Source organism: Sceloporus occidentalis, unplaced genomic scaffold, assembly GCF_023333645.1.
Source record: "Sceloporus occidentalis isolate IW3139 unplaced genomic scaffold, rSceOcc1.0.p SCAF_1, whole genome shotgun sequence".
Taxonomy (NCBI): domain Eukaryota; kingdom Metazoa; phylum Chordata; class Lepidosauria; order Squamata; family Phrynosomatidae; genus Sceloporus; species Sceloporus occidentalis.
Genome location: NW_028316981.1, coordinates 133,208,392 through 133,280,480, shown reverse-complemented (window position 1 = coordinate 133,280,480; position 72,089 = coordinate 133,208,392). Strand labels below are relative to the sequence as shown.

Sequence of the window (72,089 nt, the reverse complement as noted above, 5' to 3'; positions counted from 1 at the left end):
TAGGAAGGGACGGTGCTTCCACAGCTCCCTTTCTTTTTCTTTTTCTTTTTGGTCATCACTGCTGAAAGATTAGGATGTTCTTGTGTCTCCAGAGTTTTTTCTGTTTTTCTGTATGAGGCCTTCACAAGACTATTTTTTATTAAAGACCTTCAAGCCAAAAATATCTTCTTCCTAAAAGGTTGGCTAGATAAGCCACTCACAAAAAGATAAAGCAAGGCTAGATAACAGATCTGTCTAAAACACCAAATATGTGTCCTTTCATCTTTTCTGGTCATCTTTGATCTGCAGTATTGTCAATATTCAGGATGTCACTATGAATGATGGAAAATGTACCCATCAGAAAGGATCCCGACACAAACAGTTATCACTTTAATTTTACAGCTCAGAAAACTGTGAGATGTTTTATTTAAAGACAACTGGCTTTATGTTGCAATTCACAAACCAGTTGTACCACAGAACTTTGATTGCAATCAATGATTAATGTCTTTTTGATTTACTTGTTTTAATTTCTCCAACAATTATGCACTACTGAATATTCATCAGTATGACACCTGCCAACTCTGAACAGCTTATTGTAATGAGAGTTCCTATCAAGTTTAACAGGAGGAAAGCATAAGGGGAAATGATATCTTAACGTGTTTCTCGGTTATTAAATATGAGAAGGAGGACAAGCAAAGTAATAGCCTCTTTCCCCAACTCCTTCCTGGCTGCTATTGAGCAGCAGCATTCTGTCAGGATGCAGCAGAGGAGGAGACTGGAAACAGGAACATTTTGTCAGCTTTTTTGTTCCTTTTGCTCCTCCTTTCTCTGAGCCGTTCCTTTTCATCCTGTCATTATATAAACCACTATGTTAAATATTGATCTCTCAATGGTCTGATTTTCCTCTTCCCTCCTCATTGCTCTTTCCTCTTATGTTATATATTTAGGGAAGCAACCCTGCAGGCAGAAACTTTTGTTTTAATTGATCTTACGTAAATCATTCCGGGATCCTTATAGGCAGAATGGCAAGTTTAAAATATTTTTAAAAGATATTTCCCCCCTTTCTTTACAGCTAAGGCCCAATTATTATTTCACACATCATTCTTTTTTATGACAATTCATTATAAATCCACATTAAGTTTGAATGGTCATATATTATACACTGATAACCAAAATATGGAAGTTGTGGCTGTTTTCCCCGCCCCATTATATACTATCCAGAAATACTGTACACACACACATGCAAAGAAGCTGGGCTTAATTGTGGCCTGCTGTAGCCATTTCTTTAACAGTCCATACAATGCCTCCATTTTAGCAGGTACATCATTAGGATTACAAAATCAGTGTGTCCCTTAATATGTCTGTGAAGCCTGCACTCTTGTTTATGTTTTGCTTTTCCTTCTACTGATCTGCAGGTTACTCAAGTTGGTTGGAGTTCAAACTTTCCCACATAGCTACAGAGACAGCAATATTTAAAGTTACATAGTAGTCCATACAGTGATGAGATGGAAAAGAAATAGTTCAGGGAGAGGGTGAGCCAAAGGACATAACAAAGAGTTACACATGCCATGAAGGCATTGCTTCATGGCATATCTACTACCCAGCTCAGCTTTCACCACAGATAGGCAACTTGCAGCCCTTCAGATGGTGTTGAACGGCAATTCCCATCATTTGTCATTATTAGCTGGATGGGTCTGAACATGGAACTTGCAGTCCAGCAACTTCTGGAGGGCAATAACACATCTACCAAACTTACATTTATTGCATATTACTATTAGTCCCTTTAGGCAGCTTCATAGGTTGGCCATTAAGCACATGGTCAATCAGTCAGACAGCAATTTTACATGATGCTGATCATTTTAGTGTTCATTTTGGTCACATATACAGATCTTGGGTTAATAGAAGGATGCTACTCTCTGAATTGACCTTAGCTTGGCATTCTTAAGAACTGTCAGATCAAGGTCATAAGAAAAACCCAGCAAGTTCAGACCAAAGGCCCATATGTCATCCAGCATCCTGTTCCCTACAATGGCTAACCAGATGTTTCTGGGAAGCCCACAAGCAAGGCAGGACGACCACCACGCCTTTGCCACTGCTGCCCAGGAACTGATCTACTGACCTGTTAGCATCTTTTCATCCAAGAAAAGCTCTGGCCTCTTTGATTATCCTGGTTTTCTTTCTTTGCACTTTTCCAGTTTTAAAGCTAAACCAGATCAGTCTTGTTTGACATGTTGTTTCTTACATAAAGGGTATCTGACAGTTCACAAGATCAAGCTGTCCTTCTTCTGGTCCCCAACATCTGGTGTTCAGTTCTGTCAGTCTAGTGTTCTGTCAGTCTTGTGTTCAGCCAAGAGGATGGCTGGGAGGTTTTGAGTTGGAGTAAATAACAACAACAACAACAACAACAACTTGTCCAAGTTGTCTGCTTCAGTTATACTCCATCTGAATCTCAGTTTTTGTTTGTTTGCACTTTTCTATAGTCTTTTTAGTCAGCTCACAGTAATAAAATCAGATTTATAAGATGGTGATGATAATGCAACAATCTCTGTGAAGATACTTCCTGAATATCCTGTTGATTGCTGAGAATTCCCAGAGAGGCACTAGCTTTTTAAGGCAGATTGTTTAAGAAAGGGGTGTAGCTATGCAGGGGGCAAAATTCAGTCTCCCCTCCCACCATATAAGAATTCTGCCAGTCCAGATGAAATTTTCCTACATTTCTAGCATTGCAGAGAGTGAGACAATGAAATTTTCACCAAGAACTCATATTTTCTGTGTCCACATTCCCTTGATAACGTCGACTCTTTTAGATGCCTTAACTGTATTTCTAAATGCTCACTTGAAGTCTGAAATCACTGCCATGCTATAAATTTGGGGATTATAGGAAAGTTTCATTTGGAGGCAGATTTTTTATTTGGTGGGCAAGACCCTTATTATGGCTCTCCCAAGAAGCTACACCCCCTGGGTGCAGCTTGGATCTTGCAATCCCACAGGACCTACTTTTATGGCCCTGCAAATCAAAATGACCACCCAAACAGTAGTAGGTATGGAGCAGCAAAGAGGCTGGATGTCAGCAGCTTGACCAACATAGTGATGCTGCAACCCACTGTGGCTGATGCAGCAATCTCACTTTCTTCTTATTTTTAAAGAACTTGCTATAGTTAGAGTGCAGTTATTTAAAAGCCTGACATGTACATGGTTACAGATCCTTATTTTATTACTTTTATTCTGAATCTATATTGAGACCATCCAGAGAGCCTTTTCTCTCTGTCCTGCCACCCTCTCAGGCACGTTTGGTAGGAACAAGAAAGAGGGCCTTCTCTGTGGCTGCTCCCAAGCTTTGGAACGTCCCTCTCTAGAGAGGCCAGGATGGCACCATCCTTACTATCCTTCTGATGCCAGGTAAAGATGTTCCTGTGCAGTCAGGCCTTTTAAGCTGATTAGGACTGGGTTTTTAATGCTGGGCTATACAAATTTTAGTGGTTTGTATTTTAACATGTTGCATTTTAATATATAACTGTTTTAATTCTTAAAATTGTTTAATTTATTTTTTAATTTCATATTTGTATATTTTAATATTGTGGTGGTGTTTTTAAACTGTATTGTTTTATACCTGTTGTTCACCACCCTGAGTCCCCATATTGGGAGAAAGACAAGTTATAAAAAATATAATAATAGTAATAATAATAGTAATAACAACAATAACAATATACTGCTGGTAATTATTCCAGGGCTCTGATCCATTCAGTTCCCACGCCAGCTGAGGCTCAAGGTAATAAGTGATGAAAACTGGGACACGTTTGGCCAAGCAACATCAGAACATGCTCAGTGAGCAAGATAGCAAAAAATATTAATTAGTGAAGAAGAATACACAAGCTAGTAGAGGTTACAGCCATTTGCTTTTGCCTGTGCCTACTAGGAATAGCAACAATTCTCCTTTCCACTTCTCCCTACCTCCACTGATTTGACTGAGCAAAGACTACTTTTGCACTTTGAATTCAGTTTGTAGCAATTGAAGTAAGCTGCCTACAAAGGGGAAAAAACAGAGTAGGAGAAACTGGAGCACTTTAAAAGCAGCTGAAAAAGTGGTCTGTCCTGCCAAATCAGGACAGTAGGAGGCCATGTAAGTAGGATGCAACAAGCAAAACCAAGGCAAAGTTAGCTCCCATCCCTTAGCTGATAAAAGCATTCCTCTGCCACAGCTGCTGTTCACTGAGGTCTCAATGATAAAGGAGACCATCACCCATAGTGAATGGGTTTCCTTCTAAGACATGTTCTAAGACAAGACCAATTATCTGGTCTTTCCTGATCTTTAAATACCCCTTCTCCCTTGTTCTAGAAGGGGCTGACATTTTCACAAGCAGAAGAGAAGAAAAACCGCCTCATCATAACAAAGGAACAGTTTCGAAGGCTTCTCCTCTGGAAACATTCTTATTTGCCCCTTCCATGTGAGCTGACCTTGCACAGCCTGCTAGAAAAACTGCCACTATTAAAAGCCACATTATTGTTATTTGTTACAGGCCCACTTTATTAACCATTAAATGCCCAGCTGTGACCTTGTTATGCATCCCTTAAGCATAAAATACATGTTTATAGGATGAATGTGAGCTCTATCTACAGCCCTTGCCAATTCTTCCAGAAATCCCAGAACTTCTACTCTGCCCTATCCTCAAAAAAATTGTGTTCATTCCTAATATAATCATTCCTAATGCCTTCCTGGTGTATTTAGCATTAGGACAACAGAAGCAAAGTCTATTTTATTCCATAATCATGATGCTGCTGCAATTTTCACTTAAAATACAATACTGGGCATGGTCAGAGTATTTGTTTTTTTCCCATTAGGGTGGGCAGACATAGTATTTTGATCAAAACTTGGAAGTAGCTACTTACAGTTACAGGTAATAAGTTACTAGTAATTCATTTCCTTTTTGCAACAAACACATGTGCAAGTTTACCTCATGATTATAACACAATAAGTGATAACATCACTCTTTTTAAGGTGTAACTGTTTCAGGGTGCATCCAAATTTCATAGTTATAACAATTCCATCCCATTTTAACTGCCTTGACACCTATGGGACTTGGGGGTTTGCCTTTTTGTTTAGATACGTAGACTTCTCTACTGCATGCCCCTGAATTATAACATTAGAGCTTTCTGACATAAAAGTCTAGTCTATCACAAAACTACAGATCCCTGGATTCCATAGGACAGAGCCATAGATGTTAAAGTGGGGCTAAACTGCTGTAATTGTGCAGTGTGGATACAACCTTAATTATTTTTATAGAAACAAAGGTATGTGGCCTCACAACTTATATATGATTTGTGCTAGTTACTGGAAGCTTTCTGATGTCACTCTTGTTTTGAGTAGCAAAAACGCAACTATTTCAGTTACTTTTAAAAGTCTGTGAAGAGTTACTTTTAACATTTTAACTATAATGGCAATTACTGGAGAACTTGCAGCTTTAATTTAATTATTAAAAGTCATTAAAAGTAACTGTAAAGAAGAAAACTTTTAGCGATGTGTTTGACAACTAAAGTAATACATATGGCTATGTAAAGCCTACTGGCCTTTCATGGTTGAATGAAGATATCTTTTAACGGTGGTAAGTGGTAACAATTGATAGAGTTGTCCCTCATAGATAGAGAGACTGGCAAGTTAAGTACTGCACAATAGGAGGAAACAGCATTGACTTTCATACTAACTTGCTTTGGGAGGTGTGGGTAAATGAAATTATTTCTATTTTCTCCACCCTTAGATCCTTTAAAGATAGCAAGAAAGGCATTTAAGCAGGTCCCTAATTTTAGAAATGTAGAATAAACCTCATTCCAACTACAAATGTTTGCGGCTCCAACCCTATACAAGCATACCTTAGTTAATAAAGCCTCTGACAAAGCAGCTCCTTCTAAGGCTTGATCAAGCTCCTATTTTCCTCCTTGTCTAGCTGGAATGTTTTTAGCAGCATTACCATCAGAAGGCTGGTGAAGGAGGTCTGGAAAAGGCCAGACACTTAGCATTGTGTTTTAGCAGCATGCTTGTAGGAAACAATATTATGCACCTTGAGCAGGAAAATGGGACTCTGTTCTAGCTGATCCTACTGTGGCTATGTCTGATTGCCTGAAACAAGGTAAACAGCAGCTGACCCCAGAATTCTTTACTGAGTATGTATGAACAGAAGAGGGGTGAGCACATTAGCCTGCCTCATCAGTTCCCCTCCCAACACAATGAAAAACTATACATCCCCCAAATGGAACTGATACAGAAAGTGAACGGTGAGGATTTAAAAAAAAAAATCATCCCTGGACAAAGCTTCATTAACCTACAAAGCTTACCTAGTTGTTTCATTTCACATGTGCATATTGTTCAGTGGTGTCACCTGGTGTGGTAACTCATGGTCTCTCTCACACACACATGCACACCGATTGACCTCCTTCACATACTAAGTCATGCAGAATCCTCAGTAAAAAAAATTGGACTAACGTTACTCATAAATTGTAATTCCCATATATTGTTGAATGTCACAGTTGTGACATAAAGAACTGGCAAAATTAAAGTTATATCTTTAAATTAAAGTATCATACGCACATCCTAAATGTATTTACATATACATAGCTTCATGTGGGTAAAGTGAAAATTTGGTAAGATGTAATGTTTTTAAAGAAAATGTTTAAAGAATTTTTAAAAATCAAATTAAAATTTAGTTTTTATTTTTTTAAAAAACTCGGAGGCCTCTCCTTTCTCCTTCCACTGAGCCTTGCCTCACTCACACCATCTCTTCAGCCATTTAAAGGGACACAGGTGACTGCCACAGTCCATTTCTGTCAAAAGGTAGATGTTTGGAAAGCAATGGTGTCACCCCCCCCCCCCCTTAGGGTGTCGCCTGTTATGGTCCACAACTCCTGCACTCCCCTAGTGACATCTGCTGAAACCTATCAAACTGCTCTTCTTTTTTGTGGCATAGGACTCTATCCCTATTCTTTCCACCTCCTCCACTAACAGAGGTACACCTGTCCTGACAACAAGCCCCACTAGCATGGGTCAGACTTCTCTCTGAGTAGACATGCATAACAATAGCCTGTGTGAAGATAAGAATTTTTATCTTTTACCTTTTGTATTGGATTTGTTTTAATTGATTTTATTTCTATAGCTTTAACTGCATTTTAGCAATACCCTTTTGCACATTTTTGTGTATATCTTTCTATTTGTATTAAGTTCTATTTATATTGAGTTCTTATTAGGAGAAGGCAGAACAGAATGGATATGTTTAGCTGCTAATCCTGATTTGGGAAGGACAATTCTTTGCCATTCTTCTTTTTCAAGTTTCTTACAAAATGTCTGTTTCTCTCTCCTCCTCCCATTCCCTCCCTTTCATTTTTTGCTTACTACAATTGCTGCAAACTGAATTTAAAGTGCAAAAGTAGTTTGCACTGAATTAACTCAGCAGGGGGAGAGAGGCAGGATAGAATCATGCCCTTCCCAGTAGGCTCAGGCAAAAGCACATTTTGGTAGCCTCTCCTAGCTTGTATGTTGTTCCTCATTCTTAAGTTTTGCCATCTTGGTCAAAGTCTAAAGTTGCTAGGTCATGCATGTCACATTTTCAACTGTGAAATGTTGGAGGATATGGAGTGAGAACATTGGGCCTTCCAGATCCTTCATCCTACAACTCACCCAGCATGGCCCTTGTTAAAGGACTATGAGACTTACAGTGCAAGACATCTGGAGAGCCATACATCCTCTCAGCCCTGCTTTATGTGGTGCTGCTATGCCTATCATTTTGTCAGTAGCAAACTGTGCATGAAAAACCTACCTCTGGGCTGCCAATAGGATTTTACTGGAAGATCAACTTCTCTGCATATGTATGCACTGTTTGGTTAAGCTTTATTCAGAACAGGATAAGGGCTTGTCAAACATGATTGTTTCCAAACTGAGCTGTAATTACGTTAGCAGCATGTGGCATTGGGATTAACCTCTTCACACAATCAGAAACGGCATGGAAGTAAAGCTTGGTTAAATCTCCTTCTCCCCCTCCCCATGCCACCCCCTTTGCCTTTGTGCCATTGGGCTGAGAAGCACTGTGGCCTCTGTAAATCACAGAGGAAATTCATTATGATGATTAATCAAGCCTTTAATGAAGAAATAAACAGAGAAGGATAGATGGGAAATTAGACCAAGCAAACCTGCTCCATCAGCCAGTTTGGGATTATTTCCCACACAGTGTTTGTTTCTAGGCTGAAATGATAAGTCTTAATTTCATTCAATGGCTAGTAAAATGAAAAGTTAAAGGAAAGGGCTTGTTCTGAAAGACAATGAACAGAACAGACAATTTCCTATAACATATATAAATCTTTAGATGTGTATTGTACCTTGACCCATATTGTTTTCATTTGTCACGGTTCGTTTTGTGATCAGCATTGAGACACAATTCATGGGGCTCCTTCAGGCAGTCCAAATGTGTAAGGAGGGTGTATTATTTCATTATTTGTTGCTCTCATTCTTGGAGTTTTTAAAATGTCCAAATGGCCATTTTTCCTGGCAATTCCTTGTACCAGTTGCAACATTTTATTCCGACCCTTGAATGGATTTAATTCTGAGACATATCAGAACAAAAAATTATCTTCTCTTCTCTGCCTCTCTTTTGATTTTAAAGAATTATACAGCTAGAGTGAACCTTTAAACAGAATTTCTTCACTATTGTACTATAATTCGAAGAAGTTTTAAAAAATATTTTAAAAACTAAGAGAAGAGAAAATTGTCCTGTCAAATCATAGGGTGCCTTTTGCCTTTTCTCTGTCACTGCCTCTCAGCTTCCTTTTGCCATGCAATAAGGTTCCTAGTGCAAATCCAACAAATCATTATAAATAGCACCCCAGTTAAATGGAACAAGTAAATGGCAGAGGTGACAATCAGCAAATCACAAAGACTCACATTTCTTTAGATCAATAAAGAAGAACCCATAGGTTCAAACCAGACATTACACCAAATTTAGCTTTGCTAGTTTGAGTTTCAAACATGGAAAAGGTACAGTGTAGTTTAGAGCCGATTATTTTCTTTCATATTCCATCCTCTCAAGACTCAGCTTTATAAATTAATTTTTATCTTCATAGGACAGAAACCTGTGAAAATTGAAGCAAGGCTATAACTGGGTTTCAAACCATCCTGGAAGCTAAGCATGCTGAGTCCTGGTTAGTACTTGGATGGGAGGAAGGAACTGGCAAAACCATTTCTGCATATTCTTTGCCTAAGGAAACTCTATGAAATTCATAGAGTTGCCATAAATTGACAGGCAACTCGAAGACACATGCACACTTCATTAACAAGGAAGTTAAACTTCCCTAATCACACAAGCCCTTATCAGATGAGTCTGGAACTGGGGGTCTTCAGCACTGGGTGGTTCGAATTCACGTTATTTCGCACAATACCATCATACCTGGGAGCCCCTCCGAATTGGCATGATTCAAATTGGCCAATACGCATTCGCGCGAAGTGCATTCAATGCAGAATGTTTTGTCACACCGGTGCTCAACATGAGGATTGGCCGATTCTCGCACATGCTCAGTGGTGCCCTGCATGGGTTGCGACCTTAAACGCTTCCGGGGTGAAAGGGGAGGTCACGTCATGACAGCCCGGTAAACAGCTGGAGAGCCAGTTCATGCACATTAACAATCGCGATACAACGTGCCCTCTCTACATTCCTCTCTGTTTCCTCTCTACATTCCTGCTTGGTTTTAACGTTACCATGACCTTCCCTTGCAACAAATTAGCAATGCCCGGTTGTACGTGTGTGTGTGTGAGTGTGTGAATATGTATTCTGGGGGGGGGGGGGGGGAGGACCAGTTCCAGCGGCTGTCAAAGAGGCTGGATGGCCATCTAAGTAAATGGGGATGCTTTTTTCCTCCTCCTCCTCCCGGCTTGGGAGCCAGCATAAGCTGCATCCCAAGAAGGGAACAGGCGCGGGGCCGCTAGAATCGCGGCGATCGCCGCCGTTCCAGCGGCCCCCGCGCCTCTTCCCTTCTTGGGATGCAGCCTATGCTGGCTCCCAAGCCGGGAGGAGGAGGAGGAGGCTGCCGGACAGCGGCCCCCCGCGCCTCTTCCCTTCTTGGGATGCAGCTTATGCTGGCTCCCAAGCCGGGAGGAGGAGGCTGCCGGAACCACGATTCCAGCGGCCCCCCGCGCCTCTTCCCTTCTTGGGATGCAGCTTATGCTGGCTCCCAAGCCGGGAGGAGGAGGAGGAGGCCACTGGAACCGCCCCCCCCCCGCTTCCCTGGAACCGGCAAGAGGAAAGACCCACCGGAAGTTAAAATTGGAATCTGGGGGTCTTGCGATGGAATTCAGGATTGGGTAGTCACACCAGACCCATTCGCACTGAGATCGAACACAGCCCCAATCCAGGATATTGCCAATCCCCTTTTCAGCGCACTAGCCAACACGCTCCAAAAAGAGGAGCCAGTACGCATTCAGTTCGGCATCTCGCGCATTCACGTGAGTTCGGATTGGGCCATTCGAATGCTGGTATGATGGTATTGTGCGAAATAACGTGAATTCGAACTGCCCAGTGCTGAAGACCCCCAGTTCCAGACTCATCTGATAAGGGCTACAGTTTGCGTGATGTCTGAGTTAAGCCAGTGTATTGATCATTAAGAATTTGTACTGAATAATTTATTGTATGGGATATTCTGTCCTATCTGGCTTGTTTATAAATGCCAAAATAGACTTCTGTTATAAATTTCATAATACAGAAAAAGCTTCAGATTCAGTGTATTTGCCCAATAAATTCAAATGATGCACATGTTGCAAGCAATATTCCACTCACTTCCCAGAAAGACAAAATAACAAGTTAATAACAGCAACAGGAACTAGCTGGATTGAAATGAACATTGAGAATAAAACAAATTGGACATACTAATTTGGTAGAGATATAATGTTGCTGACCTCTTAACTATTGGTAAGAAATTGAGAGTTGGTCAGAGAGTCACACTGTCTTCTCCAAAATAATTTCCCCTTTCATTTTCCCTTCCCAATAGCAATAATTTCACATTATGTTAACTGATGCAAACCATTCTTCCCAAGAAAAGCATGGATTAAAGTCAGAGTTTAGAGGAACTTGATTTGCATTATTATATGTGTAATGTAAAACCACAGTTAAGCAAGCATAAACTGAAAAGCCTGGCACCAAATTGATGGCATTGTAAGTAAACATGACTTAATTTTCTCAAAGTTTGTCAAAGTAAGTATGACTTAAATTTTCCTAGGTTTTGTGCTGATTTTAAACTAGATGGTTAATTGACACTTAACAAATGAACATGGATTGAACAGTAGTAGCTACTGTTTGAACGTGGTATTATTTAATTTGCTTGTTTTTATTGCTGTATAGTTGGTTAGGTACATGATATAAACTGCCTCAAAAATATTTCATCAAAAAGTTAAGGTATACATCTTAAATAAATTGTAGCTGCAAAGATTTATCCAGCAGAAATGCACTGCATTTTCAATAGCACGGTGAATCCCAACAACAACTCAGTTTGTACTTTCCATGACATCTTTTTCTTCAGTTTTACTAAGGTGAAGCAGGATTGTGTTGAACACTATAAAAATCACTCCTGCACATGCATACATTACATTGCACCTCAATTTCCAGTCTCCTAGTACTGATGTACTCTTCATCCCCCTCATGTAAAACATAGCTGTGCCAAGTGGTCCAGAATGGCACATTGGTTATGGTTTAGAGACAATACAGCTGGACTGGGTGGGCTCTATTCACAATCACAGGGTTAGGTTTCAGTATCCTGATTCCTGGCTCCCTTTGTATCTCCTGCATAGCCTATCTCTCTACTATCTTCACCTTCTCTTGTTGCTGTGCCTCTGTCACCACAGTTCTTCCTAATATTTCCGATTCTTTCAAAAACAAGCATTCAGAGGTATAAAAGCTTTTTGCAATGGATAGAAGTATTGTACATTTCAATTTCCAGTTTTATCAGCAGCATCTTGGTTCACTTGACATAAAATCTTAGAGTGTGACAGCAGGGCTGGCATTGAGGAATATAATAATATTATATATTCCTTCTTCCTAGCCTAGCAAGCTGTTAATTTCAACAGCAGCAGTCTTTAATAGAAGACCCTTGTTCCATTGTTCTTGGTTCTAATGCTGTCATAGTTTGCTCAAGCAAAATTTTCTTTTTAACAGCAGGGGAAATCTGTCTATGAGGAAAGGTTTGAAACTCCCACAAAGAAGTACCTCTTTCCCAGGGTTCAAGAATGAAGGCTTGACTTAACACAGAAGTCTAGCTCAGTTTAACATAAAGTCCCTGAGTTACCTTGTATGCTCTTGCATAAGGATTTGGCCTGTTCATATTTCTTTCCCTCTTACAATGATGGCCTGTATGGTAGGAACAGATTTATACTGTAATACATGGAAGGCAGGGTGCTAATTTTGTCCACTGAAGCAGAAGCAGGCAACGTGTGGTCCCCCAGACATTGCTGGACTGAATGTTTCATCAATCCTCGCTAGAATAGCCAGTGGTAATAGTGATTGTAACTGTGGTCCAGTAGCATCTGGAGGGCTACATATTGTCCAACCCTACACAATGGATTTGGAGATCAGTCAGCATCTGTCTGATCTGCTGCTGGCTATCTGAGCCATACAGCCAAGATGGGAGGGGGGGGGGCTCCTCCACTCAGCTCTGCAAATATTTTATGGTGCAATTGCCCTGTCTCCTGGATACAGTTCTACAGCTTGGTTCAGGTGCTGCTTTCTTTCATTGCTATCTTTCCTATGTTTTCTCATCATTTTCATATTTTTTTTCTGATCACACAAAATCCATGAAGGATGGAAAGAGAGAATAGCTAGCTGTATCATTCCTTTTGATTAGCAGTACTCAGAGAGGCCATCTGGAAGCACCTATATGGTATGCAAGTGTGTCCCTGCATGGCAATCATCTTTGCCTAAGGGAGGGGGAAATAACATAGGAAACAGCCCCTATTATTTTCTCCCTGAATTGTAAAGTAGCAGAATGGAAAGGATGCATCAAAGATGATGTAAACATTAAAGTTAAAATGAAGTGCTGGTTGGAGGAGGGGTGAAGATATTAACATTTCCATTTCTATTTTGATCCTATTGCTTTGGAAGAGCTATTGATTTTTGTTTCTTTTTAAACCATAATTGAACAGGTGAATTTCTAGTTGTCCATGTAGAAGACATTAAAAGACATCTGGTTTCCTCCTTAATGGCTGGATCAGGCCCTAACCTGACTTCTAAGTTTCTTGATCCTGGGAAAGGACACATTTGGCTTACAGCTATAATGTTTTGTATTCTAAAAGTGTCATCACTGAATCCCAACAAGTTCAGAAATGGGTGGTGCATGGACCATCAGTTCTTCATATTTGTCCAGGAACAACTTCAGGCGAGACCGATAAGAATCTTCATTATATGGCAATTTCTTCTCTTTCAAATACTGAGAAACAACTGGCTTGATCTAAAAGGAAAAGGCAGCGCAGCATTACTGCTAATATTTATTGTAGTTAAGAAAAGATCAAATCCAGATTTGAACCCCATGTGTCAACCACAAAAAGAGATGTGTACTAGCAGTCCTTTTGCTGCTGTTATTTGGCAAAAGGCTACTTGGGTGCAGAGATTTGAGATTTGGGTTCAGTATTTTACTTGGATATCTATGTAGCCCCAGCTCTGTTAAAACTGCTGACTTAACTAAAGCAGCTGTGTGTTGCAGTGTTTAGAGTGCTGCACTGGGACTTGGCAAAAACACTGAACAATACTTATTGGATGAACTTAGGCCAGTTGCCCTCCCTCTCAGGCTGACACCTTGTAAGATTGTTGTGAATAAAGAAAGCCATATCCCATTGAGCTCATTGTATGAAAAATGGGATATACATACAGTACCTTGTCCTAGTACTCAAACCTCTTTCCCCTTTTGATTCCCACCACCACCACATATTTTGTGTTACATTTTTTGTGTTAACAACCTTGAACTGAAATGGATTTAACTAGTATTGTTGCCATTTGATGTACACAAGATACAACACTGTAAAAGTGAAAAATAGTTTTATTGTGGGAGGAAAATGAGGTAAACCAAAACAAACTGGTACTCAATGCTTACATAAATATTCACACACAAACACGCCTATACCCCTTGCTGTGGCAACCTGATAGTAAGCACTGATCCAATCCACTGCCTTAGTTGCATGAATAGCTGAGTGGAGTCAGCCTATGTGCAGTTCCAGTGCACATGATCTCAGATATACTCTTTTTATAAAAGCTGCCAAGTTTGTTGGAGAGCATGCCTAAACTAGCACTTTCATGAAGACCAAAGAGATATTCCAACAATCTGGGGTCAGGTTGTGCAGAAGCACAAATCAGGGTTGGGTTATAAAAAAATATCCCAAATTATGAACATCCTATGAAGCACTATTAAAACCCATTCTTACAAAGCAGGAAAAAATACAGCTCATTCATATAACTCTGTTCAGACTAGCCAAACACAGTGACTGGGCAAGATGGGCATTAATCAAAGAAGCACCAAGAGACCAATGAGTAACTCTGAAAGAGAGATCTGCAGCTTAGATGGAAGAAACTATGCATGGGACAACTATCACCCAGATACTCCACAACAGTGGGCATTGTAAAACGGTGAGAAGAAAACTATTGCTGAAACAAACAGATATCAAGGCCCCTTTGGAGTTTGCAAAGTGGCATGCGGGAGACATGTAGGGAAAGCCTCTCTGGTCTGAGACCAAAATTGGGCTTTTTGGCCTCACTGCAAAACTATATGTGGCAAAACACCAACAGTGATCATTGCCCTGACAACACCATCCCCGCAGTGAAGCATGGTGCCAAAACCATCTTGTGTGGATGCTTTTCCTCAGCAGGGGCTGGGAAATTGATCAGGATGGAAGGGAAAACAGAAGGAGCCAAAAACAAGTTAATTCTAGAAGAAAACCTGTTTCGGTCTGCAAAGGACCTGGGGATAGATGGTGGTTCACTTTCCAACAGGCCCAAAGTAACACTAGAGTAGTTTAAAATGAGAACCTGACTATCTTCAAATGTTCCAGTCAAAGTCTGAGACTCAATCCAATTGAGAATGTTTTTAAACATTTGTATCAAATACTGTAGGTATCTGGTGTACTTTGTTAGTAACTTGACATGAACTGTTTTAGGTCCCTTAGGGGAAAGGCAGGATAATAAACAAACAAGAACAGACTAGGGCAGGACAGGACAGGACAGAATCAAATCTGTGGCAAGACTCATTAATTGCTGCTCATCAGCAGACCCCATCCAACCTGAAAGAGCTGGAGCAATTTATCCATAAAGAATGAACAAAAATTACACAATGAACATACAGAAAGCTGACAGACACTTACCTCAGAAGGCTAGCATCTCTAATAACTGCCAAAGACACTTCTATCAAATATAAACACGGGGATATAAATACTTTTGGAACCAATAAGTGCCAGTTTGTTTTTATTCACTTACGTTTTGGGAATCTGGCATCCTAATTTAGGGGGGAATGTAGGGTATAGATGATGATGATGATGATGATGATGATGATGATAAAAAATTATGTCACAATAAAAATATTTTACATTTCCACAGTGTTGACTATCCTGTGGCAATAATGCTAATTAAATCCTTCTAGTTCCAAGTAGTAATACAAGAAAAAGGGAGGAGATGAATACACCTACAAGGCACTCTCTAATAAGTAAACAGCTGCTGACAAGGGTAACTGTTTCTCAAGGCACTATTGACTTTACACAAATGCATTTCCTGATTAATCAACTATGAATTGTTGTTTTTTCTTGTACACATTCAGCTGACATTGATCTCTTCTATTCCACCCCTTCCTACAGCCCATACTACCTGCCCCCTCATGCCATACCTTCAGGCACATATTATCTGACAGCGTTGGAAAAAGATGGTGCTCCACATGACAGCTGATGAGTGAGTGCCCAAAGGACCAGTCCAAGAGGGGATTTCGAGGCAAGTTCAGAACTCCAAGGGTCATCATATGAATCCGTTTTGGCTTCTTATCAGCAGAAAACATTGGGAGGCCAATATGCTGCAAGACAGAACCACAGAACAGTCCACAGCTGAAATAAGGACATCTCTTGAGAAATAAAGCTCACATTTATTCAGTCTATCAATGAAAAATGAAGATGTGGTGCTTCCTGCAGAATCACTTGTCCTTCTGGAGAGACATTTAATGAACACAGAAGGTACAAAGATCATGTTTATTAAAATTTTCTCGTGAGGAAGTCTTAGGAGAAACTAAGAAGAGAAAGTACAATTTAACAGGAAAGATATGCACTAGTGAGGAAAACATTATAGAAGGACTTTGAATAGCCACATATTACTTTTAAATGTAAATTGCAGCTCTGGGTGAGATTATGTTATGATTTTGTAATGTAAGTGAAGACTCAACTAAAAAGAATGTAAGAATCATTGGTGGGCATGTCACACACTCTCAGCCTCAGAGGATGGCAATGACAACCCCCCTCTGAAGACATTTGCCAAGGAACTCCTATGTTCGCCTTAGAGTCACCATACATCAGAAAGGACTTGAAGGCAAGCAATAAAAACAACAAGAATCATTGATTATTGTGATTTGATGAAACCAGCATTTCTGGATAGTGCAACTGATAGATAAGAATATTTAGATGTGGAAAGTAACATCTGAACAATATCAGTAATATTATAATTATAGTTTATGGATTTGGCTCTCTCTGGGAGAAAGTACTGTATATACTCATGTATAAGTCTAGAAATTTTAGTCAAAAAATTGACTCAAAAAACCTGGGTCGACTTATCCACGGGTCAATGAAAGTACTGTACTTTAACTCTTACCTTTATATAAAAGGAGCCATCCCTATTCCCTTTCTCTGAATAAAAGGCAAGAGCATAGTCCATCCTGGGAGCACCAAAAAGAAGCATGGATCCCCTCTACTCTCTCATCCATCCAGCCTTTAGGATGAGCACAAACAGTTATGCCTGCCAGAATTTTCTAAGTTCTTTGGCATCATTTTCCTTGGCATCATCCTTTACATTCTTTATTACATGCCCCTAGGTTTTACCCTCAACTTATCCAGGGGTCATATCAAAATCCATAATTTTGGCCCCAAAATCTGTCCTCAACTAATACATGAGGTTGACTTATAGTCAAGTATATACAGTAATAACTTCTGCTGAAAGAAAACTGACTAGGACCTTTGAGAAATACTCCAATTATTACTTGTCCATCATCACTGCCAGAACAATGATGGATGTGGTTAACTCATATAGGCTAATCCATGTTTAACTGAAGTATCTCATCATGTGTACTTGGAATTAAGCCTTATTACGTTATGTATATAGAATCATAGAATCATAAAATCAGAGTTGGAAGAGACCGCAAGGGCCATCCAGTCCAACCCCCTGCCATGCAGGAAATCTCAATCAAAGCATCCCCGACAGATGGCCATCCAGCCTCTGCTTAAAGACCTCCAAAGAAGGAGACTCCACTACACTCGAGGGAGTGTGTTCCACTGTCAAACAGCCCTTACTGTCAGGAAGTTCCTCCTAATGTTGAGGTGGAAGCTCTTTTCCTGTAGCTTGCATCCATTGCTCCAGATTAAGAGATCAACATAGGGTTGAAGCCTTTGGAAACTTGAAAACAAGGTTTTAAAAATTCTCTTTTGCCAAGTAGATTTTTCCAGCCTGACAAAAGGAACACTTTTACAACTGGAAGAGAACAGACTGTGGAGAAGCAAATCGACAGACAATTCTCTGTCACTATCTCTTGGGTAAGTTTTGTAATGTCATAAGATTCTTAATCTTTCAGCTGTAGTAAAGGAGAGAACCATTGCCAAATGTACGACATATCGGACATATTGAGTCATAGTCCACAATATGAGCTCTTATTTTTTTAAGAGTAATGGTTACAGGTACAGTTCTGAGAGCATCCTCCAAAGTTGTTAGGGTTTTGTTTTGTTTTTAAAAATGGAACTATGATGTTAATTTGATACCTTTCTGTTTCTCAAAAGTTGTCCGTGACAAACACACACACACACACACACACTTCTACCATTGCACCATCATCTCAACATTCACAACAGATCAAGAGGCACCATATGAGCCATCCCTTCAAACAGGTAATTGACATTTCTTCTTTATTACTTACCACACACTATAACCATAAAAGAAACAATTACAAGCTGCATCTACACTGCAAAAGTGTGCAATTTGGCATCACTTTAACTGCCATGGCTCAATGCTATGGAATTCTGAGATTTGTAGTTTTGTGAGGCACCAGCACTCTTTAGCAGAGAAGGCTAAATGTAAGACGAATGCGTGAGTTCTGACTTAAACCCAGAGCTGAAGAACCGAAGAACCAAGGAATTGTGCTTTAAACATAGCTAAAGGAACAAACAAGATGGTTCCGCGCAAAGCACTGATGTGACGAAGGTATTTGGCAACCGAGGCGAGGAAAGTCTGAAAACTTGGAAGCTGAAGCGGGGTGCCGTCCAGGTGTGACGAACCATGACCGGGAAGAACCTTATCTCCTGAGTCGCCATGATGAGGAACTGACAGGACAATGGAGAACTTTGAACAGAACGAGTTGCTTTGAACACGGACTGATCTGAACAACCTGTCTGTCCTCCCAAAAGAGGAAGTTGAGTAATGGGCTGTAATATTGCAAGACTTCAGCAGCCAAGAGCCAGAGAGAAGAAAAAGTATAAAGACCCTGGACTTTCATCTCCATTTTGTTGGCATCATCCGCGGCAACGGTGTCATCCCCAGCCTTCGAGAACAACTGATCAATGTTCGGCGGAAGGAAAGTGTGTGTGAGTATTGTATGAATGTGTGAGTGAAAGAGCTCTTGATAATCAATGTTTGTGTTACTTGTGTGATTCAATAAATGTTACATGCATGGTGTTTAAACCCAAATTTGGTGTCTCAATGTCTTTCTCAGCCTTGCTGTGAATAGGTCCACGGAGGGAGAGCTTTTCATTACACGCTCTCAGGATAAACAGGTTGCCCTTACAATCTTGGGCATAACATAAAGACCTTGTAAAGGTACAACCTCCTGGATTCCATACACTGGAGCTATAGCTACAGCACCTCAAATGGTGATAAACTGTTTTATTTTTACAGTGTAAAAGCAACCTGAGCCAGAGAGGTCTGGTGCCACAACAAAATACAAATCCCAGGATTCCATAGGCCGTAACAGTTAAAACAGTGTCGGACTGCATTAATTCTGCATTAATTCTTGATAACTACTTTTTTGTAGCTTATTACATACAAGCTCTGGACACAGTACACTGCCCAAAGAGATGAGCAAATTCAAATAATTGCACTTCTTGATATCATCCAGAGTTCGTAGCTCTTACCTGGAAGATATTAACATGGATGTAAGGATGGGCAAGGAGAGATCGTGTGATCAGCATACAACAGAGAGCAGACCACAATGACTGGAACCCTGAGATATTAAGAAGCAGCCAGTAATGGGAGTACAGGCCAACAAACATACAACAGAGAGTCCGGATGGCTGTTTTCCATTCAACTTCTTTCAGCAAGCCTATGGAAACAACAGGCAGTGAATGGGACAGCTCTCAAAGCTGTCTCCTAGCTGCTACTTCATAGCATAGATATTAGGTTGCGACTATGAGAAATCATATTTTTCAGCAGTCTGCTAGATGTGCGGACTGTAGGAGAATTTCAGAACTTTTCGGTTTTAGAAACCAGAAACCTTCTACAGTAACTGGGTCTATTGTGCTACTTTAATAAGTCTTCTGCTGTGGGTCAAATAAACAGGAGACTGACATTCAGATCTCTCTCATCCTATTGAATGTGAACAGTGGACTCCTGTTTTGATCAGAGCTTGTGATGTTAGAGCAGGGGTAGGCAACCGTTTTGAGCCGGGGGCCGGGTTGCTGTCCCTCAGACAACTGGGGGGGGGGGGGGGGCGAAGCCAAAAAATAAATAATTAAATAATTTTTTTTAAATAAATAAATAAATAAATAAACCGGGACAAATGTAGGACAACATTTTCAAATGGTGGACACTTTTTTTAAAAAAGTGGAGGACAAGCAAAAAAATTTGCTGATTTTTAAAAAAATGTTAATATAAATGCATGTTTCTGAGGCGTCTATAGACAATTGCCCCCGCGCGCGAGAGGCCAAAGGCCCCGGCGGCAATCGGTGGCAGGACCAGGCTGGGGCCGGTCCCAAGGCCTCGCCGGGCCACATCCGGCCCGCGGGCCGCAGGTTGCCTACCCCTGTGTTAGAGGAAAGGGTGATCAACTCTTTCCTCTTTGCTATTTTCTTGATCCCCATCCCACCTCTCCTGCAACTTCATGGGAAAGAAAATATAGGTAGAGTTCTGTTTTAACATTTTCCCTGCTGAGTTAATAGTACTGTGAAGGGCAGGAGATGCAACAGATTGTGAAATTTGCATAAAAGAAAAGGATTACATGCCCCTTTTCCCTGAGTGTTACTTCTCAGATCAAATGTAGACTCTCCTACACCAATTTCAAAATCGCCTTTTAAAAGCTAGAGTATCTGTGCTGCTCATAGATCTTTGACATCACATGCTATTTGTATAGAGGATAATATTCACTCACTTATCACTTATTACTACAACAGTGCATAAGCAGTCAATGGGAAACACATATCCAGTACATGAGCCTGTGAGCATACAGTATCTGGTCCCTGGATGTAACTTTTCCCACTAAACCCTACCACCAAACAGCAGGCAGAAAACAAAGCCTTTCAGGCAGAAGAAACTACTTTTAAGTATTCTGCAGCTTCAAAATCTGTACTTACAGAATTTGGGAGACTTTTTAGCAGGGTCACTAGTGAAAGAAAAATGATCACTAGAACAATGTATGCATGCAGAGTTAATAAAATGTCCAAGTTAGCATGGGGAACGAATGAAAAGATATATTGTATGAGTTGTAGAAGTCTTTCCTCCACCCAGATCACTTTTCCACACCTTTCAAAATATAATTGCTTACATATTTTGACATAGCCTTTTCTAATTCAAAAGCCTAGAAGCACGTAAAAAAAAAACCACAGAATTTTTTATATCCTGACAGAAACTTGCTTGTTTGTCTTTATTTTATTATGAACTATGCACCCTAACTTCTATTGCAAGCATGAAGACTTCTTGATAAATTCAGTGTCCGCCACCAAATAAAAGAGGCCTCAGCCTCACAAAGGATGGAGACATGTTGGATTACAAAGAAGCATCTTTTTTGTTTTGCAAATGGATGTTAATTTTTCTGGACTTTGAGAATCTCCCAATGACCACATGGCCAGAAGCAGGAGGTGCCAGCCTCTATACCATCTGAACTGAGAACAAAAAACAGCAAAATGCAGGCCTATGACTAACATCTTCAATTTTTCCCCTCCTGAATGGTTTTTAACACCTTTGATGCCTGATGAAGAAGTGAGTGGAGCTTTGAAAGCTTGCAACATGTAATTGTGCATTTTGGTTGGTCCAATAAAGGTATCGTTGTTTGATTGATTGTCTGTTGCGCTGTTATGGAAATAGGAATTTGTCTGCAACTCACAATATTTAAGGCCAAGAAGAAAGTCTCGTAAAAGTGAAATTAGCTGGCTGTCATTAGTGATTTTCTTGCATCAAATATTTGGAGCTCCTTTCAATCCTGACTACTGGCAGTGCTGCCTGGGATTGATGGAAGATGGAGTCCACATCTGGATCCCAATAGCCCAGGTTCTCCACTCCTATTCTATAAGCATCTCTCTGGCACATTGTAGCCCACACCAGTGGCACAACTACGGTTGGTGTCACCAAGTGCAGTAATTCATGTGTCATCTCCCCGTATTGACATCCTCCCATACTATACCCATACAGAATCCTTAGTAATGTTTTTTGTACTAATTCACTCATAATCTTAATCCTCAAATATCACTCCTTCCCTCCAGTCGATCTGATACCATCCAGCTTCAGAGGGAGAGAATTCAGGCCCAGCTCCATTGGGCCTAGCCCAGAGTAAGAAGGTGAATCCCCTTTCCAGTCCATCTGCCATGGTCCAGGCCTCAGAGGGAGAGGAGAACCACTGGACTTATTCCCCTTCCCACTGCCATTCCCTTCTTCTCTTGTGTCATGACTTTTTAGGTTGTAAGACTGACGGCAGAGAAGTGTCTAATTAACTAATTAATCTCTGTAAATGCCATGTAAATAAACATTAATAATAATAATAATATCACTGAATGCAATGGTAATAATTGTGACATAAGCAACTAGCACAATTAAAATTATACTTTTAAATTACAATATCATATGCACACAGTGTGTTTATATATACATAGCTTCATGTGGTTAAAGAGAACATTTCGTAAAATGTGATGTTTTTAACAATTTTTAAAAAAGATTTAAATTATTTTTAAAAAATAAATTAAAATTAAATTTTGAAATTTGACATTTTTTAAAAAAAAAACCAGAGGCCTCTCCTTTCACTTCCCACTGAGCCTCATCCCACCCACACCATCTTTTCAACATTTTAAAGGGAGAGTGACAAATGCTGGAGCTCATTTCTGCCAAAATGCAGATGTTTGAGGAGCAATGGTGTCACCATTCCTTGGGTGTCACCTGGTGTGGTCTGCACTCCCTTGGTGATGCCAGTGGCCCACACTAAGCAGATGTGGATTGTCTTGGGTCATGAAAGAAAACTGTATAGTGGGCCCTTATTATCCACTAGGGTTTGTTTCTAGAACCCCCACGGATGACAAAATCCATGGATGCTCAAGTCCCGTTCAATCCAATGACATGCCAAAATTGTGTCCCTCATATAAAATAGAAAATAAAGGTTTGCTATTTGGAATTTATGCTTTTTCTGAATATTTTCAAGCTATGGATGTGTGAATCAATGGATAAAAAAATCCATGGATAAGGAGGGCCAACTGTATTTGCTTATCTTTTCTTCATTCCACTTCTCTGATTCTACAAGGCTAAACCTAAGCGCTACACATACAATGAGGTACAACAAAAAAACTATATTAGCAAACAAGTAAATATAATACCATCCTTGAAGTGTTGAGCATCTTGCAAATGCCCAGGATAAGTGTTATTGAAATTAATAACAGGATTCTCAGGACAGGAACTTACCAATGGCCACTAAAGGGGTGATAATAGGTACAGTAAGAGGTGCAATGTACATGTAAATGTAGCGGTTAAGGAAGGGAAGCTTCCATGTACTGGAGTCACCCAGACCAATAACGTTTGTGTAACCGTGGTGCATTTTCACATGGTTGTAGGTCCCCTGTTCTGCTGTGAAAGAGGAGCAAACCTGGGACAGAAAGAAATAATAATTAAAGGAATGTTCCACTTGCTATAACAGTACAGTATGAATGCAGACCTAAAGTACTTTACAAAGGCTGCCAGCCTGAGTTTGTCTGAAATCAGTGAAACCTATGAAGAGGTAGTTTTTAAACCCCTGCAGTTAAATTCAGTAGAGTCCCTTTGATATGAATGGGATGCTGTTGAGAGGAGTAGTTTCATAGGACCCATCCAAAGAGGTCCTTAACACACCAGCACTGGCACCACCGAAAGTGTCGTGTTATACACAAGTGCATGTAACCATTACTTGTCATACCTAGTAAAAATGGAAATGCCACTTTGGGAGACAAGAATAGCAACCAGAGATGGCAAACATGGAAGGATGCTTGACCCTTTCACTGCCTGTCATTTCCTTGCTCCACATATATACACACCCCAAATTTTCATACGTATTTGTACAGATATACACTTAAAGTGGTGTAGGTTACAAATCTGTGTTCTGTTCAGTCTGGATCAGACCTATGTGCCCTATCACATATAATATGGCAGGTTTGGAAATGGAAAATAAATGAAAATAAATGTTCAGATAAATATTGCAAGTACTCTAAAAAAAAACCCCTCATGATTGAATTAATTTTGATTTGGAATATCCTCCCTTGCTTCAAGTTGCCCTAAAAAAGCAGTGCAGATCTTTCAACAGATGAGATCATCTATGAATAGTCTACATTTATCCATCTCTCAATATACCTATTGCAACTGTACAAGCATAACTGGTTCATTTCTATAAATCTCACATTTCTTTTGCAAGAAGTACTTTTAATTGCAATGAGTGTGCTTGCTTCTTTCTTCATTCTTTCTCATCAGAATAAAAAAAAGAACAATAACTTGTTCTGTCTGACATGGTCAACCCCAGAAAATGGTTTTTTTAAAAAACTTCTTCAGAGGGCTGTTTAAAAGAAAATACATTACTGTTACTGCTTGCAAATTAGAGCCACTGGGCTAGAGTTTCATTTCTATTTTGCATTACTTTCTTTTGCAGAAGTGCTTCACGTATACTTAACTGTGAATGCCAACAAAGCTACCAAGTTGCATAAACATGCTAGTAATTAAATTGTCAGCCATCACACCCTGTTTAATAACTCGTCTCTTGCAACACAAATAATTTGCCAAGGATTGGCACTGGGGATTGTTTAATAATGTTACAAACACACAGGGCCTGTCCTTCTGAGGAATATACAAAGGTTAAAACTGGGAACAAGGCAGGGACCATGCATGATGTTCCCAATCCAAATGTCTCTGTTTCCTAGTCTGCTTACTTGGGTTTATTTGAACATAAAGTATTTATTCAGATCTCTCTGTTCAACACAAAGAATTAGAGAGTACGGAGTCAGCATATGAAGATGTGGAAGGCCTCATTCGTCTCCTACTTTTAGCCCTCACACCATGAAAGCTGTAGCTCAATGACAGCTGACAAAGTATTCATAGATTTCCCTTATTCAGTTTTTTGTGGGTTTTTCGGGCTATGTGGCCATGTTCTAGCAGAGTTTCTTCCTGACGTTTTGCCAGCATATGCGGCTGGCATCTTCAGAGATGTCCCTTATTATCCAACTTATGTGAGTGTAAAATTAGGTTGTCATCTATTACACCTTTACAGCACTTTGATACCACTTTAATTGTCATGGCCTCATCCTATGAAACCTTGGAATTTGTAGTTTGTTGGGTTATTTGAATTTCTATGCCAGTGAGCTCCAATGTTTAACAAGACTACAAACCCCAGGATTCCATAGAATGAAGCCATGGCAATTAAATGAGTATCAAAGCATTATAAGGGAGTAATGTCAAACAGACCTTGGCCATGTCCTGCACCTTCATGAGATAATTTGAATTTGGACAGAGAATAGATTTCTGGAACACTAATTTCAATAATCTGGTAGACGGCCACATCTCTCTGAATTATTTCTGAATCAGGCTACATCTGCACTGTAGAAAAATGCAGTTTGACACTGCTTTAACTGCCATGGCTCAATGCTATAGAATTTTGGGACTTGTAGTTTTTTAGATACTTAGCTTTCTCTGTCAGAGAGCTCTGGTGCCATAACAAACTACAAACTACAGGATTCCATAGCACTAATCCATGGCAGTTAAAGTGGTATCAAGCTGCATTATTTCTGTAGTGCAGATGCCGCCTCAAACTTCGTTGAAGCCCCTCATCTGAATAAGGAACAGAGATGATGGATGTTCTCTGATTTTACATAGCACAACATCAGGAAAGTTAATAAGTATTGGACTCTCTGTCTAAAGTTTATGTGGTCTACAGATAGCCATTCATTTTAGAGATAAAAATGTATATGCCCACAAGGCCATCTTGTACTAGTTCACCTTGCAAGACCCCTTACAAAGGTTTGCTCATACAATGTATTAACTATTGAGAACGGGGGAGGGGGATTTCTAAAGCAAGAGGGAAATGCCTTCCCAGGTCCTGGGGTGCAATTTGTCAATTTTCCACTGTGTGAAGTCTGACCAAACCTAGCAAAATAAAATTCTTGTCTTGTTTGCTTCCTTTCATACAACTGTAGCAAGCTGAAAATGCACCTCAATGAAGAAGATAGCCCACAGTTTTCCCCATGTCTTGGACTCCGCCAGAGCACTGTGGCTGGCCATGTGGCTGCCCTTCACAGTGATGGTGTGGTGTGCTACACCCAGGATGACAACAGCCAACAGGAAAGCAAAAAGATGATCAGAACGCAGAAGCAGGAACCCTAGGAACAGAGAAGACACAATTAGGCCCTTGTTTTCTAGATGCAATGAAAGAATACATAGCAATATCACAACGAGGACTTTTTAATAATTTTGGTTCAGAGGTAGAAGGGACATTGGCCAAGTGGGAAGAACTGGAAAATAAGACATATTTTCTTTTTGAAGTTTCAAGGTACCTCAGCACTTGGAACTGGCTACTCAAATATGGTTTTAACCTCTATGAGCCAGGAACAGTGTGTAGAGAGATCTTGTAGCAGCTTTGAGACTAACTGAAATAAAGAAGTTGGCAGCATGAGTTTTCCTTGACTTAAGTCTACTTTCTCAGATGCATTTGGTCATAGAGTCATAAAGCAACAGCAATGGCCCCATGTCTCTCATGACAGCAAGTCCAAGCCTCAAAAACATAGCTGAGGTACCTCTGGCCTTCCAGATATTTTGAACTATGATTCCTACAGTCCTATTGCCATTGGCCATGCTGCCTGGGGCTTAGGGGAGTTGAAGTCTAAAAACAGTGGAAGCAAACCCAACACTTCTCATTTTGCCCAAAAACATTCACCGAGTGTAAATACAGTCCCAGATGTCTCATACAACCATAGACAGATATGAAAGTGAACCTACCCTAGGGGGTTATCACATAAACTTTAAGCCTCCTGGGACAGGATGGAGCAGGGATTATTGCATGCTAAATTGCCACCTAATTGCCACCCGCCATAAACCTGGGTCCAAGCCGCATCCCAGCTACATTCCGCCAGCACTTTTTCGAAGTCGGAAGCAGAGTGAGGCTGGGACCTGGCCTGATGGCAGTTGGCGCTTTAGCATGCGATAATCCCTGCCTCCATCTCACATCCGAGCTGCAGCTTGGGAGGCTTGAGATGGTTTTAAAGTTCATGTGATAAGCTCCATAGACTCAGCAGGATGCTGAAACTTCTTTGCTGAATAACAAGGTCAATGAAACTGAAATTTCCAAACAGAATGTTTTTTTCAACGTGCGGTATGACAACACTATATTCACTATCCCTGTCTTTTATCACACTAGGGGAGATCCCATGGGAAAATGGGAGTTAAACACAATTTAAAGTACATTCAAATTTAAACCAAGTTTGCAAATTAGTTAGTTTATCACACTAGGGACTGCCCAAGTGGAATAACCCGAAGTTAATCTGAACACAAAGCAGAGAAAAATGGCAGCTTTTTTACTTTTGAGTTGCTCTGAAAGTAAAAAGCTGCCGGTTTTCTCCGCTTTACGTTATTTCACATTAACTGCGATGTCGTGTGATAAACTTTGGGCATTTCTGGGTTTTCTTTGGTTTAAATCTAGTTTAACTCCAATTTTCCTGTGGAATCTTGCTAGTGTGATAAAGCCCTTTTGACAGTCTTTTCTCCAAAGGACAAGATTTTGCCCAGTTTTGAGCAAATACCTCAGGAATATGCGACAATGGCTTTCATATGCGCTGTCTACACACAGAGGATTTCAGATCAGAGATATGGTTACACCCACGTGTTTTGAGATAAACAAGCACAGCCACCATCTAGGCCCCAGATTAAATGGGATATGATCTAAAAGCAAGGTGTTTGCATTCCCAGTGGCAACTGCTCTTACTAATTTGCCACTGCATTTTGTTCTGATGCAATGTTACAAGGCAATATCCCAATAACCCCCTCTTTAAAAAAACATTTGTACACATGCCAGCATGCTTACGTGGCACAGGATGAGCCCAGTATAACTAGGATAATCCACGAGCAGCTGTCTATAGGGCAACGTTTGCAACCAAATAAACACCCAGTGGGCAACTCTTGTGCAGTTTGGGGATAACGGAAAGACCAGTGCTTTGTGGCATGGCATTATGATGCTGAATTTTTAATAGAATGACATCCTTGATTAAACAGCAATCCCGCTCCAAAGATGGGAGCCTTTGGATCAGCATACAAAGTACCAAGTATCAAAAAATGAAACCCCTAAAATAGAGGAACAAGAAGACATATTTGGTACTCCTTTTTCTCCTCAGGGATAAGAGGATTAGTCCTAATAATTATTTGTCTTTAATTTATCACATTTGCACCCTGCTTTTTCCTCAAGTTGGACACAGAGTCACATATTTTCATTACAGTAACCCTGCGATGTAATTGGGGCTGACAGATAATGACTGACACAAAGTCACCTGGTGAGGTGCATGGCTAAGAGGGCATTGGAACTAGGAGTTCTAATTCAAACCCTGATATTAAATTTTCACCAGGACATGGCAACAAATATACACACCAGTTTCAGTCCTAAGGAAATTGCTTTGAAAAGCTGTGTACAAGAGAAAAAGATTTTATGTCAATATGACATCCCACATCCATGTATGGCAACTTCCATAGGAAAGCCTACCCTGACCTAATGCCCTTCAGGTGTGCTGAACTCCCATCATCCCTTGGCAGCATGCTGGCTTGGGTGGATGAAAGTTATTGTCCATCTCTGGAGGGCATCAGGCTGGGGAAGGCTACCATACGTTATGGCTAAACTGATAGCTCCTTGGCGGTGTAATGAGCTATGCTTTTCATATGTATTTAACCCCATTGCTATCTCACAAGAATTCCAGAAAAGAAAGGCCTTGGTGATTTTAATTGTGAGCAGCTCTTTTGGGAAGCACTTTCATGCCTTAGTACCCCTCTTCCCTCACTCCTGAAGGCTCTCATCCTGCCCAGGCATGTGAATTCTTATTTCTGAGTTTGCTGCTTGATAGCTCTGACTTTATTACAGAACCTGACCAGTCCTTACAGGTTCAGGTTACGCAGCAAAATAGTGGCTCTAAAGAGTATGGGACCAGACCAACCTGATCTATCTGAGGATTATAAAAGCACCCCTGAGATGTGCTGACCCTATAAAGACAATGCAGCATTTAAGTAATAATACTGCGGTCTGCCCACACTGACTATTCTTGGCAATCACATACTCATTATAGTTGTACTCATTTGCTCTTGCAGATCTCTCCAATGTTCATGGAAATAGTGTGTGCTCCCATACTAGCTATGGCACCCTTGGCCTGGTGTTGTATTATTGGCCTATTTGTTTGGACTGGGAAGATCCAGTTTTTTTCTTCTGAGCATCAGAGAGAATCCGTATCCACAGATTCTTTATCCACGGATTCCACCATCCATTGCTTGAAAATATTTTTAAAATATATGCATTCCAGAAAGCAAACTTTGATTTTTCCATTTTACATAAGGGACACCATTTTAGTGTGCCACTATATTTGACAGAACTTTTCACATCCATAGGGGGTCCTGGAACCAAACTTCAGCAGATACCAAGAGCCCACTGTACTTGCAGTTACATTTCACCTTCCCCCCAATGAAATGGTCAGCTCTAGTCTTCACAGATCTCCTCCTCCCCCCACCCCTTTCATCCTCACAACAAACTTGTAAAGTATGTCTGACATTAGGAGCGTACGACTGGCCCAGTTCCCTACAAGTCCCTGTTCAAAACCCTTAATCGCTACAACACACTGCCTAATATTCAGGGAACATCTGAACGTATTGCCAAAAGGAAATAGCCTTGCATCACAGTTTAACATGGCAACACAAGAAGGACTGCCCTATTGGATTCAGATTAAAATTTCCAATTCATGGTATATAGATCCGTGTTTACCAAACTTTGGCCCTCAAGTTTTGGATTTCAGTTCCCAGAAGCCTTAGCCAGTTTGACTAACAATCAAGAATTCTCAGGGCTGAAGTCCAAAATATCATGAGGACCAAATTTTTGAAAACACTGGTATAGACCCTTTCTCAGTGGGCAGGCAGAAGTCTTAAGAGAATGCCAACATAGGGCATGTTTCAGCTGCCAGATACTGATAGCACAACCATCAACCGTTGACTTTTGCAAACCATAACACAGTACTTAAGATCAATAAACCATTCAAACTTAAATAAGAGCAGTGTGCGCTTGGGTGGGTCAGGCATCCCTTCCCGCACCACCAGTTTCCCAAGCAACCCAAGTTCTTCCCCTTACCTATGGGCAAGCTGAGAAAGTTGAGGGCGAGAATGATGCCATCCAGGCCATGCCTCTCCCACCAGCTGCTGCTCCTCACCACGTGTTGCACCATCTCTGAGAGCTCCCCCATCAGGGACTCTTCACACTGGGTACCACTCCTCTTTTTCGTCCCCTCCTTGGCCGGCCTTCTGGATAGGACCAACTCTTCTCCTCCGAAAGGTGAGCTTCCATCTTCACCTGTGTAAGCCTGGGTGGGCCTTCCATCTTCTTCTGAAACCTCTTCCTCCTCTTCCTCATCAGGTCTTCCTCTTTGGCACCCATTTGGCAGTTTGGCAGGGGCATTCTCTTGGCCCAAGGGGTCCCCTGATGGGATCCTGCCCTCTTTCTCTTGGGACTTTGCTCCTCCCTCCTCTTGGCTGAGCCAAGAGTTCCCTCTGGGTCCTTTCTCTGGGTACCACTCCTGGGTCTTCTTCTTCAACATCTCCTCCTCCTCCATGGCCCTGCTGGGCAGAGGACACTGCAGAGAGCCAGCCAAGATCCTTGGGCTGCTGCTTCTAGAGGATCAAATCACCAGCCTGGGAAGAAGAAGAAGGGCAGCAGCACCAGCAGAGGAGGAGAGAGGCCTCCGCCTCCTTGGCAGCAGAACAAGAAGCAGCAGAACAAGAAGTAGCAGCAGCAGCGCACCCAAGACTGCCTCTGCTGCTCTGAGAAGCCGGCCCCCTTTAGCCCCAGCAGCAACAGCAGCAGGAGGAGCAGCGGAGGCTTGGCTGGCCTCTCCATCCTCCACCTGAGCCCCTTGAAGCCCAGCCACGGAATGGGAAGGCAGCAAGATTGAGAGCCAGCCCCCAGCCAGCTTGCAGGGCTTTGTGCATCTGCCCTGTCAAATGGTGCACTTGAACTGCTGGCTGCAACAAGGATATGGCTGGACTGGACATCACTTTTGGGTCCAAAACACACTGCAGAAAGCATCCCATTTGAGACTGCTTTACCTGCCTTGGCTCAGTTGCTAGGGAATCCTGGGAATTGTAGCTTGCAGTTGTAGCATCAGAGCTCTCTGATGACAGAGATGGCTAAATGGCTATAGTTCCCAGAATTGACTAACACTGAGCAAGGGCAGGTAAGGCAATCTCAAACTGCATTGTTTCTGCAGTGTGTTTTAGACCTTTGCTTTAACCGCCCTGGCTCAGTGCTATGAGTTCCTGGGAAGTGGTTGTCCGCACTGCAGGAATAATCCAGTTTGGCGCCACTTTAACTGCCCTGGCTCAGTGCTATGGACCTCTGCGAACTGTTCATCCACACTGCAGAAATAAACAGGTTTGACACCATTTTGGTACAAAACACACTGCAGAAACAATCCAGTTTGAGAGACCGCTTTAACTGCCCCGGCTCAGTGCTAGGGAATTCTGGGAATTGTCATTTATTGCTGCACCAGAGCTCTCTGACAGAGAAGGCTAAAGTCTCACAAAACTACAGTTCCCAGAATTCCCTAGCATTACGCAAAAGCAGTTAAAGCAGTCTCAAACTGGATTGTTTCTGAAGTGTGTTTTGGACTTTAAACTGCCCTGGCTCAGTGCTATGGATTTCTGGGAACTGTAATTTTTATGGCAGTTAAAATGGCGTCAAACCGGATTATTTCTGCAGTCTGGATGCAGTCCCTTGGTGCTGTAATTCCAGCCTAGCTACTATTCCCAGAATTCCATATCATTGAACCAAGGAAGTTAAAGTGGTGTCAACCCAGATTATTTGGTGCTGTAGTTCCATAGAATTCAAGAACTGCATAGAATTAAAAGACCTAGTCAAAATCAGGATGCAACCCACAGAAAACCAAATCCTACAAAAACCTGGGATTTGGTAGTATTTGTGAGACACCAGTTGTCTTTGGTAGAGAAGGTTAAAGACCTTGCAAAACCACACATCCCCATGCAAAGGGATCTTGAAGCAACTTTGAGACTCACTGAAAGAGAGACATTGGTAGCAGAAGCTTTGAGCTTGCTTCCTCAGATGCATCTCATGCTACCAACCTCTCCAAGGTGCCGCAAGATCCCTTTGCAATGGGGATTTCTGGTTTGGCAAGCCGCCTCTGCCAAAGAAGCACATGCCTCACCAAAAAAAAAAAAACACCTACAAATCCTAGGTTTCTGTAGAATAGAGCCATGGCAGCTAAAGTGGTATCAAACTCCATTATTTCTTCTTTTTAGATGCGCCCTATGACTCTGGAGACCAGGGGTCAAATCCCTGCTTGGGCATGGAAACTCACAGGGCAGGTCACACTCTGTCAGCCTCAGCAAGAGGGAAATGCAACCCCCCGCGGAACACATTCTGCCAAGAAAACCCTGTTATATGGCCACCTTAATGTTGCCATAAGTCAGAAGTGGCTTGAAGACAAACAACAACGCCACAGGGGAAAGAAGCCCCAGGGTCTGCTAGGTAAACTGAGGCACAAACCAGAGAAAGAAATACAGGGAGAAAATAAAGGAGAAAGTACCACAGGAGGATGGCTACCTAGAGAGAGCCAAATCAGTGCCACTCCATCCTTAAAAAAAACATTTTGGTGTTAAAACAAAAGGATGGATCTTCAGCACAAACATTTCTGGCCTCATAATTTTTCTAGTCCATTCTACATTCTGTCCAAATATATCTCACTAGTATTTAAAGCAGATAACAAATTAAGGTCAATATTTGAATGTGGAGCAAGAGAACAAGATGGGAAGAGGAGGCCATTGCAAATTAGGGTTACTGTTGCACTATTTTTACTCTATAGGGCCAAAGAACTGTCATTACCCAGACCTGATTGGCGTCTTCTTTCCAAATACAAAACCTGTGAGTCGATGTAAACAGCTTTTCTCAGTTATCTTCTTAACATAAGCCTTTGCCACAATGGCTCAGAGGTTTTATTTAGAGGGCTGCCAGTTCCAAGCATTTCACATTTTCAGGTCCTGGCAAATTATGAACCTTTTTAAAAAGAAAAATCTATAAAGTTATGGTAGGAAATCATTTTAGTGTTAGATTCTTCCATATATGTGTCTAGTATTAAAGAACATATAGAGTATTTTTTGGGTTTTCCTAAAAACAGTTTTATCATGGTAATATAAACATACAGAGAGAGAGAGAGAGAGAGAGAGAGAGAGAATATGTGCCTCCTGATCTCTGGCCATATTAACTAATATTTTTGATGTGTTTTCAAGTCTTTCTGTACAATTATCTTTTATTTCTTTTATAAAGCAACTGCAACAGTTCCCTGAGTTGGTCATGATTAAATCCTAAACATACAAGCCCTCTAAGGGGGCCTTTGACCTGGAAAAATATATTACAGGTTTTCTGTTAAGGGGTGAGCCTTTTTTTAAAATACCCTCTCTTTTAATGGCAACCCAGGACAATGACTAGCTAAAACTATTTCTGACCTGACTGAGGATAACTTCATCTGCTAAATGTTCCTGTCAGATTGCAGACAAAGGAACAGGAGCCAGGCCAGTTAAAAAGGTGGAAAGCCTAATGATTTGTTTATATCAGGTAAGCCATAGAGAGGGGGAAAGAAGTGGGAAGAGGGGCAGGAGAAGAAAGTACAAAGTGAGGTGATGACAAAGGATGGCAGAATAAGAAAGAAAGAAAGAAAGAAAGAAAGAAAGAAAGAGGGAGGCATTACAAACCGCCACTTTGCGGCGGTCTCCCGGCGCTGCTGTTTGCTCCGCAAGGGAGCCGCCGCAGCCAAACCGCGCGGCTCCCTTACGGAGCAAAAAAGAAGCTCCAAAATGGAGCTTCTTCTGGCGTTGCGCTCATGACGCCGCAAGGTGCCAATGGTGCACTTGCGACGTCATTAGCACCGCGCGACATGCGGACGCACAGCATCTGTTACGTCAAGATGGCGGCGGCCGTGTGGAACAGCCGCCGCCATTTGTTATGGACAGAGTCCGTAACAGGAAGAGGGGCATCTGGAAGAGACACCCCCTTTTTAAACTGGGACGTCCTGAGGACGTCCCAAGTGGCAGTTTGTAACCCGCCAAAGAAAGAAAGAAAGGCCTGTTACAGACTGCCCAAAAGGGGCGGTCTTGGGCTGCTGCCAGTTGCAGCGCGGAGGAGCCACAGCAGCCAAACCGCGCGACTCCTCCGCACTGCAAAAAAGGAGCGCGGAAATCGCACTCCTTCCGGCAACCCGGAAGAGACGTAGCAAGTGCCAAAGCGCACCCTCACGACGTCTCTTCCAGGTTGGGATGTGCAGACGCAGAGCGTCCGCTACGTCAAGATGGCGGCGCCCATCTGTATAGGGCGCCGCCATTTTGACGTATCGATTATGCGCGAGGGGCAAGGCACGTCCGGAAGCGCCGCCCCTCATGCGTAATCACGGCGCGATGACGGCACCTCTTGCGCCTGTCTGTAACGCGCCAAAGAAAGAAAGAAAGAAAGAATAAAGCAAGCAAGCAAGCAAGCAAGAATAAAGCAAGAGGAAGGCAGGAGAAACAGCAATGTGTGTTTTCAAGTCACCTGTCAGTTTAGGGCAACCCCATGAATTACATAGGGTTTTCTTAGGCAAGGAATACATAGGTGGTTTTGCCGGGTTCTTCCTCTGAAATATAGCCTACAGCCCCTGATAAACATCCATCTCCCATCCAAGTACTAGGCATGGCTGTCAATGATTAGCTTCCAAAACCAAATCCTACACTACCTTTTTTACTTTTTTGCTAATATTAGATAAGGGCCTAAATACCTCCAAGGCATCAGATTCTGTCTGATCTTGGAAGCTAGTTAGTACCTGGATGGGAAACTACCAAGTAATACCAAGTGCTATAGATCTTGATGCCAGCATTATAACAGAAACTATAAGAGAGGCGTCCAGTGATGCCATGGGCTATGTTAGACTGGGTCATTTTGAGCTTGTGAATACTGATGAAGTGGACAAGTTTCTAGGAAGTGTAAGGAAGATGACTTGCCCCCTAGATCCCTGCCCATCTTGGTTGACCACTCAGGGAGGGGATGCAGTAACTATCTTACTTCAAATCATTATCAACGTATCCCTCAGGGAGGGGATATTTCCATCTAAACTTAAACAAGCAGTGGTTAACCCACTCTTGAAAAAACCCTCCCTAGATCCCCTGTTAAGGAATAACTATAGACCGGTCTCCTTATTACCAATCTTGGGCAAGGTGATTAAGAGGGCAGTTGCCTTCCAACTCCAGGCTGTCTTGGATGAAGCCGATTATCTAGACCAATTTTAAACCAGCTTCAGGGTGGGTTATGGAGTTGAGACTGCCATGGCCTCCTTGGTCAATTATCTCTGTCTGAGCATCGATGGGGAAAGTGTGACCCTGTTGGTGCTTTTGGACATCTCAGCGGCCTTTGATACCATAGGCCATAGTATCCTTCTGGGATACCTGAGGGAGTTAGGTATCGGGGCAGTGCATTGCAATGGTTCAGGTCCTACCTCTTGGGCAGTTTCCAGATGGTGATGCTGGGAGACAGCTGCTCTCGTAAAAGAGAGCTGACATCTGGCATCCCTCAGGACGCCATTCTGTCTCCCATGCTGTTTAAGATTTACATGAAGCCACTGGAAGAGATCATCCAGAGACACAGGGTGCTGATGACACCCAAATCTATCTCTCCGTGTCTCCAACTGCTGCAGTGACCAAGGATGATATCTCTCCTCTAAATGCCTGTCTTGAGTGGGTAATGGGCTGGATGAAGGAAAATAAACTCAAGTTGAATCCAGAGCAAACAGAGGTGCTTGCGATAGGTATCCCTGGTTCATTCATCAGATTTCTAATATTTTACTAGATTTAAAAAATCTTTCACACCTAGAGCTCTCCCATTTGTTGTGCTTGCATTCAGTTAGCAGCATTGCCTTGCCTTCCCCTTTTCTTTGGATCCCTAAACTGTATTGCTAAATGCTCAACTGAAGTTTTAAGTTACTTAAAAACTAGAAATTTGGGAAATGAAGGGAAATTTCACTGCAAAGAATTCTTATTTGGGGAGCAAAGCACTACTTTTGCCCTCACCCCTTGCTGATGTTTGCTGCCACCGATCTAGCTCAGAGCAGTTGCTGGGTGGAACTCTAAGCCCTCTTGACACATGACCAGTGGCAACTTTCGAACTGGACACTCATCACAATGGTCTCCAGGGCCACACCTGCAGGAAGAGTATAATATGTACCTGGACTAGCACAGGAAAAGACGATGCAGGGGGAAAGTAGCCTTTTGATGGCATATAGTGCAGGGTGCCAGAGTGCAACATATGATGGGGATAAGGGCTGAAGCTATTTAACGTGTGGCTGCCTGCTCATGTGTCTCTTTCAAACATCTCCCCTTATCTGTTTTTGTTTTTGTTTTTTTGCCTACTCCATATTGTACCTAATATACTTTGATGATTGGTTCTGGGTGGTGTTTGTAAATAGATGTCACTCAGTAGGTAGCAGGGTGAGAATTTAAGAGTTTGATGCATACCTTAGCACTGTTTTGGTGAAGGGTCGGGCAGATCCTGGGTTGAGTAGAAGGAGTCTACCCTTGAGGTTGACCTGGGGAGTCTGCTCTTACTTATAAGATCCTGAGACTTGGGCTGGAGTCCCTTGGGTTTATCTTCCAGTAATTGGCCTGCTGGGAAGCAACACAACTATTGGATCACCCTCAGGGCTCAGGTGTTTTGGCCAAGGGAAGGCTGAGGACATAAGGCTGCTCCCCTGTCTTGCTCCTTTCAGGTTCAGTCAACTTAAGACATTACCACACAAGCCCTGTTCTCGCCACAATCACATCAGTTAATAAAGATGGAAACATACCAGTTTCAGAGCAGTCATTATTGCACCTCTCTACAATAGCATGACTGGGGCGGTTTTTGCCGTTACACTGTCTTCTGCACTCCCGCTTAACTCCACCTCCCTGCCCTATACCCTAGCCAGTGCACCTTTGGGATTTCTTGTATTTGTATTTTTAATACAATTCTGGAATTATGCTAATGTGATTTAAGTTTAAAAGAAAAGAAAATAAATAGAAAAAGTTAATAATAAAGGAAATCAGTCTGATTGGAAATAATGGTGGGGAGGGAAGACGGGGGAGAGGAGGAGACTCAAACCATGTGACTATTAATATAGGAACTGCCGCAGCAGCAACATTTCGCACCTGTGGGATAATGAAAAAGGAATGTGATTGGGAGTGTATTGAGGGGTTTCCCTCAACAATGAACAGGGAATCCTTAACCACAGTTTGAAGACAGAGCAGCTATGCGTCAGAGGTGTCATCATATGGTAAATACCTCCAAAGGTGCTAATTTCCAGATGTAATTGTAGTTTAAAAGCCATGTGTAGTAATCTCCTTAAATAAGAAATAAGTCAAATAAGGTGCCCCTTATTTAACCAACCTTTTGTGTCTAGTTTCATTATTCCATGGTTGGTCATCAAAAATACAGACAAATTGTGTTGACCTGCATCAACAAACCAGTTCTAGCAGTTCTAATTCTAGTTCAGCTCAGAAGTGAAAACTAAGTTTCAGAGAAGTATCAGAGGACATTATTGACACTGCTAATTAAAAAGTTCCAGTACATCAACCCTGAAACTCTGGACTTCACTTTACCATGGACAGCATGTACAGTGGGCAGGGCCAGCATCATTAATAGGACAGTACCTGCAAGTACACGTGCCAAGTGGCCCTGAAACGCCATTTGATGTCACCACACCAATGCTATGAAAGCACCTGCCTGGTCTCTGAAGACCATGCATGGGCAAGGTGTGGTTTATGATCCACCTGTATGGTCACTAGGGCTGTTTCCAAGACCCCAGTACCGCTTCATTAAATATTTTGAAATAAAAATGCACCCATAGATCGGAGGCAATTTTGCATATTTTAGGTCCCACATATTGTGTTAGATCCAGAATATGGGTTTTTAACTGGAGACTAGTGTCCAGGTTAATTCCTGGTTAAGAAAAAGACTTAACCTGGGACTACCCCTTACCAAAAAAAAAAAAAAATGGCAAGTATGTTCCACAACTCAGCAGGAGCACCAACTTGAATATTGCAGTTGAGGGAAAAGCAAAGATAGGTACCATGTTCTAAACACTGGGCCTCTTTCTCTTTCCTAGAAGCCCACATGGTTTTTCTGGGCTCTCATACAGAGCAGAAAAGCCAGTCACTCAGAGGCAGCCTAGGTGGCTGGGAGGGAGTGAGGTTCAGGAGCAAGCAGAGACTTCATTCATGTCCACCCATCGCCCGTACAGGTCCCTTGGCATCTGCTGGGGTTTGGTTCCAGGACCACCACCCCCATGGACACCAAAAATCCATGGATGCTCAAGTGCCATTATATACAATGGGGTAGTAAAATGGGGTCCCTTATATAAAATGGAAAAATCAAGGTCTGCTTTTTGGATTTTTTTAAAATATATATTTTCAAGCTGTACATGGTTGAATCCATGTATGCAGAATCCATGGATACGGAGGGCCAACTATATAAGTTTTACCATACACCACTCCAACAGTCAATTAGCTTCAGTTGTCATTCTCACCTACTCTCCCTCATTTTGTGTTGTTTTGGTGGTGGTATCACACAGCTAATATTGACAGTCACAACTTTGGGTGTTTTAGTCATGGAGGGTGGATGGATCATGTTCTGGGGTAAAAAGGGCCAGTGCATCACAGTAGCATCACTAGGGCTAGCATCACCCATGGAGGGGGGTGACTAATGCTGTCACACACCCCCATTGACCTCCCCCCATATCACATCATACAAAATCTTTGGTAATTTTTTTGTATTAATGTTACTCAAAAATCATAATTCCCATTTATCACCAAATGTAATGGTAATAGTTGTGACTAAACAATGAGCACAACTAAAATTATACTTTCAAATTACAATACTCACAGTCTTAATTATGTATTTATGTATACATAATTTCATATGGCTCAAGTGAAAATTTGGTAAAATGTTATGTTTTTAAGTTAAAATTTTTAAATTGTTTTTTAATTAAAATTTTCTTTTGAAATTTGAAATTTTATTTTTTTAAAAAGCTGGGATCTTCCCTTTCTCCTCCCACTGAGCCTCACTCCACTCACACCATCTCTTCAGCATTTTAAATGCCACACCTATTTCTGCCAAAAAGGAAATGTTTGAAGAGCAGTGGTATCATCCCCCTTTGGGTGGCATCTGGTGGCATCCACATACATCTCCACACACCCCTAGTGATGCCACTTGTGCACCTGTCATAGAAGATATGATATGGTGGGGGTGTCCCCTCAAGGGACTTTGGAGATGTAGGCAACCAGATCATGACCATGTTGGAAGCAGATGGCTCTGCCCTGCTCTGTGGTACCATGGGGCCAAACAGCAGTTTTTCCCAAGCACATTCCCACACCTGTCATTCCAGTGCTACCCAGCAGGTGGGCTTGGTGACAGACAGGTCAACCAATGAGTGGGTTGCCATTGGCCAGCAGATGGGTTGACTGACTTAAGCCTGGATCCAGACCCATGCAGTGGGTCTGTGTCCATTCTTGCTAAACAGAAAGCCCCACACTCACCATTGGACCCACATAATTGGTGAGTGTGGGGGGCTTTGTTTAAACATTGAAAAGGAAGCATAAAAATGTGATAGGGATGTATGTCATAAGGAGCCCCTCCAAGGACCCATGGGGCAATAGGAGGCACAAACCTCTGGCAATTGTTCATCGGAGGAGAAGAGATGGTCCTGTCCAGAAGGCTGTATAGTCAGCCCTCCAAATCCATGGATTTGTTATCTACAGATTCAACCGTTCATGGCTTGAAAAGATTTTAAAAATATATAAATTCCAAAAAGCAAAGCTTGATTTTGCCATTTTATATAAGGGACATCATTTTACTATGCCACTGCATAGCATGGGAGTTGAGAACTCACAGATTTTGGTATTCATGGGCAGTCTTGGAACCGACCCCCAGTGGATACTAAGGGCCAAGTGTACATATGATGTTAAATCATGCGTCTTTGCATTTAACACCCAGGGTTTGGGAGGTTTTGGTGTTGTTGTTTTTTAAGACAAGTATCTCTGTTGGGAGAAGGACAATAAGGACCAGCATCTGAGCCGATGTGCAGGGTTAGAATTTAACCATTTGCTCCTCTGCTGTGATCTTCAGAAAAAATCCTTTCTCTGAAAAGGCTGTCTGCATTGCTATTGAGAGATTTCTGGCTAAATTAAATAATATAATAAATCCTCCTTCCATGACTTCACAATTATGAGTTGTCTTCCCCCTTCTCCACTGATGCTATTTACATTTTTAAAGGTTTGGATGAATGTTAAATAGAGAGACATATTTAACATCACATTAATGTCTAGTTTGATCTTCAGAAGCATATACGACAGAGCTGTTCTTTTTCACACAAATTAAAATCCACTGCATAATTACTGTGGTTCTGATGCCACCCACACTTAGATTAATCCTTTCTGGGAATTCATTATGCAAGCACCTGCTGCCTATCCAAACAACTTCAGGCTATTTTCCCAATAAGGTACAGAAGCGATGATGTTGCAGAATTTCTGGGAAAACCAGTTTGAACTCAAACTGAGCCAACGTATTTGGCCCAGTGTGTTTTGTAGGTTTCAGAGTAGGGTGTGGTAAAACACTCCCTGAAAATTAGATATATCTTGTGGGGGTGGGATTCCAAGATTTTGGAAAGTGACAATTACCTTTAAATATGAAGTAGCCTGCAGGGAAAGGGCATTATTTAAAAAAGTGGGCAGAAATGTCACTGCTAATCAATAATATAATACTTCAGAGACAATGATGCATCATGCAGCCATCTTCACTACTCCAAGACCGCCCCTGGAACAACACTACGGGTGCATGTACACTTTAGAAATAATGCAGTTTGACACCACTTTTAGTGCCATCCTGAGATTTGTAGTTTTGCAAGGTCTTAGTCTTCCCTGCAAAAGTGTGCTGGTACCTCACAAAACTACAAATACCAGAATTCTGTAGAATGGAGACATGGCAGTTAAAGTGGAATCAAACTGCATTATTTCTAAAGTGCAGATACACTCAGAGAAGGCAAAATAACTCACAAAACTACAAATGCCAGAATTCCATCCTCCCCCACCCCCATGGAATCAATCTCTAGGAATGTTTTTCACAGTCATCTTCACAACCTATCAGTATTACATGACTGAAGTTATGAACCATCCATTATCTGGATTCTGTCTGAGAGTTTACAAATCAGTGAGACATCATCAAAAATGTGGCATATTACAAGCAGTGTTGCTTTTTGGAATTGTGTCATTGTGATCCTATCTATGGCCATTTCATTCAATTGCTTCATCAGTTCATTTGGAATTGCTCCCAGAGCACTGATCACCACTGGAAGCACAGTTGTTTTCTTTTCCCAGATGCACTGATTCTCAATTTCTTTTTTTTAAAAATATTTTATTGTTTACAAAAGGTAAAACACAATTACATCACCATTCTACTTTAAAAACATGAGCTAAAATACAGATTTACAGAACTGAGATCTCATTCAAAACTCCAAACCAAAATCTCCTGTGGTGCTGTGGTGGAACATGAGCATGAGAACTGGAGTTAACATATTCTATATGAGGTAACCACTTTTCCTTGAACTGGTTGCAGTTCCTTGCCTCAGAGGTTCTCCTGGCATCGTCTGCAAGCTTCTACATTAACCATCCTTCCCAGAACTTCGTCCACCATTGATCCATGGACAGATGACCTGTTTTCCAGTTTCTGGCAATGATTAATCTAGCTATAGCAACTGAAAAGGATATAATTTCTTCATGATGGAGAAATTTATTGTCAAATTGAAATATTGACAAGAGAAGCAATTCTGGGGTGGGTTGAACCTTTTGCTTAGTGATGTCTGACATCAATTGAACAATCTGTGTCCAGAATTGTTGGACAATTGGGCACTCCAACCACAAGTGTAGGTATGTACCTCTTGCCCCATAACCCCTCCAGCACAAAGAAGATGTCTTCCTTGTCTTTCGTGCTAGCTGGACAGGGGTCAAGTACCATCTGTATTTCAATGTGTTTTCCCATAGGGCAGATGACTTAGATTTATAAGAAGGACATGACCATATAAGATGCCATTCTGCATCTGAAATAACCGACTGTATATCCAACTCCCACCCTGTTTTATAAAATGTACTCCTCCCATAGGAGTTTTCAACCATCCAGTTATACAATGCTGCTGAACCTCCCTTAACTGATGGACTTGGGACTGTACACATTTGTTCAAGTATGGTCAATGATCTAGGGATTTCTCCTGACCATACTAGCTGGGACACAAATGAAGTAATTCGTTGAATTTGGAGTCAAGAGGGTCTAAGAGGCAACAACACATTTAAAATATTTTCTATATTTTTTGGTCTAGAATTCTGAAATAAGTCCTGTATGATATAAATGCCCTTATCTTCCCATCCTTTAAATTGTGTGAATTTATCTGGGCTAAAAAAGGAAGGATGTAGTAAGAATGGTCTAATTGGAGAAGGGCTGGGAGCCATCAGATGGCACCATTTCCTCCAAACTGAAAGTGATGTCCAAAAAAAAAAGGGTTTTTGATGTTGTTTAGAGTTCTGGGTGAGATGTTAGAAAAAAGGGGCTGACTGATTGAGGTTTTCCTATGGTTATTTCTAGTTCTACCCAAAGTGCTTCTCAATTTCTATATCTTGATATTTCATAATCTTTTATCTCTCTTTGTCTTCAATTCTACTGTCCACCAGGATTATTACATCTACACTATAATCCAAGCTTTCCTTTTCTTAACCACACTTATGTCTGGATATTATGTTCACATTGGCGCATTACAGACCATCCCTTTGGGGCGGCCTGTACCCGCCCCTTTCCCCGACGGATCGGGGCCTCAGCTGCCACAGTGGCAGCCCTAAGGCCCTGATCAGCCACTTTTACAGGCTTCCCGTGTCCTGGAAAAGGGTGTCCTTGGGGTTTCAAGCCCCAAGGACACCCTGACAGTGGCAGGGGAAAAGAGAAAGGGGCTACTTGTAAAGGCAGCGCCAGTGACACAAGTGAAGGAAGGAGCTCCGTTTCAGAGCTCCTTCCGGCTCCGTGGAAAGGGCGCCACGGCGCCAGGACATTACGTCCGTGCTGCTCCATTTGGAGACGGCACAGCCGTGACATCCTAATGGCCGCGCCCATGTAGAATGGGTGCCGCCATTTTGTACGTACTGTGTATGTACTAGGGTTGGGGGGCGTCTGAAAGAGACACCCCCGGGCAACCCTAGTACGTACACAGTACGTACTAAAAGGCCTGTTTGGAAGGGGCCATAGTCAGTTTGACTCTTAAAATCCCATAGGATTTTTACGTCACTATTTTCAATAACTTTTCCAGTTTTATGTTCCCACAAGTTCTTTGCAGATTGCAAATAATATGTATCATTGGAGCCCCTTTATGATGATGTTGTTTATATTCAGTCTGAATGATGTTGCTTCATGAACCAATAACATAGATCACAGTTTGTTTTTTGTTTACATAAATGGCATTTACTATCTTCAGTTAATTTCTGTCAATATTTACCATGATGCTATTTGTTTGAAACACCTGTACTTGAGCTGCAAATATAAGTCCTCACATTTCTTTTTTCAGTGTCCTATACTGTAACCATTTCCAGACATTCCCTTTCTCAGCTTTTCTTTCTATGCTTTTAATGTACTTTCCATGTAGTGGCTTGTTTTGCTAGGCTTCAGGGTGATTTTTCATTATTATTTTATACATATCTCATTTGTTTCTTCAGTGTTTAATATATTCTCACCATATGCACCTGCCAACATGTTTTATTTGCTTTTTTTTAATGTGTTCACTCAAGGATCTTTTCTATTCTGTCACAGTTGGCTTCACTTGTAGCAGCTCTTCACCGACACTGTTAAGTGATAGATATAATGGATATCACTTTGAGGAAGATATATGTGGCTTGCTGTCATAATTTCCCATTTCCTCTTATCTAGTCCATCTTTAACCCATCAAACAATTCCAACACTATACCAAATAACTGGTGTGGTCCAGGAGTTTATTTCCTGAATTATATTTCTATAGTGAGAATTTTATTTTACATAACAGATTCCAAGTTATTTATTTCACTTTATAATGTCTGGTATCTTCCCACATCTAGTATTCCCAAATATTTGTAGTTTCCATCATGGCTGAGGCTTATTATGGTGATGGTGATTTTATTTATAACCTGCCTTTTCCTCAGTGCTACAACTCAAAATGGCTTACTAAGTTAAAACTGGTACATTTTTTTAAAAAAGCAGACAAGAGTTAAAATTAAATTAAATTATAAATAGAATTAAAAACCATTAAAACCATACCCATTTTTGTATATCACATAGTTGTTTATGAATGTGACTTTTACAGAGAAATATGGTTAAGTTAACTGAAACCAATACTTTCACTTGGTATTTTGGTAGAACAAAAACTTGCTAATATCTACTGATTGTCAATCCTTCTTGTCAATTCTTTTGAAAACCTAGCAACACTATCTTCATGTCTTGACACCTGCACAGATAGCGGGGGGGGGGGGGTGTAGGGGGTAATATGTGTGGTGACCAATATCCTTTAGATGTTTGAAATCAAATGCCTCAGCAGCATCTAGTGGTGGGGATAAAGAACAGTATTGCAGTCATCTGTCTGTGTGTGTGTGTGTGCGCGCGCGTGCGCGCAAGTGCGTGCCTTCAAGTTGCCTGTTGAATTATGGTGACTGCATGAATTTCAGAGGGTTTTCAATAGGCAAGGAATACTCAGAGAAGGTTTTGCCAGGTCCCTCCTTTGAAATATTGAGGATGAAGCAAGCTTGTTTTCTGTTGCTCCAGAGACTACATCACGGGGCAATGGATTCAAGATACAGGAAAAGAGATTGCACCTAAACATTAGAAAAAAACTTCCTGATGGTAAGAGCTGTTCACTAGTGGAATATGCTGCCTTGGAGTGTGGTGGAGCCTCCTTCTTGTTTGGTTTTTTAAACAGAGGCTGGATGACCATCTGTCGGGGTGCATTGATTGTGTATTCCTGCATGGTAAGGAGTTGGATTGGATGGCCCATGTGGGCTCTTCCAACTCTATGCATCTATGAAACAGAGCCTAAAGCACCTCGGATTCATTGGTGATCTCCCATCCAAGTACTAGCAAGAGCTGACCCTGCTTAACTTCCAAGATCATATGGGATTTTGTGCCTTTAGGGTATTTAGGCAACATGAGAAACATATTCGGGTACCAGGGTAGCCATTGTTGGCCATGCAGCAAAATACAAGAAAATCCACAAAAGAGTGGGGTTGGACTGGATGGCCCTAGCGGTCTCTTCCAACTCTCTGATTCTATGATCTTATTAGCCAACCAAAATGCAGAAAATGCATCATTTAAGCTTTAGAAGCTTCATTGACTTTTTCATCTGGCAAAGATGTTACAAATCATACAGGAGAAGAAAGGTGATGATGTTAGAGCCACAGGCTTGTATTTTGTCTCAGATGTTACTCTGTTGACAGTTAAAATGGCATCAAGGGATCTCAACATGGGCAGAGGCTGCAACCCTTCCTGCCCATGTGGAGACCAGGGACAAAGGGCAGTAAAAGACAGGAAATAAAATTTTGACTCCATTAGCAGTGGAAAAGTAACTTCCCTTGAGATCCAGGCTAACTCTGTCCTGTGTGAAGCTAACTGCCCCTTCCTTAGCTAGGGAACACTGGATTTCTCCAGGAGTCCCTGTACTCTTACATCTGGTGGAGGGAAAATTTAGGTGCTGTATAGGCAAAACTTGCCACTTCTAGTCCAAATGAAAGAATGTTACCTTTGTTTGAGGTAAAAACCTCAAGGAATTGCCAGTAAGTCCCAGTATATTGCATTGTTGTTGTTGTTGTTGTTGTTGTTGTTATGTGCCTTCAAGTTGTTTCCAACCTATGGCGACCCTAAGACAACCTTATCATGGTTGGTTTTTTATTTTTTTATTTTTTTATTGTTCAAAGGAGTTTTGCCATTGCCTTCCCCTGAGGCTGAGAGCATGTGACTTGCCCAAGTGGGTTTCATAGCCAAGCAGAGAATCAAACCCTGGTCTTCAGAGTCAAATTCCAGCACTCAAACCATTATGGTACACTGGCATTATTGCTCCTTCCTGTTAAAGTTTCTCTTTTTTTTCTGCAACAATTGCTGTTTTGTGGATTTTGGATTTTGTTGTATACAAATTATTTCCTAAAGCACATTGGGCTTGACTATTGGGACAAAAATGACTAAAGGCCAATATTCTTTTCGGGTGACTATGAATGGCTGTGAGGCACTTTGTGTGTTTTTCTTTCTTTCGCTTTAAGTACCAGTTCTTCCTCAGCTGTGAAACACTGTTTGTGTGTGTCTTCAAGTTACCTATCAACTTTTTGCAACCCTATGAATTGTATAGGATATTCTCAGATAAGAAATACTAAGTGGTGGTTTGCCATTGCCTTCCTCTGAAACACAGCCTATTGATTGATTGATTGAAATTTTATTTCTATACCGCCGTTCCCACGATCACGGCGGTTTACAAACAATACAAATACAATACAATACAGATTAAAAAAGAAAACAAATTTAACTATGAAAAATACCCCAAATAAAACCAAACACAACTATACATCATTAAAATCCATCATAAAATCAGTTAAGAATTAATAATCAATCTAAAAATACAATACAATACATGGTACACAGGGGAAAAACAATCAGGACATGTGAGGGAAGGCTTGGCAAAATAAATGAGTCTTCAGGTTCTTCTTGAACGACTCCAGGGAGGGGGCTAAGCGGAGCTTCTCAGGGAGAGCATTCCAAGATTGCGGGGCCGCAACAGAAAATGCCCTTTGCGCTGTTAGTACAAATCTTGTCTTGGGAACGCTCAGAAGATTTTTCCCACCTGACCTGAGAGTGCGGGGCGGATTGTATGGGGAGAGGCAGTCCTCCAAGTACTCTGGGCCCAAGCCATTTAGGGCTTTATAGGTAACAACCAACACCTTGTATTGGGCCCGGAAGCGGATTGGCAGCCAATACAAATCTTTCAATATCGGTGTTATGTGACTGGCCTCTGGCATTCCTTGGCAGTCTCCCATCCAAGTACCAGCTAGAGCTGATCCCACTTAGCTTCCACATGTAGCCAACCTGAATTTTTCAAACCAAACCAAACCATGGTCAAATTCTACAGGTGGTAGATTTATAAACACACACCCAAACGTCTGTGTATGAGAAGTTTCCCTCTCTGTTGTATTGTTTTATTCCCTTATTGCCTTATTCTGTCTTCATTCTTCAATAAGATCATTCTGTCTTATTCTCACACGAATGAATTGTGAAAAAGGACACTCTCAGTAGCTTGTCTACATATAACTGGTGCTGACACTACAGTCCTTTCAACACCAGCCAGGTTTAAATCTTTTTTTGGTTTTGGTTTTTGCTCAAGATTTTAAGTATGATTTCATAGGCAATCTATTGTATTAACGATTTTGAGATTTGTTTTATATGGCTGGTATTTTTTTTATCATCAACTGTACTATATTTTAGTGTGACTTTGAGTCATGCCCTTTTTTTGCCATAAGGATTTCCATAAGAAGCAGATTTAAAGCTAATTTTAATAGATAATTTCATAAATTACTGCTGCAGCTGTTTTAGCTATTATCTAATAATTCATCTATAGTGTTAGAGATGTTTCTTCTTCAGTAGAGAAGCATCAGATGTTATCAAAATATATTTTCTCTGTTGTAGAAGCTGCTGACTATATTTACTCATGAAGTGCTGATGATACCAACACAGTTAACAAACAGAATTTTAGCACCCCCTAGTGACAGAGCATTATACAGGAACATTATACAGAACGTATATATACATTCTCTGAGGATGCCAGCCACAGATGCTGGCGAAATGTCAGGAATAAACTCTTCTAGAACATGGCCACATAGCATGGAAAACCCACAAAAAACTATGGATGCTGGCCATGAAAGCTTTCGACTTCACATTATACAGAACATTATACTGGAACATTATACAGGAAGAAGAAGAAATAAAAAGAAGCTGGAGGCAATAAACAGAAGAGTTATACAAAAGAGATGAGAGAATGAATGATATTTGGATTGAGGAGACATATGAAGACAAACCCCAAATTCTAAGGAGAGAAGTGGAATCTGCAATAAAGGAAATGGGGAAAAATAAATCACCAGGAACAGATGCTATCCCAATTGAACTGCTACAGTGCCTGCAAACAGATGCAACTTTAGTGCTAACTGAAATATGCCAACAAATATGGAAAACAAAGTACCGTATTTTCCGGTGTATAAGACGACTGGGCGTATAAGACGACCCCCAACTTTTCCAGTTAAAATATAGAGTTTGGGATCTACTCGCCATATAAGACTACCCCTCTTCCAATGCACACCAGATAAAGATTTAAAAAAACCATCAGATTTGATTTCAATATGATAATTTTAATTCAAATGCTTATGACATGCAGGTACTTAGCAGGAAAACCTGTTGTATACAAAGCCTGCTTGGATTGGTCAGCTCTCCCTGCCTGCCCAGCCCTCCCTGTCTCCAAGATTTTCTTCTACCATACTTGTACAGCGCCGCCCTTGCTGCTTTCATATTGTCACCACAGACGGAGAGTATGCAGCCGCCACCGTTTTTGAGCTCCCACCACAATATGTGCTGGAGAAGAGTACTTAGGATACCATAGACAGCCAAGAAGACAAACAAATGGGTTCTTGAACAGATCAGATGAGGGCTGTCCTTGGAAGCAAAGATGTTCAAGTTGAGACTACCATACTTTAGCCACATAATGAGAAGGCATGGATCACTAGGTTAAGAGGGTTAAGAGGTGATACGATAGCCCTGTTTAAATACTTAAAGGGATGTCATATTGAGGAGGGAACAAGCTTGTTTTCTGTTGCTCCAGAGAACAGGACCGGGAGCAATGGATGCAAGCTACAGGAAAAGAGATTCCACCTCAACATTAGGAGGAACTTCCTGACAGTAAGGGCTGTTTGACAGTGGAACACACTCTCTCCGAGTGTAGTGGAGTCTCCTTCTTTGGAGGTCTTTAAACAAAGGCTGGATGGCCATCTGTCGGGGATGGTTTGATTGAGAGTTACTGCATGGCATGGGGACTGGATGGCCCTTGTGGTCTCTTCCTACTCTATGATTCTATGACTAGAAAAAACAATAATGCTAGGAAAGGAAGAGGATAGAAGAAAGAGAGGAAGACCACAAACCAAATGGATATAAGCATTACTAAGGATTCTGTATGGTGTGAAATGGGAGGAGGTCAATGGGGTGTGTGTGACATCATGAGTCACCACACTGGGTGACACCAACCCTAGTGATGCCACTGTGAATGGGAGCTCCATAAATGCTCATTTATAGGGAAAATAACCAAAGAACTCTGCTATGGGATGGCTCTAGCTGGTCTCCATACATCTATGAACTTCTTTTTAGGTCTGAACTCTTATATCTCTTTGAGAAGATAATGTTTTATGTAGCAAGATTAAATATACACAAAGCATATATCTAGTAGTTCAGGAAAGAACTAGATAAGATCCTAAAGTGTAAAGATATAAAACTGAACACTAAAGTGTCAATCATCCACTCTATAGTATTTGTCACTGAACACTAAAGTTGGAGTCATCCAATCCATTGTATTCCCCATCACCATGTGTGGATGGGAGAGCTGGACAGTGAAGAAAGTGGATAAAAAGAAAATCAACTCCTTTGAACTGTGGTGCTCGAGAAGAGTGTTGGGAATATGATGTACAGCTAAAAAGACAAACAAATGGGCTCTAGAACAGACCAAGCCTGAACTCTCCCTGGAAGTCAAGATGACAAAATTGAGGCTGTTGTAGTTTGGCCACATCATGAGAAGGCAGGTCTCACTAGAAAAGACAATAATACTTGGGAAGACGGAAGGCAACAGAAAGAGAGGAAGACCTCATGCCAGATAGATAGACTCAATTAGAGAGGTCACAGACTTGAATCAACAAGACCTAAGCAGAACAGGGGAAGACACAAGAATTGAATATGTCTCATCTACAGCGCCATTAACAACAACCATGGGGTGGTAACTCCTAATGCCCTTTGGATGAAGTTAAACATGCTTCAGAAACAAGAGCCATGAATGGTTATTAGAGTATTACCAGTTGTCCATAATGTTTTAGAAATACAATCAACCCAGCAGCAGCAACAACAACAAAAGCAGCACACCCTCTCACCACCACCACCACCCGCACTTCTAATGTAATATAGTTTATTCGGTCTTTGACCAGTATAAACAATAAAAGAAAAGAAAAACAGCATCAGTATAATTTAAAATATACATTGTACATACCTGGGCATGAATAGTACTTAAACAATTACAGTTACAATAATGCCGTGTCAAATCATCTATGCAACAGTAAAATTTTCATTTACCAATTGAGGGCGGGCTTTACACACAATGTAGCAGAATTTGGCCACCTTATGGATCATACTAGGGTCACGACTATCCAGAAGGAGGCGTAAGTAAAATAGATCGGTATTACCTGGGAATTTGTTTATGATCGGATAGATCAGTTGGTTACGGACATCCCTATAAAATGGGCAATAAAGGAGAACATGCTCGGTAGTTTCAATGGCGCCTAAGTCACAATGGCATAGTCGGAGTTCGTATGGAATTTTCTTAAATCTTCCTTCTAATACAGCTGTGGGTAACATATTAAAACATGCCAGAGTTAAAGCTCTTCTGAACTTAGGTAAAGTGACATGAAACAAATATGGAGCTGGACAGGAAACCAAGACCTGATCACTAACCACTATATGTTTAGGGAAGGAAGCAGTTTCCATTTGGCCTTCTATGTCTAGGATTTTTTGTTTAATAGTAAATTTGGCTTTATCTACATCGAGTTTTAAGATTACATCTTTGTTAAAGCCTAGCTCATTCAGTTTCTTAGTTATAGCTGTTTCCCAAGATGATTTATAGGAGTCTAATAAGATTAAGTGTGTCAATTCTCCAGATGTTTTCTGCAATTTCAACCAGTAATTGAATATAGTAATCCATAGACTAGATTCTATTTTATTAATCCCAGCTTCTCTCCTAAGGACAGCATTTGGGGCACAATGAGCAACTTGGAATATTTTCCACTTCTATTTTGGCTAGAAGGATTCACATAACCAAGGCAGATTGTCTGAGAGATATTGCTCCATATCAGCACTGCCATAGATACTTTCTGTGTGACTCTGATCCTACTGCCTGTGAGTAGAGCCTCTGCCAGGCTGCCTGTGCCTGTGAATATAGGGTGTCTAAAAAGAAGCAACTGACCCTGAATATGGGATAAAGGAGAGGAGTAGCTGAGGTAGGAGCTGCCTTGGAGTCAGTCTTTATGAAGAGGTATCCCTATTATCGTTGCTTTGGTCCAACCCTGTTTTGTAAGCACTTCATTTCCCATACTGTCATTGGTAAGTAACATACCCCTGGTACTTGTCGGCTTCCGTTTCTCTACATTGATTGTTGTAGTAATTCCCTTTATCATTACACACTAATCTTTGGACAGTAGTGTTTAAGGTTCTGATTATGTTTCTGTCTCTCTTACTTTTTGCTTCTCAACTTTCTTAAACTGCTGGAAGCATTTTGTTCATCACTATAGGGAAAAATTAATCTACTTAGAGGATCAGATGATGAAAAATCACTAAATCTTGGTATGGGAAATGTACATGAAGTGTAAAGAGAAATGCTTTACCTGCATTCTGCACTGAATAGGAGGCTGAACTAGAGAAGTGCAACTGAAAATGGTGTTAGTCCCTGAAGAGCTTCCAGGAAAGAAAGAAACACTGAAGCCAATAGGCACAAATACAATGCTGGCACCTGACACATTGTTGGAAATTGCTTGTCCTCCACATCAGATATCGTAAAAAGCACTGAACTCAAGGACCTTCAAGATGGCTTCCAAACCAGCCATTCTGTGTGGGTTGTTCTTTATAACATGGAATGATGGCTTCAGCTTCATGAAAACATCAGTTCCATCAACACCATTTGTCTTTTCCAACCAACACCAAGCAATCTTTGCCACTAGGCCAACTCCAAGATTGTGGTGTTGCAAAGGATAACACACCACACCCATTTCCCTAAATAATGCATCAATTTGGGGCTTGTTCTTTAACAGCTGCAATGGTCCAGCATTTTAAAGCTTGAATGAACATGAGAAGTCCTTAACACAACATGCAAAATTGAAAGAGGGTTGATTGATGGTTGCTGGTTAACTGAATATGCACTGAGGACAACTCATATGCTGTTGTCCCATTAGAATATGCGGTTGATCCTCTTGAGTCAAAACTGGTCCACCCACAGTAGCAGTAGGAGAATGCATACCCATGTGAATTTTTTCTGACTCTTCACATGGGGGAAATTGTATCTAGTAATTCACATGGCCATAAGATGAAGCTGACAGCTGAGCAAAGTAGGTTGTGAAGTTCACTGCACACCAATTTCCCATGGAGAAGCAATTAGCAAGGGTCATTAGAATAAACATGGTAAGTACCTAATAAAGTGACCCACCATTAAGTAGCAAAGGGTATGTAAGGGAAGAGGAAAATCATAAGCAGGAGAAGCAACATCAAGCAGGCTAAAGAGAAAACTTCATGGCTTCAACTAAACTCATTCACTGTGGACACATCAAGAGTGCTTGATGTTTCTAAAACAACAGTCAATTTAGTCTTCTGCCATGACCTCCTGGGATGACTGAACAGCTTAAGCCTAGCTTGTAGCACTAGGATGGTGGAAGCAGCATGTTCCCATGTTGACAGAATTACAACATTTTAACCAGGATATTTTCTTTTGCATTAGGAATACAAAAAAGTTGTCAGAATACAGTGAATTCTCTGTTATATAGTGTACCATTCCTCCATTCATCTTGTAGTGGCATCCACGAGCCACCATCACAAATATCCTACCTTGGCTACTTATTTATAAATGCAGAACTAATTCATGACCTCTGGTCTGACTCTGCAAGCCCACCTTAACAGCCAGTAGCTGATTGGAGCAAAGTTGACAACTGAGGCACAAGGAACAGGATGTTTTCAGTGAGCAAGGCTGTGATAAGGAATTGTGATGAACTCCTGTATGGGATTGTAGCAGCCTAGCCTGCTGGTGGGAGGGAGCTGGAAATGTCATGCTCCTTGAGCTCTGATCAGCAGCTGAATGAACTACGTTCACTCCATGTCACTGTTGGTTGTTAAGATGGTTTTGCAGGATTTACGATCATGGCAATAATGCCACAATTGTGACTACACAGTGTTACTGACTGTGGAGCAGCTATCGATCCATAACTTTAGATTACAAATCCATTGCTGCAGTTCAGAATGCCAAACTATATAATTATTTTCAAAACAATAGTTTCACAATTCCTTCTTGAAAAGCCCATTCTGGGACTGGGGCCAAAATAAAATGAATTAATATGTTCTGACTCGTCATCAACATTAATACATTGGTGAATCAGAATGACGCATTACCAATATGCATAGTATGTTCTTCCGGTGTGTAGGAACAACATAAATTATTCTTCCAGCTGCAAGTAAATACATAAAGCATCATAATCCCTGGAAAAAGTAACCTCTGAATTAGGCTTTATTTGTAGGTTAATGTTGGAATATAATGGGAGGATATTTGATGACACAGAACATTTTTTAAATTTTCCAATAATGTATCACACATGTGCGTGCATGCACGCGCGCACACACACACACACACACAATATTGTTTCGGTGATCGTACTGCAGAAATATATCTTGGGCCAGTCAAAAGCATCTAGAGTATCTTCTGCTGCATTGCTTCTCTGCTCTAGTCCTAATCAGATTTTCCTCGTCAAAAGCAGGTATGGTTTTCATCTGGTACTGGCTGATCATATCAGTGATAACACTTTTCATTGTAGCTTTGCCTTATGTTACATGATACATTCAAAAGTAATTTCTAAGCAATTGTTCAGACTGGATTTCCTGCACTATACAGTGCTTTCCTCTGACTTGAGCTTCAGATCAATAAATTACAGCAACCATCCAAAACAGAGAAATTAACTGCTCAGGCATTTTCCCATGAATGACTCTGAGCCATGGGAATGATAACTACCTGATGTCATCACTCATGCTTTGTTGTGGACAAGGGTTGAAGATGATCAGATGTTCCAAGAGTGACAGTGTAAGCCACAGACAAGCAGTAGATTGAAATCAGCACCAAAAGAAGGATGAGAAGCCCAACTCCACAGCTTGGTTCATGCCTTTGAGGTCAGATTAGGCCACAGAGGGAGTGGCTGATCTTGTATACACCATCAACCCTGGCAGCATGATTAACAGCAGAAGATACTGGAGGTAACAATATTCTGCATATAGGGCACTGAAATCCTAACTAGCATCCAATGCCTTTAAATCATCTAGGATAAACAAATCAATGTTAATAATCAGGATCAGGGGTGGGGGAGAGAACTGTAAATAAACTATACCGATTGGGCAATTTTATAGACACTGTGTCTCTCATCTATTCCACCTCAAAATAGGCATGCTTCCGCAAGATTTACAATTTTTGCTGACAAGGGACAGTCATGATAGAGGAAAAGGCTACATAGGGTATGATATAAGTACATGGGACTATCATCATCATCATCATCATCATCATCATCATCATCATCCTGCCTTTTTCAAAGTTTGGGATTCAGCGTGTCTTTGTTGTTGTTGTGTACCTTCCAGTCATTTCCAACTTATGGTGACCATAAGATAAGCGGATCATGGTGTTTTCTTGGCAAGTTCCTTCAGAGTAAATTTGCCGTGGTCATCAGAGGCTGAGAGAGTGTGACTTGCCCAAAGTCACCCAGCAGGTTTACATGGCTGAGCCATTATTCAAACTCTGGTTTCCAGAGTTTAGTCCAGGGCTTCTTACAACAGATAAAAATGACATTATTAAAATTCACAAAATATTAAAGTTAAAAAATTATTAAACTACAAAAAATTAAAACCATTTAAAAACACAATCCATTAAAAAACATAAATGAAATAGAGAATGCTCATTCCTCTGGGGGTAACAAGTCAAGCAATCTCAGTTTATAGTACCCAGTGCCCATGCATGCTTCATCTCCCCCCTCCCCAAAGCTATGCAGGATTCTAGAAAGTTGATCATTTAAGAACAGAGGGATCTTCATGTTATGTCAGATCAAAGGACAATTTCACTCTTGTGTTCTAGAGGTTGCACTTTGGATAACAGGTTCACAACCTAAGCCTAACTCTGATCTCTGCAGCCATCTGTAAATCCCCAAAAGGCTTAATATTAAGAGTGTCACATGTTATTCACATGAAAGAGTCACACAGCTGGCTTCTTCCCTGGACATCTGCATGTTGGCTTGGCAGCTTGTGGTTGCAAAAAGGGAACTTATAATTGATTAGCTCTGTTTCCATGTCTCAGTTAGGTTTTCTCTTGTCCCCCATGTTCTTCATGTTCTCCATGTTGTCATGTCCCAGGATTGAACAACCCAAAGCCCACAGGCAGCCCAGGGGTGGTGAGGGATGGTGCTGCTTCTGTGCCATCAACAAAGGGGTATTTATTATTATTATTATTATTATTATTATTATTATTATTATTATTAACCTTTATTTATAAAGCGCTGTAAATTTACACAGCGCTGTACATACAATCTTTTTAATTGGACGGTTCCCTGCCCTCAGGCTTACAATCTAAAAAGACACGACACAAAAGGAGAAGGGAGTGGTGATGGGGAAGGGGCCTGTCTAGTAAGATAATACATATAAAATACATAGCAATACAGGAAATGATTGAATAAAACAGACAACAAAAGAACATCAAATAGCAAGTGAGAAACAGTAATCTGATCTGGGCTGCTGGGAAGGGCAGGACATTAAAGTCAAAATATAACCATGATACTTCTTTCAGGTCTTGAGATGATACAACAACCCTGAGTGAATTTGTCCTTTTAGCCCCTCTCACAGACAGCAACCCTGAACAATAACAACTTTATTACAGCCATTTGGCCAGCACAATTACAAAATTCCAATTAAAAACATAATTTAATTTTATACCATAGGTTCATGTACAGGCAGATTGGAGAGTATAAACAAATGATAGTTTATAAAAAGTAAGGATAAAAAGTAAGGATAGGACTGCACGATCAGGTAAACACACAACAACGAGTAGGCTGCCATCACCTCGCAAACAACTCTATCAGCAACCCTGAACCAGCCTCCCTTCCCCACCTGACAATCTTCAGCAGGATAATTGAGATGGGAAGAAAATTCAAGGCTGCCCTCCAGTGATCTTGGGCCTCCCCCTCACATGTGTGCATACACATGCATGCATGCATGCATATTTGTGACCCCAGCACACCTGCCAATACCCAAGCTGATCCTTAGGGTCAGAAAGATTGCACAATTTTAAGCTGTATGACACCACTGTCCAGATTTGTAGTATGGTGATCTGTAGTGTGATGCAGCCCCTTCTATGCTGAGGACAACCAGTTCTACCTCATCTTGTCACCTTTACTCCAAGTGCAGCTTTGGAAGTCCTGAACTGGTGCCTGGATTTAGTAATGTGCAAGATGAAAACCAATAAATTAAAGCCAAGAAAACTGGGGGTTGAAATACCAAAGGATGTAAATACCATACTTGTTTATGTATGCACAACTCTTAAAGAGATGGAATCAATAGGCACTACACCCACATTTTCAAATGAAGATTCAAAAGTGATTGAACCATAAAATTTTTCATCTCTTTGTCCCATGTTTCAGCAAATGTACCTCATTTTCATTTCATATATTCATCACAGCAAACATTTGTGTACAAATAGAAAATATGATTGCCCCATGAAATATGAATGAGTTTTCATTTTTAGTCTCATCAATTTTTTTTATGCCTTTGGGGAAATTTCGGTCCTTGATTGGATATTCCCGTCAATAATAGACATCATAGACCTAAACATAGACCTAAAGATGTCATTCTCTGTCTACAATAAGTGAAGAGTATCACCTACTGGTAAACAGTAATATCATTCCCCAATGCACTCACCCCAAAGACACTGATGTGTAGTTGTCTACACAGAAATATTTTCGTTATTTGAATCCAGACATTATGGGGAGGATTGAGAGGACTGATGAGTCTCTGCAGCCTATTGAAACAGCAAAATACTGACATGCTGTGAGGGAAAGAAGAGTAGCAATATTATTGATCAGCAGGAGAAGACATTTATGGAGCATGAAGTGAGGCTAGTTTTCCTATATAAGGGTTACTAGACCACAAACCCCCACCTCCTCTTCTTAAGTCAACCTACCATTATAGAAACTGGATGAAAGCAGAGTGAGAAGACAGACTGAAAATGAATTCCACTCCTGAAATGTGGGAAAAAATTTTAATACAGTGGGCCCTCCTTATACGCGGATTTGCCATGCACGGATTTGAACATCTGCGGATGGCAAACCCATACTGTCACTCACTAAACATTTATGTCCTTTGAATAAAAACTTCCCTACCTTTTCCACCCCAAAGCCAGCATGAGCTACCCTTGGAACTACGCCCCCATTGGGGACAAAAGTCCCTCACCTGCCCTCCCTCCTCTTTCCCTCTCTCCCTTCTTCTTTCCTTCCCTCCTTCCCTGCTTACCTTTCGCTGCCACTGCCACAGAAGGACAGGTGGCAGTGTTGCAGGTCTTGAAGGCCTCTGGCGCTGCAACTCAACCTACTCCTCACCGCTGCCGCAGAAGGGCCAGGTGGCGATGCTGGAGGTCAAATCTCAGCCTCCTCTCCACCGCCACCACCGAAGGAAAAGCTGGGTGGTAGTGCTGGAGGCCAAAAGGCCTCCAGGCCACCACCCGGCGCTTCCACAGTGGCGGCAGGGAGGAGGCCAGCTCTACCACCTGGCTATACCACAGCAGCGGCAGGAGCAAGGAGGCCAGGTGGTGGTGTTGGAGGCCAAACCTCAGCTGCCACTGCAGAAGCACCGGGTAGTGGCCTGGAGGCCTCTTGGCCTCCAGCACTACCACCCGGCCTTTCCTGTGGCAGCAGCAGTGAGGAGGCCGAGGGTTGGCCTCTAGCACCGCCACCTGGCCCTTCCACAGCAGCGGCAAGGAGGAGGTTGAGTAGCAGCACCAGAGGCCTTTAAGGCCTCCAACACTGCTAACCAGTGTTTCTGCGGTGGCGGCAGCAGAAGGTAAGCAGGGAGGGAGGGAAGGAAGGAAGGAAGGAAGAAGGGAGGGAAAGTGGAGGGGAGGGGAGGGACTTTTGTCTGCAATGGCAGTGCGCATGCACGCACACCATCATTAGGGATTATGGGACTTGAGCATACGCGGATTTTGGTATGCACAGGGGGGTCTGGAACAGATCCCCTGTGTATACCAAGGGCCTACTGTATTAGTCAGTGGAGGCTGGGCAAAGTTCAGCACCTTACATAGTTACTTTGAACTAAAACCCCAAGCAGACTCACCACCCTACTGGCATGGAAGCTGCTTACCAGCCCACAACTTCTGCTCAGAAATAACTAAACAGATTAATGCAAAACTTGGTGATGTAGGAAAGACCAGTCCAAGGGTAGCTCATGCTGGTTTTGAGGTGGAAAAGATAGGAAAGTTTTTATTCAAAGGACATAAATGTTTAGTGAGTGACATTCAACAGCTTGATGGGTATTTTCTGACACAGAAGCCACAGCATGCCACTGATATTAATATATGCCTATTACAAGTTCTTATCCATCATTTTCTAATAGTGTTGCCAAGTCACACATGATATTATAGACAAGATGCTAAGATAAATGCAAGAGTTTTCTCATACCTCTGTATTTACACATTTCCGGAGTAACATCTGCAGCTGGGAACTCCACTTGTGAGCTTCCCACAGGCATCTGCTTGGTTACTGTGGGAAGCAGGATGCTTGCCTAAAAATACCTTTAACTGATATGGCAGGGGCCCCTTATCCTCCCACCAACCCTTGTCTAGAGGACGATATGTATGCACACCACCTTGAATGGAGTGAAAGAAAGCAGACACTAGCCATCTAATGAAGTAGGCTCAAGTCTACGAAAGCTGCTACCAGCTTCTTTCTTTCAGTTAGTCTCAAAGGAACTACAAGATCCCTTTGTATACTGATTTTCCAGACTAACACAGCTTTGTCTTTGATATGTACTTCCTGTGAACTCTTGTCATTTTGGCCCTCCTAACTTGATCCTTTCCCCACCCATATTATATACACATTTAAATGAATACATTTTTGAAATATTGTTGTTTTAAGGTCTGGTTTTTTAATGGGGGGGGGGGAATCACCATGATGAATGGGACAACTAGTCATGGTAGTCACAAGGAACATCCACCCAATTATGTGCATTTCCAGTGCCGCCAAAAACAATGGCGCAGTGTAGAATTCTTTTGCAGTATGTACCCAGAGCTTCCCTTCCCCTTTATACTACTTTTTGTATAGCACTCAAACATTTATTTTTTTTTAGATAATCTTTATTAATTTTTCATTAAAATTGACAAATCCCAATACATGTAAGTCATCATAACTGTATATCCATTACAAACACACAAAAAAGTTAAAATAAATTTCATATAACCACTAATAGTTAGATATATCTTGTCTAATCTTAATGAACCCTTCATAAATAAACTTCCTTCTGTCCCGGACTTGGAAAGTAACAAAGCTTAGAACAAACTAATTCAACTTTCTTGCAACGTTTAGTATGTAACACAGTTATCTTTATCACTCATCTTTTGTATGTTTGGTCAATTCCCTTAGTAATAATAATAATAATAATAATAATAATAATAATAATAATAATTTCATGATTTAGTTCTGTACATTCCTAAGGTAACTTGCATATAACAACCAGGTTTGAGGTCATACAAACTTAAAATTGTATACAACTCTTTACGGTTAAAGGTAAACTCTCTGGTTACAACTTTTAGCCTTTTCAATTTCCCTTTTCTTTGGACACACTCTTCGGCACCACTCTGTTTCATAGCCCATTTCTTCTTTAAATTATGGCTACCAGGGGAGAGAGAGAGGGAGAAGGTCATTAAAGCCAAAACCACTCTATTAATTCCACAAACTATACAAAATTTAATTACCTTGATTCCTCCCATTTAAACAATAGATGTAAATTGAGACCTTAAACGAGTCCGCGGCGGACCTGTGGAGACAGAGCAAAGCTTCTTGCCTCCGTTTGCCTTGACGTCTCAACCGGAAGTCCCTTATAGCACTCAAACATTTGAGGCCCATCATGGTCACTGTCATCTGAACTGGTAACTTCCATTTTGCATTTTCCCTCCCCAAACTGATTCTCTGAGTGAACATTTCACCTGGTAATTGTGATAATGATTATGTGATATGTGGTTCTTCAATTTTCTTGTTTTCCTCTGCTCTCTCCATCCATGTTTACTTTTGCATCCTGACTACTGGACCGTATGCCACTATTTTAAATTTAAATCTGAAAAAAAAATTATCAATCATTACACCTCACTGTAAGTAACAGTTGCACCTAGTATTTGGCTAGTGAAAAATAAAAGCATGTCTAAGCCCCTTCCACATAGGAATGCACAACTAAACCACTCCTGAGATATGGCCACTTTTTTTAAAAGAACTCCAAAAAATAAGAGTCTACCGCCCTCAAGGTAAGTCTTGTTCAACTGTAGAACAGCTCTTACGGTCAGTAAATTCTTCCTAATATTTTGGTAATTTTTTTTCCTTGTAATTTGAATCTATTAGTTTGTATCCTAGTCTCAAATATTTAAAGATGGCTATCTTATCACTTACGTTCTCTTCCCCAAATTAAGCATACCCAGCTCTTTAAGCCACTCCTCACAGAGCTTGGTTTTCAGACTTTTTCCATCTTGGTTACCCTCTTCTTTCAGCATGTCAGTATCCTTTGAGAACTGTGCTGCTCAGAAATGGACACAGTGAAGTCTCACCAAAGCCAAATAAAGTGGGACCATTACTTCCCTCAATCTAGAAACTATATTTCTGTTGATGTTGCCTAGAATTACATCAGGATTTTGTTTGTTTGTTTGTTTGTTTGTTTGTTTGTTTGTTTTTTGGCAGTCACATCATATGACTTATGTTTAAGACCCCTGGATCCTTTCACATGCATGACTTTCAAGCCAAGTGTCACTCATCCTGTATTTCATTTTTTCATTTTTTCTGCGTAGGTATACCTTACATTTCTCCCTGTTGAAATTCATTTTGTTAGTTTTGGCCCAGCTTTCTAATCTGTTAATGTCATTCTGAATTTTGATCTTGTCCAGTCAATCAATAAGGTTAAACTGAGGTCAATTTACTACATTTTGGGTTTGTAAATAGGTAAGCTTGGTTGTTCAGGACAAAGTGTGGCACATGGTCCAGTGGTTGTGTGTCATTACTTCACAATCAGAAGATATTGACGACTCAGACGGATGCACTGTGCCACCACTAAGTTGCCGGAAGCAGAGTGGGCAGTGGTTTGGTCAGGGTGTAGGCTGAGTTGCAAGTTGGAAGCATGGGAAATGCTAACACATCATCTATTACACATGATGAGATAAATGTGAACCAGGATCCAGAAACGTGCTCTAGAAATCCACAGTCCTTTCAGTGGCCCTGCAGTCACTCCAAAGGAAAACAGGATGAGAACACAAATGTTTCCACTACCTGCTGAAAAGGCAAAACACCTCTCAGTGTTAATGTTAGTGTCAAAAACAGGGAGGGGTAATGTGGTTATACACTCACTATCCACAAAAATAGCATGCTACAGATAATATTGTTACAGATTGAGCATCCTTTATCCAGAATTCCAAAATCCAAAATGCTCCAAAATCCAAAATTGTCCACATGGGTGGCTGAGATAGTGACACTTTTGCTTCCTGATGATTCAGTGTAGGCAAACTTGTTTCATGCACAAAATTATTAAAAATATTGTGTATTAATCTACCTCCAGGCTATGTGTATCAGGTATATATGAAAAAAAATGAACTTCTTGTTTAGATTTGGGTCTGTTAGGAAGGATCGAATCAGGGGAATTTAATTAGCTCAAATTTATGAGAGGTGTGTCCTAACAACACACGCAGCGAGGTCATGTCCCTATGTGTATACCAGAGGTCATCTAGTCCAACCCCAAGAAACAGAGACTCCAATGCCAATGAGTTGCAATTAAAGTATAAACATTTATTTAAGCCACACAACAGAGGGATCACACACGCACACACACATTCAATGCTAAACCAAGGGAGGGAAGAGACTGGGGGGTAAAGGAGAAAGAATAGAGGCACCGTTGAGATAATTACCTTAGGAGTCTTCTCCAAGCGACAGATGTGAGGGATGTTGGGAGGTGGACACGGCCACGGGGAACAGAAAGCAAGCGGTGACCGCGGTGGCTAGGAGCTAAGTTACAGTGGGCTAAGCTAACAAGAGGCCCAAAAGAGACAGTGGGCTTTGGCTTGCCCAAGTGATTTCAGCAGGGCGCAGTGCCCAAGGGAGCTCAGGAGAGATTGCTCGACAGAGTAGAGGTTTTGGGACTGTAGCTCACAAAGCCCAAAGAAGAGTGGAATCTACGTTCTAATTATACTGCGAAACATATCTACCTGCGGAACAAAGGTCTTGATGGCTTTCTGTTGACTAAGCCTAAAGTTAGACAATGGATACACAAAAAGGTCTGCCACTTCCTTTGGGAGAAGAATACTATGTAGATGGCTGGGTACTTAATACCATCAATAGGTGAGGCAAACTTCCTTTGTCCTCATTCAGGTTGCCGGCAACAATGGCAACTCCCAGAACTGGTTTTAAAGGTTTAAATCTACCTTTCTGCTTTAGCCATGCTTTGCTAGGCTGCCTGGCTACGTGGTCAGCTCGCTTTTGGGATAATGGCGGCTGCGATGGGGTCAGTCAGGGGTCATGATTTTTGATTACTTGGCACACAAAATTTATATAAATCCAAACTCGGTACCAGGTCCCATTTCCAAGATATCTCATTATGTATATGCAAATATTCCAAAATGTGAAAAAAAAAAAATCTGAAATCAGAAACACTTCTGGTCCCAAGCATTTCAGATAAGGGATACTCAATCTGCATTCACAAATCATTATGTCCAGACTCCCAAAGAACCCTGATATATGAGATTCTGGAAATCCTGAAACTAATCCTGAGACTGTCTATCAGTGATTATCTCTCAGGCAGCAAACTAATACCAGAATCCTATAGGTGGCTTGCTCTGGCAGAGTCCTGGATTCACCAGTGTCAGTATTTTACAGGAGTGCAGAAGGAGGTATCCTGTACCTCTTTGTGCAGCTCCTTTCTTTGAGGTGTATAAGAGAAACCAGAGAATGCGCCGTGTAGCTCCATAATCCCACTTGGCCATCAGTTGTCTATAGGGTTTGACCCAGGAGCCATTTGACTGTCCTTGCACACCTGGGAATGAAGAAGTGGATGGTACCCTTGTCTGCAGGCAATGGCTGGTTCTTCTCCTCCCTTAGGTTTGCATGGGCAACTTAATTGCCCAGCACACGCCAACAGCCAGTCAAAGGCCAGTGAGGATGGAACAGCGCCAGGGAACCTCCAACTATCCTGTTGTACGCAGGGGTGGAGAAAAAGCCACTATCCACCAGACTAGTAGTGTAGCTATGCTGGCAAGAACTTGAATTTCTTCACCAGCTCAAATTCCCTCTTTTACACAACCATTAAATATTGAAACATTATAGAATAACAAAGCACCAGGTGAGGACTGTATGCCTCCTGAATTGTTTAAACATAAAACAGACTGATGGGCTACTTTATTTGCAGGCCTATTCACCCATATAAACAATACTGGTTGCTTCCCAAAAGGTTGGAGAGCAGGCATAGTTACACCCTTGCACAAAAAAGGAGATAGTAGAGACCCCCCAAATTACAGGCCTCTTAGTTTAATCGATGTGGCAGCCAAAATTTATGCAAAATTCTTATTGTTGAAATTGGAGGATTGGGCTGAGCAAAATGTGATTCTAGTTGAAGAACAGGCAGGCTTCTGACAAGGAAGAAGTACCATGGATAACTGTTTCACCCTTTTACATCTGATTTCAAAATATTCTACAAGAGGTAGAGGACTTTACACAGCTGTCATAGATCTAAGAGCGGCTTTTGAGTCAATTAATAGGAATCTTCTGTGGCCAATTTTTTTAAAGACTAATACTGACAGGAGACTTATCTTTCTAATAAAGGAGCTCTGTACAGATACCAGTCTACAAGTTAAAACTGGTGCCAATCTGGCTCTAACCAATAAGATCCCTACCTCTAAAGGTGTTCGACAGGGCTGCATTTTGGCCCCTTTTCTTTTAAATTTTTATATTAATGATATTGTTTTAGATTTGTATGGTGTGGATTTTCATATGCCCAAAGTTTTGAATAGAGCTGTTAATGTACCTTTATACGCAGACAATATGATTTTATTTTCCTATACTGTGATAGTCCTGTGTAGATTGTTGAGAAAGTTTAGCACTTATTGCCAACTCAATGATCTAGTAATTAGCAACAGCAAATCTAAAGTTGTCATTTTCGGTTTTAAAAAAAAGGAAAATTCATAAATGGCATATAGATTTTAAAGAAGTCGAGCAAGTGGAAGTGCATAACTATCTGGCCATAATGTTTGCATCTAGAGGATTTGGGGCTCCACAGATAAAGAAGAATGAATTGAAAACATCTACCTCTATTCATACATTAAACAGGTTATTGAATTTTAAGTATCCCTGCTCATTAATCCTGTTTTAAAAGTATACAAGGTATTGCCAATCTTGATGTATGGCTCAGAAATCTGGGGAATCAACACAAATATGAAAATTGAAAGAACCCAGAATAAATTTTTAAGATTGATATTGGGGGTGGCAAGAAATACCACAGCACAAGCAATTAGAGCAGAATTTGGTATGGCAGCTATTTCTGACCTGTGTTTAATTTGAATATTTAATTATTGGACCAAGTAAACACAAATGTGTGATGACAAACTACCCAAGTTATGTTTAATTGAGGAATAATCTTACATCAAATTCTTGGTTTTTCAACTTTTCAAAAAGGCGCTCCAGTGTCGGCTTCAGCATAATGGCTATTAGAAAAACCAATACACGTGCTGGAAGCATGTTTAAACAACGAGTGCTTGACATTAGAGCCCAGTTAGATCTTGCTGCTCTGGCCTCAGTAAAACCCTTGAAATGGCTATCAAGGGCCAAAACGCTCTTCCAGGAAGAAAAATATCTGTTTTTCCTTATGAAAAGAGAACATCAGAAGGCTTTTGCCAAACTTCACTTTGAACAAATGGACTCAAAGGTGATTCAAGGAAAATACCAGGATATCCTTTTTCTTGATAGACTCTGTATATGTGGGGCACCTAAAGTTGAAAATCTTGCACATTACCTACTGCATTGTCAATTATATGATGGTATTAGAGAGCAATATCGCTCCCATCCTCAGAAATTTGAGGGAAAGGGATGATGAAAGCAAGCTGGCTCTGCTATTGCAAGGAGTTGAGCCTTTTATTTCTCTTAGGGTTGCCTTGTTTGCATTGAAAGTTGCTATTCTATGGAAGCAAGAAGAAGAAAAGGACCCTGGTGTAATCAGAGCCATATATTTTAAATTTTATAGAGATTTCTTTTTATGTAAGTTTTAACTTTGTATGGTTTTTTTAAAAAAAAATAGATTTCTTTTAATATAAGTTTTAACTATGTATGTTTTTTCCCCTTTTATCTTGTATTCTTTGAAATGGTCTGGTGACTTATTCAATAAAGATGTATGTAGGAGCCCTGGTGGCACAGTGGTTAAATGCCTGTACTGCAGCCACTCACTCAAAACCACAAGGTTGTGAGTTCAAGACCAGCGAAAGGGCTCAAGCTCGACTCAGGCTTGCATCCTTCCGAGGTCGCTAAAATGAGTACCCAGACTGTTGGGGGCAAATTAGCTTACTTGCTGTTCACCGCTATGATCTTTGGAATAGCGGTATATAAATAAAATAAATTATTATTATTAATTATGTAACATTAAAGGTACAGGAGTGCTGTCCCTTATTTCACTTGGCAACCCTTCCATACATCTCACCAGCATAACTATTGGATCTTGACTCAAGTAAACACAAAAGTTACACCTGATGGCAGACTCCCCCAGAGTGAGATTTACTGTATTTCAATTTAAATTGAATTTATTTTAATACAATAAATTAAATGTATGGATTTCAATTTGAATTTACAGCATTTTTCCAAATTTGCATCTATACAGATACATAATAATATACAGTTATGTGATCTGTGTACTGCTTCCCTCTTTTTTTCTTTTTCTTTTGTTATTGATGCATTTTCTCTCATTTTTGGAGGTAGGTCACTTTAATTTGAGTTTTAGGGCAGTTTAAAGTAAAAATACACTCAGCAAGAGAATGCAACAGAGATTGCCCCTTTCTTGCTTGATTTAGCCCTAAGTTAAACTACACAGAAAAAAAAATTGCTTCCTTCTTGTCTATAAAAGTAAATGCCTCTTTGAGAAGAGCTGCTATAAACAAGTGAGCCCAAAGTCAGAAAACAAAAGCAAAAGCTCAGGAAAATGGCATTTTTGTTTATAATATTGATTTCCCATTGGATTCCAATTGTTTTTAAGCAACCAATTGTATCCTACATCCCATATATTGGGGAGTGGTAGTTAAGCCATTTATTTATTTACTAATTTTGTATTGTTTTTTCGTGTAACAGAAACAAATTGATTGTCAACCCCAGTGCTCTCGAAACCTTTGCTGCCTTCCCAATGATTCCATGCAAACAAAAACACAATGAATCTTCTGGTCTTTTATCTGAATCCTATTTTGGGAGAAAGGCGGGATATAAATCCCTTAAATAAATACAAATTATGTTGTTTTGTCTGATATATGTTTCCCTGAAAAAAAATCTTTCAAAAAGAAAATGTGACTCTCTATTCCAGTTTGATGAGAGCAATGCAACAATTTATTATATAGATCACCAGTTTGGGATAGATAAGGCTCATTATTCATCATCCATAGAATCCATGCCTAAAGGTTCATGTTTGTTTTGACCAAAGTGGTCATTATTTTTACTTGCTAGTCCCGCACCAAGAGGATATTTTTTCCATAGAGGTAATGAGACAGGGTTGTTGTTGATTTTTTAACATTTGACAGTTTGATTCCCAAGGGTGTGTTTTATCATTTTATCTGCTGGGCTGTACAAAGTAGCAACCACCACTCCATATGTCAAACTCAAAAATAGGCATATTCAGCATTTCTTGCCAATTCACATCATACTAAGCTGAAGTTCGCAAACTTTTCCATAACATCAAAGAAGAGTGTACTGGAACAGAGAGAGCTGTTTAATAGAACAACTCTGTCTATTAGGTACTGGGGTGAAATCTGTATTCTATGCCAACAGCAGACTGTGAATCATTGTAATATATATTCATTTATGCACCCAGGTTTCTACTAAGTACAGATGCAATGTCTTGTGAAGGGAATTATTTTTTATTTTTTATTTTTAAAAAAAAACATAAAACACAGCCTTGAGAGCTTCTAAATAACATCAGCTGTGTCAATATTAACGAGAAAGTGTTCTTCTTCTTCAGCTACCTATGGGAGACAAAAGGCCTTTCTTACACGTATAAACTCACAGTTGCGCAAATTCTTCCACATGAATAAAATTTGATGGGACCAGTTAGGCAGGATAAGTAGATTAGGGAAAGCCACCTTTTTGGCCCTGTATGTGTCACCCATATTGGACAGCCTGGTTTTAGATCATGCAACATGTATGCCCCAGCAAGTGAAAGTTCCATTAGCCAGCATGCCTACACTGGTACAGGTGGTATAAGCATAGGGTGGTGGCCCTACAAGAGGTATAAAATGGTCATAGATGCCACATTGATGTGTTACCTGAAGGTATGGCCCTTTGCACTCCTCCTCTTTCTCAGTATCAAGTTGATATCAAAGGCTTGAGGCATGTCGCCAAGAGGGCACCCCCATTATAGGAAACTAGTCATACCATATAAAGAGATCTGTGACCATATTTGGAAATCTGGGAGGCTCAGCATGGGGAAAGCTCAAGAGCACATAGCCAAGGATAGCTCAATAACTATCAGAATCTGCACAATTCCTTTACTGATAGGAGTGATGGCGGGTAATAGACCTTGTATTTATAAGTGAACAAAAATCCAAGAGTACTTCCCTCTGGGGGTGATACTACTTTTTCCATTGACATTTCCACAGATTGTCTGTCTGTTCACAAATTTCCTTCTCATTCTGCTCTTCTGGAAACTTCATTTTAATCCCAAAATCTGCCCCGGGATATGCTTTGCCCTATAAATATGTCTGTTCAGGCATTCCCAATTCACTTGAGTTTAGAGAGATTCTCTGCCTATATCTTGCTTGACTCCTCAGCATTGCTGGCCACTCCATGATCCACAGGCAGCAGCTGAGCTATTTCACTTCACAGTGTCCCTCTGTGGGAGCCCCGCTTCTGGAATCAGTACAGTATCACTCTCTGCAATCCCTTCAGTCACTATCTGCTACCACCTTTTACATGATTAGTTCTTGGCTATGCATGTGAGTGAGTGTCTCTGCATGAATAATGATTCCCCTTGCTTTGCAATAAAACTATTTTGGACTTGCACTCTGAAGTTCTATTTCTCAGAACCAATATACACAAGCTTGATTCAAGCTTTCAGTTGCCCAAGCCCTCTTGGCTGCTTTAACTGAACTAATAAAATTCCCCTATTGAATATTGATATGGGTGCCCTCCCAGGACCCTTGCAATGTGGGTAACAATAGTGAATTAGGATAGGAAGTTGTTTCTGTCAAGAGAAAAAGCCTCTCTTCCAAAAGTTGGTTGGGCAACTTTCTCTGGAAACAAGAGACAGCTATCTTTTTTGTCCCTACACTACTGCTGTGAACATCAAAACATGCCTTATGCTGACAGAATAGAGTGTTATGCCAAAGTTTACAGCACTATAATTGTGGAATGTGAAAGAGCCTCAGGCCTGAGAGTTGGATCCAAGAGATGCAGACATCTGATTTCATTTTGGGTAGTTCTGACATAGACCATCAGAAAGATTCTAGTCTATGACAAAACTCCCAAAAAAGAAATCAGATGTCTGCATCTCTTGGATCCAACTCTCAGACCTGAGGCTCTTTCACATTCCACAATTATAGTGCTGTAATTCCACTGAGAGACAGTATGGTATAATGGTTAGAGTGTTGGACTATGACTCTAGAGCAGGGGTAGGCAACCCTTTTGAGCCGGGGGCCGGGTAGCTGTCCCTCAGACAACTGGGGGGCCAAAGCCAAAAAATAAACAATTAAATATTTTTTTAAAAATTAAATAAATAAATAAACCGGGATAAATGTAGGACAAAATTTTCAAATGGAGGGCACTTTTTAAATAAAAAATGGAGGACACGTGAAAAAAATTGCTGATTTTTTAAAAAATGTTAAAATAAATGCATGTTTCTGAGGCTTCTATTGACAATTGCCCCCCAAAAGGCCCCGGCGGCAATCGGAGGCAGGACTGGGCTGGGGCCGGTCCCAAGGCCTCACCGGGCCGCATCCGGCCCGCGGGCTGCAGGTTGCCTACCCCTGCTCTAGAGAGCAGGGTTCAAATCCCCACTTGACCATGGAAACCCACTGGGTGACCTTGGGCAAGTCACACTATCTCACCCTCAGAGGAAGACAAAACTAAGCCACCTCTGAACAAATCTTGCCAAGAAAACCCTGTGATAGGTTTGTCTTAGGCTCACCATATATCAGAAATGACTTGAAGGCACACAAAAACAGCACCAAATTCCACTGTAACTACCATGCTAACATCCTATGGAATCCTTGAATTTGCAATGGGGGGCATTTAGAATTCTCTGGTGGGGATCTCTAGAATTTCATCAAACTACAAGCTCCAGGATTCCAGAAGATATAGCCATGGCAGTTAAAGTGGAGCTGAAGTGCTATGACTATGGAGATTATTGCACAAGCTCTGTTCTCTCCAGCTGAAAGCTTTTCTCATGGGAGGGCTAATCTAATACAACAATAGCGTGACTGGCAGCTATTGACAGGCTTTATCCATCAATGAAAAAGTGCACCACAGTCACAGGTAGACTACAGACCAGCTAAAGGTCAGTGGCAATGTCATCTGATAAGGTTCCACCATAAACGCTGCTGTTGTTGTTGAGTGCCTTCAAGTTGTTTATGACTTATGGGATCTTCTTGGCAAATTTCTTCAGAGGGGGATTGCCATTGGCATCCCCTGAGGCTGACAGAGTGTGATTTGCTCACGGTCACCCAGTGGGTTTCCATGGCAGAGCTAGGATTTGAACCCTGATCTCCCAGTCTCTTAATTTAATGCTTCAGCCATTACACGGGCACCTTAGATGCTACTGTCTTACTTCTAGTCCACTTTTCAAGCCTTGTGCAATAATCTCCTGTGTGATATAAAAGGACTTCATTCTTACAGGGTGAAAAGTCTTTACTATCACTGACCCATCACCCATCTGGGACAGTTTAAGGACATTACAGAGTCTTGTGAGGAGCTTACCAAAGAATAGGAATTACAAGATAAGTAGGCAAATTGTATGGGTGTCACCAGCCACCATCACTGCGGAGGAGGAGGCGTTCCATGTCTTATGGGCTATTGTTGAATTCTAGAGTCCCACAAGGCCCAACATTCTTGCAGAATTAGGAGGCAGGCAACCAAGATGTGGCTGTAGGTAGGACTAAACCAAAATGGCCTCCTATAATTTTCTACCCTGTTTGCAGGAAAAGAAGTGTGGAAAGTGTTGCCACATGTTTGTCGGATTTATCCAAGAGAGAGGAAAAATAAAATCATTTTAAAAATTGTTCTGAGAAATTTGAGATCAAGTATTTAATGAATGGAATTATATTGTTATCTTATAGAGGAGTCTGAGGGAAGTTTGCCCAGGATCAATAGAAGGACTAGGGGACAAGCCTATTGCTGCCTATTGCTGCCTTCAACAATATTAAAATAAGATTAACAGTGTTAAAACTTGAACTGGAGTTGTGCTCAAAATTGTTCATCCTAAAACCATGGACAGAGAGGTTGGAGAGGACATTTAACAGAATTTTCTGCAGGTGTTTCTGCAGGTTGCTATAACATTCTCTGCTTTGAAATAATGCATTACTAAAAAAACAACAACACCAATTTTACCTATGTAGCATTTCACTTTAGAAAGAAGGAAGAAGAAGAATGGGCTAACAGTTATTTTTGGAAAGTAATGCCGGAGCATGTAACCTTTTAAGAATGTTACCTTTGAGGGCATTTAGAGGTAATTTGCAGGATCTGGCATTGTCTAGGTTTTTGTTTTTTTTAAAGTTAAGAGTTTAAAAAAATAACTAAAAATGATACACAATATGTCCTGACCCAAACTGGGACACGATAGAATGCTAACTAGCTACTTTTTCAAAGTAATGAATTTTGGTTAATAAATAATTTGTGAAAAGTAACATTTCAAGCTCTTACCCTCCCCACCTCATCTGCCACTCCAAATAACATTTTCAAATCATTCCTCAGAAAATTATTTCCTGAAAAGCCCAAGTCTAGCTAAAGTTTCTTTAATTGCCCTTTGGAAACCATAGCAGCATAAACCTGAAGAGGAATACATTGGCTCTCACAAAGGGATCTTTATAGGGACCCTGAGCAGGGACCACAATCATGACCAGCAACTAATGATCCATCACCTCGGATACTGAACCCAGCATTCCATTCCCATGATGAAATTGCTATGAAATTCAGTGCTGGGTTTCATTAAGACCTTTAGATGAGGTTAAAAAAAAATTGGTTGCTCCTACCCCACTGAGATTTCTAATCTTTAAATTAAGTAAAGCCAAAGTTAAGTCACCAGTATAGATGAACTCATGATACATCATCATCATCATCATCATCATCATCAGTCATCAATACCATCCTCCTCTTCCTGTATGTTTTATCAACTTATAAGAATGAAATTTACCACCAAATTTAGAATTAATTCCAGCCTATCATGGCAACAAAGCAAAACCCACTGTAAGCAATAAACATCATGATTCAAATTTCTCTCCAGTCACAAACTGATTGGATACCTCAGGCCTGCCATAATCCCCCACTCCTCACTCATTCCTATCCATCTTTGTATTGGGAAGTACTGCCGTACTTTGAAGAGAAGAAAGATTAGTGAGATAACATTTCTGACACAGA

General features: G+C 41.0%; 1 protein-coding gene across 1 annotated transcript; it reads right to left on the bottom strand.

Annotated features, from left to right (window-relative positions):
- Positions 1-12,628: 12,628 nt before the first annotated feature.
- On the bottom strand, positions 12,629-30,563 carry FADS6 (fatty acid desaturase 6). The gene is made up of 6 exons (XM_089507868.1): positions 30,004-30,563; positions 25,851-26,017; positions 23,088-23,268; positions 19,346-19,533; positions 15,859-16,038; positions 12,629-13,443 (listed from the first exon to the last, which is right to left on the bottom strand). Exons 1-6 carry the CDS (start codon positions 30,479-30,481, stop codon positions 13,294-13,296), a joined length of 1,344 nt encoding a protein of 447 aa, XP_089363994.1. The 5' UTR covers positions 30,482-30,563; the 3' UTR covers positions 12,629-13,293.
- Positions 30,564-72,089: the final 41,526 nt, after the last annotated feature.

Excerpts from the sequence above, each read along its gene's own strand:
- FADS6 (XM_089507868.1), bottom strand. The coding sequence starts at position 30,481 with ATGGAGGAGGAGGAGATGTTGAAGAAGAAGACCCAGGAGTGGTACCCA. Across the intron at positions 26,018-30,003 it reads CTTTCTCAGCTTGCCCATAG|GGTTCCTGCTTCTGCGTTCT; the intron begins GTAAGGGGAAGA and ends CTCTGTTCCTAG. Across the intron at positions 16,039-19,345 it reads TCCATGTTAATATCTTCCAG|CATATTGGCCTCCCAATGTT; the intron begins GTAAGAGCTACG and ends TCTGTCTTGCAG.